A 57,186-nucleotide genomic window follows, 5' to 3' on the forward strand; every position below is an offset into this window, starting at 1 on the left:
GAAGAGACTTTTTCCCATTCAATATTCTTTCCTGCTTTGTTGAAAATCAATTGACCATATAATTGTGGGTTTTATTTCTGGGTTCTCTATTCTATTACATTGATTTATGTGTCTGTTTTTGTGCCAGGACCATACTGTCTTGATGATGACAGCTTTGTAATAGAGCTTGAAGTCCAGAATTGTGATGCCGCCAGCTTTGCTTTTCTTTTTCAACATTCCTCTGGCTATTCGGGGTCTTTTGTTGTTCCATACAAACTTTAGGATTCTTCATTCTAGTTCTGTGAAAAATGCTGTTGGTATTTTGATAGAGATTGCATTAAATCTTGTCAAATAAATAAATAAAATCTTTAAAAAAATCTGTAGGTTGTTTTGGGTAGTATGGACATTTTAACAATATTTGTTCTTCCAATCCATGAGCACGTAATGTCTTTCCATTTCGTTGTGTCATCCTCAATTTCTTTCATCAGTGTGTTTTATAGATTTCAGATTATGGGTCTTTCACCTCTTTGGTTAAGTTTCTTCCTAGATATTTTATTGTTTTGGGTGCAGTTGTAGATGGGATTATTTTCTTAATTTATCCTTCTGATGTATCATTATTGGCATATAGAAATGCAACAGATTTCTGAACCATTGATTTTGTATCTTGTGACTTTACTGAATTCATTTGTCAGTTCTAGTAGTTTTCTGGTGAAGTCTTTAGGGTTTTCTATATATGGTATCTTGTCATCTGCAAATAGTGAGATTTTAACTTCTTCCTTAGCAATTTGGATGCCTTTTATTTCTTTATGTTGTCTGGAGTAGTGGACTTCCAGTTCTATGTTGGCTAAAAGTGGTGAGAGTGGACATCCTTGTCTTGTTCCTGACCTTGGGGGGAAAGTTCTCAGTTTTTCCCCATTGAGTATTATGTTCACTGTGAGTTTTTCATATATGGCCTTTATTATGTTGAGGTGTTTTCTCTCTAGACCTACCTTGTTGAGGATTTTCATCATGAATGGATGTTGTATTTTGTCAAATGTTTTTACTGTGTCTATTGAAATGATCATATGGTTTTTATTCTTTCTCTTATTGATGTGATGTATCATGTTGATTGATTTGCAAATATTGAACTACCTTTGCATCCCAGGAATAAATCCCGCTTGATCATGGTGTATGATTTTTTAAAATGTATTGTTGAATTCCATTTGCTAGTATTTTGTTGAGGATTTTTAAATCTATGTTCATCAGAAATATTGGCCTTTTGTGTGTGTGTGTGGTGTCTCTATCTGGTTTTGGCATCCCATATGGCAAACTTAGTAAATTCCTTATTAGACTTCCCTGTTGTTCCCTGAAAGTCCCTGGCTGGTTACTAGCTACCTCCTTTTCCTCACCTTCCTCTCTCCTGTTTACACCTCACAAATTTCTTAATGATCTTGAGCAGCTTAGTTCAGACCCCAAGCTTATACTCTCCGTTCAGCAGTGTCCAGGCTTTAGAAGGCAGTTTAGAAAGCACCCCTTGTTACTGGAGCACCTGGGGGTACACCTGGGGCTACCATCTCCCTCTACACACACCTGAACAGCTTATTTAGTATTTCCCCAATGAAAATGGATTTCAATGGAGGGAGTGAGGAGGAGGTAGGGTATATTCTGTACTTAAGGGAAATGAGCTTTTCTCCATTTTATTACAATTAAAAAAAACCCAACAACCCCAAGGGACAGCCTAGTGGTCAGGAGGATGTGCTTTGAAGTGAGGCAAACCGGGGTTCAAATCTGTGCTTTGACCTTGGGAAAATTACCCATTATTCCTAAGGCTCAGTTTTCTCCTCTGTCAAATGAGGATTAAAATACCCACTTTAACGGGTTGTGGTGAGGATGAAGAAGGTCATGTCTGTAAAGAGCATAATAAGTGCTTAGTAAGCGTTATTATTAGCAGAAATCTTCCAGAAGTTTCTGTGGTCACTAAGTCACTAGGTGAGAACTCAAGGAGCCACACAAGGCCATGGTGGGGTATGAAAGGCCTCTGTTTAGCCTCCTTATCTCTCTGGCTTCCCAGGAACGTCTGCAGATTATAACCCTCCCCTCATGATTCCACTTCAATCGTTCTTTCAGGCTCTTTATTCCAAGTTTCCTTCTGTGATGTCCTTGCCACTCTTTGATGTCCTTACTCACTCAGTCCACAACTGTGGTCAATACAAGGCAAGGACACTGTTGGGCATCATGTGGTTCACCGCCATTGATTGATCAAGGAAGGAGCTGGATAAATGAAAGCTCCAGATGCTAATCTCCAAGGGTGGCTGTCGTGGCTCTTAACTTTTTCTGGGCCAGGGACCCCTTTGAGAATCTGAGGAAAGGTAGAGAATGTCTCCCTAAATACATATATTCCCACAGGCACATACAATTTGCGTACAATACTCAGGGAAGCTGGTGGATCCAGTGCCCTGTAGGGGACTCGTTCTTTTGCTCCTTCCTGGAGCAAAACTCTCATAGAACTCAGCAGCAGAAAAATGAGCAAACCTCAACTCTTTTCTCTTGTCCTGCCTTCTCTTTGTCAGGAGGTGTCAAAACAAGGCACTAAAACTGCTTTAAGGAGAGGAGAAAGAAAAACAAAATAAACCAGTGTTTATTTTTTAAATTTTATTTTATTTATTCATTTGAGAGAGAGACAGAGAGCACAAACAGGGGCAGAGGGAGAAGCAGACTCCCCATTGAGCAGGGAGCCCGACATGAGGCTGGATCCCAGGACCTGGAGATCATGACCCGAGCCGAAGGCAGACGCCTAACCATCTGAGCCACCCAGGCGCCCCTAAACCAGTGTTTAAAGACAGCCAGTGGGAAATTGAGAGATGGCGAAGCTAATGGAGTATATTTGGTGAGCTCCATGAGGATTCATGAGATCAATTTAAAAAATATATGACAATGAAGAAGAACTTGAGATCATGAGAGGGGACAGAGGGGTGGGAGTTGGGGGGAGAACGGTGTTGAAAACGTTACCAGGGTTAAGATGAAAAGAGTTCTGGACACTGAATTACTTACCCCTACTGAACTGTACACTTGAAGATGTAAATTTTAGGGGCACCTGGGTGGCTCAGTCGGTTAAGCGGTTAAGCGTCTGCCTTCCGCTCAGGTCATGATCCCAGGGTCCTGGGATCGAGTCCCACACCGGGCTCCCTGCTCCGCGGGGAGCCTGCTTTTCCCTCTCCCCCTCCTGCTCATGCTCTCTCTCAAATAAATAAATAAAATCTTAAAAGAAGACAAACATGTAAATTTTACGTTATGTGTGTTTTATCACAATTTTAAAAAATTACTGGGCAGCATGTCCCCCATGAGAACGTTTAGGGGTCTACCGCCCTACCAGCCCCTAAGCAGTTAACCACCCCTTCCTATCAGGAAGTGCAGAAGCCGGGGACAGACTTCGGTCTGGGACCTGCTCTAATAGCCGAGGTTACGTGGGTGTCAGAGGGATGGTTGCGGTGCTGCTAGTGGTGGAATTAGCAGAAAGCTGTGGGGAACTGGTGGGTTTTGACAGGGGAGGGCTGGCGTGGAGGAGGGAGACAGGGGCCGTTCAGGAGAGGGCATAAAGCTGGCCTGCAGGGGTGTCCTGCCCTCCCTTTTCTAAGAGTCTTACAGGCGCTGTGAGGGGGGAAACCTGAATCTGCAAGGCTCACACACACTGCGGCTCTCTCCGGTTTCCCGACTTTGGAGACAGCAGGTGGCGCTGTTGAGTAAACTTGGGAGCCCAGAAGAGGAAACCTGAACTTTGAACTTGAGAAGTAGGGCATCTCTATCCTGGTAACTCTCTCCCTTCCAGCGGCCAGAGCAGAGGAGGGTGTGGGAGATGGGGATCATCTTCCTCTTCGAGCTCTTTAGGGCTCTTCAGCTGGCCTCGGGAGGAGGGAGGGCTGGGATCTGTTCTCTTGCGTGGTTCCCACGTGCGCTGGTATCCCAAATGTCTTTGGAATGCAGCTCAGGTGAAATCCTGGGTGGTGGCCACCAGCAGTTTGGGAGGGGTAAAGAAATCCGGAGGCATCCTTACACACCCCTCCATCAGCCGGGCTGACTCAGCCTGGACCCAGCTCAGGGTAGCTTCCCTGGCTTTGCCTGCTCCTCTTAAACTCCTGGGAGTCCCCCTCTCCCCACTCCCCTTAGAAAGTTCAAACTGCTCTGCGGAATCTGGAACTCCTCAGTAAAATAGACCAAACACTCGGGAAACCTCTCCTTCATTGTAGTTTTAGATTTGGGGCCCTTATCCAGTGAGCTCAGGTTCCAGAAAGCATCCATGGGGACTAGTTGGGGAACTGGGTGCTTTGCACTGGGTTAGGGCATTGGATGAGGTAGGAGGTCTCCTCCTATCCAGTGAATCTGGATTTGATTGTATTGCCAGGCTTTGTCCCCAACAATGATAGGACTCTGGGGAATGCAAACACAACACTGGTTTGACAGCTTCAGCAAGTTTTAAGCCCAACACGCCAAAGGCCAGTGTGCCTTTGGAACTCCACGCTTGCCAGTCTCACTCTCGACACGCGTTTATGTCCCTATCCTTGTTTCTCCTCTGCCTCACCTTTCTCGGGGTGTTCTAATTTATGCTGTTTGACTTCACTTACGTGATTTTGTGAAGTCTTAAATCCTTTTTGAGACAGGGCAGGTACAAATAAAGATAAAGAAAAACACAACTCGGAAAGGTCAGATGTTTTGATATTGGCTAAACCTTGTGCTAATGTAAGAAAATGACTACACCCTTAGTGACCATAACATCCAGAATCTTCCACAACTCACAGCAGAGAAAGGCTGTCTCCTCATGGAAAGAGGTGACAAGACTGCAGACTTGACTTTTGACTCCTGGCATTCCTGGTGCCTCCCCCTGGGTATCTTGCTAGGGTCCCTGCTGTTACTGCCAAGCTTTAGGGCAGGGTGAGGGCTGGGGACGCTGTGCCCCTTTAACCTTTTGCTACTGTGGACTCATGACCTTTCCCTAATGCTCCCTGCAGAGCTCTAAACTCACAAGACCGGAACATTTGAAATGACTTCTAAAAAGACTATTAGATGAGCAAAACGTAAGCAGAAAATAGCATGAAACTAGGTCATCTAAGCGATAGCTCCTGATATTTTATTTTCCATTACACACCACGTGGTGACTTCAACATTCATATGAAAGCCGATCAGGTTACTGGTCATATGTTTTTTTGTTTTTTTTTTTTACGATTTTACATATTTATTGGGGCAGGGAGAGCACAGAGGGAGAGTGAGAGGGAGAAGCAGGCTCCCCGCTGAGCAGGGAGCCCGATGCGGGGCTTGATCCCAGGACCCTGAGATCTTGACCTGAGCAGAAGGCAGATACTTAACCAACTGAGCCACCCAGGTGCCCCCGGTTATCATATTCTTACACTAGCTACAAACCTAAACAATTCTCAAAGTGCAGGACCTCGTGTTCCCCTTCCTCAGCAGGGTGGTCCTTCTAGCACCCCTTTCTAGAGCAACTTTCAAACGAGATGATGCTTCATAACTTCAGCACCAAAGTTGGCTTTCAGTTTTAAGTCACACATTTCCCCCCCCCCGGCCCCCCTGCAATCTTAGAAGATGAATGTAGCCATCCCCAATACTTAGAAGTATTTCCTGCTTTCTCTGAGGTATTTCAAAGGTTTGTGGTCGGAGGCATCTAAGTGTTGAAAAGCCATTTTTTACCATCAAATTGGATTTCAAAGGATCTTGGAGATGTAAGAGACCGTAGAGACCATTTATTGCCATTCGCGCAGAGTATTCAGCTGGAAGTGATTAAATGACTTGCTGACGGTCCCAGAGCTGAAGAACATAAACTAAGATTTATGCCTATTGATACCCAGACCATTCTTTTTCTCACTGCGCTACCCAGCTTGGCCTCTTGCACATCTGAATAGAAGTATAATCGTGACTGGGACTTTCTTTACAGAAGTAGATATATATAGAAGCAAACACACACACACACACACACACACAAACATGTAAGGTAACAGAATTAGGAATTAAAATAACGGAGGAATGATTATTTGTGTTGTGTGCACAATTTTAGCTGTTTGTGATGAGTGTCTTAAGATATGCACAGATGCAAATCTGGACCCCCAATAATTGGAATGAATGAGTCTGAGGGAGAAAAAAATTTTAATTTTATCCATTGAATGCAGAACTCTAGGGCAAACGATGAAATTTAGGCAAGGCCCTGCCCTCTAGAAGTTCATGATGGGTAGACATAGGCTTAAATAATTTCTAATATAAAGCTGACTTTGATCATCACTGTCACAATTTAGTAAGGAGTTTAGGATCACTATATGCGAAAAAAATAGTAACAACAGGGAAACTTACCAGTAAGTACAAGCAAATTATGTGTGTACGCCTGTGTCACAGGCATGTATACGCACGTATGGATACGTAGCAGCTGCCCATTCACATAATGTGATTTTTCAGTGTATTGTAAGTATCCAGCAAGGATGGTGTCGTTTGAGATGAATTCTTGTACAGCTTCTACTCGGCTTTATGCGCACAAAGATACTTCATGGTGTGTCTCTTATCTCTTGGTTGGGTTCTAGGTCCGATGAAGAAAAAACACTTATATTTCCAGGCCAGACTTCTCTGAGCTCCAGACTCGTATTTCCAACAGTCTGTTTGCCATCCTCTTGGGGTGTCTCAAAAGTACCCAAAGCTCAACGTGTCCAAAAGAGCCCCTGATCTTTCTTTCAGGATTCCCTATCTCAGTCAGTGGCATCATTGTCCGCAGAGTTATGCAAGCCAGAAATCTCCCTAAGGGCAGGGACCCGGACTCTCTTGTTTTCTGCTGTGTCTTCACGACCTAGAACAGTGCATGGCACAGAGAGGGTGCTGATTATGTCCTGTGGAATGACTGTCTGCAATCTCTGGATTGCATTCATTTTCCTCCATCTCAGCTCCTTCCTCGTTAGTATAGTGGTGAGTATCCCCGCCTGTCATTTTCCTCCATCTCCATCATTACCGTTCAGTCCGGCCGCCATAACCGCTCACTGGCATGACTGCAATAGCCTCCTGACTAGTCTCCCTTCATCCATGCTTAGCCCTATTTCTATATATCTTCCACGGTGGCCAGTGATCTTTTCAAAACAAATCTGATTCTGAGACAAGTGCTCTTGCCGTGGCCTCTGAGGTCATACATGGTCTGTATCCTATGACTCTTGCAGCCTCGTCTCATATCATGATCACCTTGGGTCTTTAGATTCCAGCCAGATAGGCTTTTTTACAATGCCTGTGATCACTTGCTCTGTCCTGCCACCGGGCCTTTGCACATATTGCTTTCTCTGCTGGGACCATTCTTCTCCTCTTCACCCACTTAATTTCTACTCATCCTCCTGATGTCACTTTCAGAGCTTAGAGTACTAGTTCCTGTAGGTCCTGATGTCAAATGTATTTGACAGAAAAGTCATAGTCAAAATAACTTGAAAAATACTGGAAAGAGCTCCGTAGCACTTGTCGTGGTTTTTTTTTTTTTTTTAAGATTTTATTTATTTATTTGAGACAGAGAGAATGAGAGACAGAGAGCATGAGAGGGAGGAGGGTCAGAGGGAGAAGCAGACTCCCTGCCGAGCAGGGAGCCCGATGCGGGACTCGATCCCGGGACTCCAGGATCATGACCTGAGCCGAAGGCAGTCGCTTAACCAACTGAGCCACCCAGGCGCCCCTGTCGTGGTTTTTTATATTTGTTTGTATAATTATTTTCTGCATGAAACTTCACAACTTGTAAGACGTTTTAGTCTGTCTTCCCATATGAAGTCAAGGACCTAGTCAAGGACCATTAAAACATAAGTCATCATTTCTCTCTTCATGTGTTTTTGGAAGGTACCATTGAATATATTTACCTGGTATTCTTTTTTTTCTATTAGATATAAATCCTCCGAAGATTACAATATTTGATAAAAATCTCCCAGGATGCTATCATCTCAGCGAGGTCCTCCTTAGTTAATTAATGCCTTAGGGGATGGTTTAAGTGTAGTTTAGCCTGGAGACAGGTTATCGACCTTTAGAAGATATTGCCTTTGCCTGTGATATCAAGATTCAATAAAGTTAAGCAAAGAAAGGCTTATCCAGGTTGTCTTCTCCAATATATATCTTCTCTTTTCTTGAAAGTTCCCGAAATGGGTAAGTTGATGGAATTTTACATATTAAGATGGTTAGAATCACTCAGGCAGACTAGGTGTTTCAAACAGACCCTGTAAATATAGGTACTTATTACATGATAAGGAAAGATTATAAATCCAATTAGGGAAGGGTCAGTTTATTCAACAAATTATCTTTTTTTTTTTTTAAAGATTTTATTTATTTATATGACAGAGAGAGAGACAGCGAGAGAAGGAACACAAGCAGGGGGAGTGGGAGAGGGAGAAGCAAGCTTCCCACGGAGCAGGGAGCCCGATGTGGGCCTCGATCCCAGGACTCTGGGATCACGACCTGAGCCGAAGGCAGACGCTTAACGACTGAGCCACCCAGGCGCCCAACAAATTATCTTTTAATATTTAATTAGCAGTTCGTGGGAAAAAGTAAAATTTATCTTTAAACCATGTGTCATGTACCAATATAAGTTCCAGAAAGATTAACATGCTAAATGGCAAAAATTCAAGCCCAAAAAGGCTATATGAAAACATAAGTGAATATTTATCTCATATCCACAGGGAGAAAGACATTCTCAGCTTAAGGGCAATGGAAAACATTATTCCCACCCCCCCAAAAGAAAATGACCACATAAAAATGAAAAATTAATGACCAAGTTAAAAGGTAAACAACAAAATGGAGGAAAAATAGATGATCAGAAACTGTACAAAAGGTCAATGTCTGTATTACATAAGGATGTTTATAAATTAGTAAACAAGTGCTAAGACCCAGTGAAGAAATTGGGCAAAGGATAGGAACAGACACTTTACATGTAAAATATAATGATTGACACATGAAAAAATATTCAGCCTTGCCAGAAATGTAAGAAATGCAAATTACACATTTCACAATTGCATAAATGCAAAAATCACTGTTTTAATCTATCAAATTAACAGAAATAAAAAGTGTAAATACTCAGTATTGGAGAAGGATGGGGGAAATCACTTTCCCAATACATTGCTGGGAGGGGTGATATTTGTCATTATGAATAATGAATATTAAAAATGTTTGCAGCTTTTGACCTATTTCCCAGAATATATCATCAGGAAATGCGTTAAGGAAATAAATCTAAGTATGGGCATTGTTTTATGCACAAAGATTTTCATGAAAGTATTATTTATAGCATCATGTTTAATAATAAGGACATCATTAAAAAACTAGTGTACATTCGCATGATGAAATTAACCGTTGGAAATTTAGTATATGAAATTTTCCAATAAAATGAGAAAACGTGGGAAAAATAGGATACAAAAGTGTGTATACAGTATAATCGCAACTGCGTGTAAAGACAAGTGTGCATAGAATAACATGTTGGGTTTTTTGGGGCACCTGGGTGGCTCAGTTGGTTAGGCATCCGTCTTCGGCTCAGGTCATGATCCCCCAGCCAGGGTCCTGGGATGGAGCCCCATGTCAGGCTCCTTGCTCAGCAGGGAGTCTGCTTCTCCTTCTCCACCTCCCCCCACTCATTCTGTCTCTCTCAAATAAATAAATAAAATCTTAAAAAAAAACTTAAAAAAAAAGAAACTAAAAACTTTTGTTAAAAAAAAAAGAAAAAGAAAAACATGCTGTTTTTCTGTTGCTAGTTTTCCAAGATAGAATATAAATTTTTTTGTTGTTTTTATGTTTTTCTACTTGTCTTTGCTTTCTGGATTTCCTATGAACCAATCCTCACTCCTTTCCCATGTGAACACAGAGCCAATGCCATAAAAACAAATCAAGTCCTGACACATGCTACGACTTGGACGAACCTCGAAAACCTGAGGCTAAGTGAAGGAAGCCAGACACAAAAGGACATATTATATGAAACGTCCAGAAAAGGCAAATCCATAGAGACAGAAAGCAGATTAGTGGTCTCCAGGGGCTCGGGAGGAGGAACTGGGACTGATTGCTCAGAGGCATGGGGTTTCTTTCTTGGGTGATGGAAATGTTCTGGACCTAAATGGTGGTGATGGTTGCACAACATAGTGATGATCCTAAAAAACACTGCACTGCACACTTTAAAATGGTGAATTTTGGGGTGCCTGGGTGGCTCAGATGGTTGAGCGACTGTCTTCAGCTCAGGTCATGATCTCGGGGTCCTGGGATGGAGCCCCACATCGGGCTCCCAGCTCAGCAGGGACTCTGCTTCCCCCTCCCCCTTTCTTCTCTCCCCCTGCTGTGCTCTCTCTCTCTCAAATGAATAAATAAAATCTTTAAAAAATAATAAATAAAATGGTGAATTTTAGGTTATGTGAATGGTATCTCAAGTAAATACATAAATAAATAAAGGAAGGCTTGGTATTAAAAAAAAGGAAACTGAAGTGAATGAAGGTTTTAGGTTAAGAGTTTAATAGAGTCCATATTCAAAGGGTGATCTCTTTGCATTCTCAAGGGAGCTCTCTTTTCCCTGGTAGGCCTCAGAGACCTCACTGGCTGGTGTATATATCAGAGAAGAAGAGAGAAAATGAAGGAGAAGGACCGAACATGGATTTTATTTTTAAGTAATCTCTACACCCAACATGGGGCTTGAAATTACAACCCTGGGATGAAGAGTCGCACAATCTTCCAGCTGAGCCAGCCAGGCACCCCAGGATCAGAGAGGTTTTACAAATTATGAATGGCTATTAAAAATGAAAATGTAGGGACACCTGGGTGGCTCAGTCGGTTAAGCGTCTGCCTTTGGCTCAGGTCATGATCCCAGGGTCCTGGGATCGAGCCCTGAATCGGGCTCCTTGCTCAGCAGGGAGCCTGCTTCTCCCTCTGCCTGCCACTCCCCCTGCTTGTGCTCTCTCTCTGACAAATAAATAAAATCTTAAAAAAAAAAAAGAAAATGTAAAGTGATACTGTTTACAATAGAATCAAAAACATCAAATGCCTAGGAATAAATCTAACAAAAGATGTACAAGCCCAATGTAGAAAACTACAAATGTTGAGAGAAATTAAATTTAAAAAGAATCTATCTTGCTCATTGTTTGAAAGATTCAATATTGTAAAGATGGGAAATTTCCCCCAAGTTGATCTATAAATCCAATCCAATCTCAATTAAAATTTGAGCAAGTTTTTGTTGTTTTGTTTTGTCTTGTTGTGTTTTAGAAATGAACAAGTTGAGGGCGCCTGGGTGGCTCAGTCGGTTAAGCATGTGACTTCGGCTCAGGTCATGATCCCAGGGTCCTGGGATTGAGCCCCACATCAGGCTCCCTGCTCGGCAGGGAGTCTGTTTCTCCCTCTCCCTCTGCCCCTCCTCCCGCTTGTGCTTTCTCTCTCTCAAATAAATAAAATCTTTAAAAAAAAAAAAAGAAATGAACAAGTTGATTCTAAAATGAATATGAAAACACAAAGGGCCAAGAATAGCCAAGAAATTTAGAGGGATGAAGGACAAAGGTGCAGGCTTTACATTAGTAGATATTGAGAAGTATGAGAAAGCTATAATAGTAAGACAGTGTGGCATTGGCTCAAGAACAGACCAGTAGACCAATGGACTAGAATAGAGGTCAGAAACAAATCCACACATAACCCTGACAGTGAAGAGCTGGTGGGGGGAAGCTAGGTTTTTCAATAAATGGTGCTGGGTCTATGGGATATGTTGTGAAAAACCAAAAGAATCTTGATTCCTGTCTGATACTATATGGTTGGAAAAATTTATGCTTCCATGGAAAACTGCATTTTTGTAGCATAGCCTCTGGGTTATCTGATTGTGATTTTATGGCAACTATTTTATAACTCTGTAAATTGTAGATAGCTGATAGCAAAGCAAAATTCATGAAAATAAATTCTGTCTGGTGGAGGGACACCATCCCCCCGCCCCCGCGGAAAAACTTATTTTGCCTCAATTTGCATATTCATTTCAATATTCCTGATCTATAAATGTGTCTGTTCTTTGGACCCACTTTTGAACAGGCCGAAACACCTTGCCGGTTTTTCTTCTTAATAAGTTAAATAAATTTTTAATGGGTGAGTTTTTATATCTGTACGAGAGTCATGATTTTATCTTTTAAAAAATTATCTTTTCTGCCGCTCTGCCTACTTGTGATCTCTCTCTCTGTCGAATAAATAAATAAAATCTTTTAAAAAATAAATAAAAAATTATCTTTTAACAATTCATACAAATTTTTTTTAAGATTTTATTTATTTATTCGACAGAGAGAGAGACATCGAGAGAGGGAACACAAGCCCCAACAATTCATACAAATTAATTCCAGATGGATTGCTAACCTAAATGTGAAAGGTAAAGCAATAAAGCTTCTAGAAGATTATAAAGGAGAATATATTCATGACTTTGGGGCAACAAAGGTTGCTTTATACATGGAGGACCTGGGTGTCTCAGTCGGTTAAGCATCTGCCTTTGGCTCAGGTCATAATCCCAGGGTCCTGGGATCGAGCCCCGCATCGGGCTCCCTGCTCCGATGGGAGGACACAAAAGCACCAATCATAAAAGAAAAGACAAGTAACTCAAATTTCATTAAAACTTAGTACTTTTCACCCAGGAACACCACGGAGAGTGAAAAGGCAAGCCACAGAGTGGGAGAAGATATTTGCAATGCATTTTTGGACCAAGGTATTTAATATATGTACATATATTATACATACATAATAGAATTCTTGAAATTATGTATTATATATAATACAAATATATAAATATCACAAATCAGTAAGAACACAGATAACTGAAAAGAAAAATGGGCAAAAGACCCGGATAGCACATCACAAAAGACCATATCCAAATGTCTAATAAACAAGTGCCCAACCTCATTAGTTATCATGGAAATACAAATTAAAACTGCTGCACATCTACCAGAAGGGCAAAATACAAAAGATTGACAATGCCAAGGTTGACAAAAATGTGGAGAAACTGGATTTCTCAAACATCCCTGGTGGGAGTATAAATTGGTATAACTGCTTTGAAAAATTATTCAACAATATCTCTTAGCACTAAACATATACCCAAGCCGATTCAGTAATTCCATTCTTAGGTGTGTGCGTATGTTTATGGATATGGATATGTACAAAAAGACATACGAGAATGTATAGCAATTTATTCTTTTTTTTTTTTAAGATTTTATTTATTTATTTGACAGAGAGGGAGGGAACACAAGCAGGGGGAGTGGGAGAGGGAGAAGCAGGCTTCTCGCCGAGCAGGGAGCCCGATGCGGGGCTGGATCCCAGGACCCTGGGATCATGACCTGAGCCGAAGGCAGATGCTTAATGACTGAGCCACCCAAGCGCCCCTGCAGAAACTCGATTTCTAAACAAGTAGCATTCACAGGTTCCAGGGATTAGGATGTGCATATATTTGTGGGGTGGGGGGGCATCATTCAACCCACTACAAGCCCCAAACTAGAAACAACCTAAATGTCTATCAACTGTAGAATGAAAAATAAATTGTGATAGATGACTATAAAACAATAAAGATGAACACATTACTGCTACATGAACACCACCAGTGACTCTCATAATAATGAGTGAAAGGAGCCCGACCCCAAATAAATACCCAGTGTATGATTCATTTATATAATGTTCAAAAATAGCAAGACTAATCTAGGAGACAGAGCTGGGATGGTGGTTGCTACCCTATGGAAAGAAGGCAGTGACCGAGAGGGATGAAGGCATGGTTTCTGCACGTGCCAATACTGCTCTATTTCTTGATATGGGTTGTGAGGACTCACCATGCCGAACACTTCTAAGCACTTTCTATGCACTTTTCTGCAGATAATGTTTATAGGACACTTTCCTTTTTCACCTTCTTCACATTTTCTTCTACTTCCTGTATATATTAGATTTCAATACCTCTGTTTATTAAAAATTATGAATGATTATTGACAATATTTTCTTTCTCATTATGGGTTTAGGTGCTACCATAGCTCAGGAGTGTCTGTTTTGAGGACATGTATATATATATTTTAGTCTAATGGGTTTTGATGGAACCTTGAATCGGGGGACCCAATGGGGCCACAGAATGTGCTGTTTTGTAATTTGTTCCCAAAGTGCTCTATAAGCCCTTAGTGTCACTGACTTTCCTGGCTGAAGGTGTTCCCCAAACTTGGAGTGCCAGTGGTTGGGACGGCAATGGGAAATGTTACTTCAGGGTGAATGATTAGACTTAGGAAAAGGGCTTAGACTTAGGAAAAGTGTTATGCATCCTAGGCTAGGTAAGGGGTAGCATTTCCCGAAGTCAGGCAGAGATTCGTCAGAGGGACCATAAGGGCAGGTAAGAAGAGGGTACTTAAGGATAGAACCCAGTTTGAACCTGGGTCGCCTCCTAGAGGGACACCTTGGTAAGGAGTCTTATTCTGGCCATGCCCACCCCCATCCCACCCCAGCCTTGGAATTGGTGAAATGTCAAACACTGGGCTTGCCTTGAGGCTTCCAGGCCTATATTATAATTCCTTTGGGTCAAAAGTCAACATACCCGTCAGCCTCATGCCATGCACTGTGGGGTCAAAAGGGAAGAGAAGAAAGGGGTGCTGGGGCCGCTCACACCACTTCTTGGCCAGCTCCGCCTCTGGGTCTGTGCCCAGGGGTCCCGGCGGTTGAGAAGGGGGAGGCTCATGGCTTATATGGAAGAGGCCAGAAGGAGAACAAGTCCCTGAGGGGTGGTTTCCAATGGGACAATTCAAGGAGGAATAAACGCTCAGAGCTTCTGCTGTCCTCTTGTATGTCGTGAAACTGATTCTGGAAAGGTGAAGTACAGCTTGCGCCGATGAGGAACACATATTTCTTTTATAATCAGAAAAAAATGAACCTAGATTTTCAAAAGATGGTTATATCGGGTGGTGCTAAAAGGCTTCAGAGTCATCTCTGCCTCTCCCACTTAACCCGACCGGCGTTCTGTTTGCAAGGCACAGGAGAGTCGGAAATGGTGAGGACCATGTCTCCTGCCTTTGAGATGCTTACAGGGGAATAAAAGAAGCACTGAATCAGAGTCTAAGAAAGAAGCTAGGAGACCAGAAGCCATTCTGAATAGGAGAGGCACAGCAGAAGGCTTAGTGGAGAAAGGGGAAGGTAAGGGGTCCACGTTCTCTCTCTACAGTCTGTAGGACTGTAGTTGTAAGCTTCAAGGGCCTTCTCTGCCAATTAGAAAGATAATATCTTTATGTTATCTATGATGCAAGTTTTGTTAAAGTAATAGGGGGTAAGGGGGAAGTGTTAGCCATTGGCTTCTTGAGACCATCCTGTCCAGTGTGGCTGTAGTTGTTTTTTGTTTTTTGTGTTTTTAGATTTGAGAGAAGGAGAGAGGAGACTGTGCATGCGCATGAGGGGAAGGGCAGGAGGAGAGAATCTCCAGCAGACTCCCTGCTGAGCGTGGAGCCCAACACAGGGCTCGATCCCACAGTCCATGAGATCATGACCTGAGCAGAAACCAAGAGTTGGACGCTTAACCAACTGAGCCCCCCAGGTCCCCTCAGTGTGGCCATAGTTTTAACTTCCGTATTGCCACACCCACTGGGGCAATGGAAAGAGAGCCTGATGTTGGGGACTTGTTCCCCTGGCTCGCTGACCCCTGAAGCAGGAGCCCCTTACTCCCAGAGCTGACAGCTGGAAAGTAGTCTCCTTGGTCAGCCAAGTGGGCAAGAGTCTGAGGCAGCTGGACCTGGAGAAGCCAGAAGGCTGTTGACAAGCGCTCCAGTGAATGAGTCATGTGTGTGGACGTTTGTCACCACACCCCAGAGTCCGAGGCAAAGGAGAAAGACAAGCAACCATTACTAGCCATTTTATGCTCCTCCCTTGGGACAGCCCATTAGCCCATGCAGAGCACCCAGAGGTGTGGGGTTTTTGGGGGGTTTTTTTGAGGCGGGAGAGGAGCAGTGGGAGAGCGACAAGCAGACCCGCACTGAGCGCAGAGCCTGATGCAGGGCTTGGTCTCACGTCTCTGAGATCATGACCTGAGCTGAAACCAAGAGTCAGCTGAACTGACTGAGCCCCCCAGGTCCCGCCCCCCCCCCAGGTGGTTTTTGAGTTAGTTCCCTTGCAGTTGGGGGTGTACTGAGGACCGGTGGGCAGAAGTGGTTGACAGTGGCAGGGTGGTAAACGTCTCTCCCTCTGCTGGCCCTTCCTCCCCACCCCTAGCATGGCTCTGCACAATGTCTTATCCTGGGGGATTGTTCCTGGTTGCTCCCAAAAGTAAATCTGCGCTGGTCATCTAACTGCACAGCTGGTGTCTGGGAGTCCCAGCATGTTCTAGTCTGTTGCTTTGGGAGGAGGACAGATGGCTAACCTGTCCAGTCCAACCTGCCACGCACCTTGTCCTCGCGCTCAGGGCCAACAGAAACTCTTTTCTTCTTTCAGTCAGGGCTAGAGGCGGGCCGGTGAGAGGAACGAGAAGTCAACTCGCCACACCCTGGCTGCGTGTTTATAAAAGCTCCTGGAATGCAGTGAACCTGTGAGGGGTCAGCCGCCCCAGGACTGCCTGGCCTGTGGGAGAGGGTGGGAGGGATGCCCAGGTGGATTTCTCTGAAGGCAGGTAGGGAACAGGACCGGGTGGAGCACCAGCCCTGTCGTGGTCCTTGTCGTTGCACCTGCACACCCCCCAGCCTGGACTGTGGGGCTATAAAATTGGGAGAAGACAGACTTACTCCCAGGCGGTCAGCAAGTGAGGCTTGAGGGACAATGTGCTCTGGCTGGAGGAAGGGAGAAAACAGCCACCCAGGCATTCTAGCACCAAGTGCACCCGGTGCTCTAGCTCCTGGCTTCTCTCTCCCCTGACGTATTTCCAATTCCTGCCTCTAGTGAGCCCGACTCCTCTGAGTTAATCCATGCCAACGTCCAGTGTCTAGAGGGATCTTGATCTTGATTTCCTGGTGGTGGTGGGACAGCTTTACCCTCTCAACCTACCACCTCTGCTTTAACCACAGAGCCTATGTGTGTCTGACAAAACCCAAACACATGAGGTCACAAGGTAGTCATAATTTTTCCTTCCCTCTTGCCCCCACCCCCTTTGTCCTCTAATCCTTTCCATGAATGGAAGGGATGCTTGGTGTCCTACTTAGCCTGTGAGGCTGTCCGGCTAGGTTTCATTCCTTGCTATCTTTATTGTGGGGCAGCACTAACAATGTGAGTGTGGGGGCGGACAGGAGAGCTCAAACTCTTCACTCCCAGGGTCAGCTTGGACCCCAAATCTCTGACTTTGTCCAGCTGGGATGTAGTAGAGCAGTGCACAGGTAGGAAAACCAGTAGGGAAGTCAATGCCTTATTTAATAAAGTACCAAGTTGGAATAGACAGCAAGGATGGATAAGTGGCAGGGTAGGGTGAGGCCAGAGGCAGACAGGCCCCAGGTGAACATGAAGGCATCTGGCTGTGACCCGCCATGATATTGGGTGCTGGGTGACTTCTGCTCATACCTGCCTTACAACGTGAAACACAGCCTCATCACACCACTGCTCAAAATCCTCTGAAGGCTGGTTCACCCTGGCCTAACACTGTGGTGTAAACTCCTTAGTCTGGTGTTCGTGATCTACATGATCTGGGCCCACCTACCTTGTCTGTCTTATCTCTACCATCCACCCCCAGTGCCCTCCTAAAATAGCCCACATTCCAGCCCCCATGGGGTGCCCATTACCCCTAAACATGCCATGAACTTTCTGGCCCCCATACCGTTGCTTAGGCTGTTCTTTTCTCTCTTCCTGAAATGCTCTTCCCTCGTGTCCCCCTCTCTGCCAGTCAAATCTGGTATATGCTTTAGGGCCCAGCTGTGTCACTGCCTTCATAAAAAAAAATCCACCTGCTTAGAGAAATCACTCCAACCTCAAAACCTCCAAAGCATTCTATTAGTATAGGACTTCCTTTTTTTTTTTTTTTTAAGATTTTATTTATTTATTTGTCAGAGAGAGAGAGAGGGAACACAAGCAGGGGGAGTGGGAGAGGGAGAAGCAGGCCCTTCGCTGAGCAGGGAGCCCAGTGTGGGACTCCATCCCAGGAGAGGCAGACCTGAGCCGAAGGCACTTAAGTGACTGAGCCACCCACGCGTCCCTAGGACTTCCTTTATGGGCATTTGTCATGGTGTGCCTTGAAACTGGATCTTGTTCAGAGGGCTTTGTGCCCTCCGTAGCTCCAGCACAGGCACCAAGTAAGGTCTCAGTAAATCTTTATGGTAATGAATGGAGCCATGAGGTTGAATGACACCAATAGATGGTCAAGAAGCAGAAATGGCACCAAAACAACAGAGTTCTATTAGGGCTTGCCCATCACTTATCCGTCTGATGCCTCCTTTCATTTCCCTTTCTATCACCATTACATATTTACAACGTACTGAATAGGTCTTTCCCACTCGGGAGCCACCCTCAGTGCAAATCCCAGGCATCATGCATCTTCTAATTTCCTCCATGGGAAAAGGATACACTATGTGCTCATGGTTGGCTGGTATAACCTGCACACTCTTCAATTCCATAGCACTTCCTGAGGACCTACTGTGTACCCAGGTTTCTGCCAGGGGCTATGGAAGGGACAAGTTAAATAAGTCACCACCTGGTCCCTGCCCAGACAGGGACTACTGGAAGATTACCCATGGAGTAAATGCGAGTGAAGTCTTACGGTCAGCAGGACCTAGGAATGAAGGGAATCTGCCAATCCAATGGACATCTGGAACAAGGAAGTGAATGATTGGAAGCCCAGAGATAAGGAGCAGGGAGACACTGACGAGGATCCACTCAGAGAGAGCTGCGGGAACTGGGGTGGGGGTGGCACTCTGTTCTCCTTATGTCTGGTTTGGCAATCCTATTTTCAGTTCCTCCTTTATTCGCCTTCCCTAATTTAGCTTCTTAGCCTCACCTTATTTGGCGAGGGCAGGCAAAATAGGACACTCCCACATCACCTCCTGACCGCCCCCCCCCCCTTACCTTCCCCTTTTCAGGCCCTCAAATGATCCTCCTCCTTCCCGACCCACCTGGCGCCATCCCAGAGTAAACCACCGGCTGGCCAAAATCAAAAGAGCAGTGAATTGGGGATCGCGTTCATTATCACCCTCATAGCTACTCTTGATTGAGAACTCACCGTGTGCCAGGCTACATTATCTTTTTACAGCAACACTAGGAGGAGATTGTTATCTCATTTTATGGGTGAAGAACCTCAGACCAAAAGATGTTAAGTAATCTGTGCCAGCTCACACACCTGCCAGTTGGCGGTGCCAGATTGGAAATGAGGTCTGACTCCCAGGGCAGTGCCCCGGTCAGTTCCTGTTGGGCTGTGCGACCTTTGGCAGTTGGGGACCCCGTCCCTTAACCAACACGTCTCGCACCGGAATTCTCCAAGCCCCAGCCCCCGCCCCGGCCGCGCCAGCCTTCCGCGCCCCGGGTGCTCGCCCGCCCGAGCCGCAGAGGCCCGCGCGGCGCCGGCAGGTGGGGCGGGCGGGGCCAGAGCCGCGGCCCGGACGAGGAGAGGCGGGGCCTGGCGGGGGGCGTGGCCGGAAGCCTTAAAGAAGCTGGGGCGGCGGGGCGGGCCGCAGAGGCCGCGGATCGCGGCGGTCGTCTCCTCGCTTCCGAGCCGACCGCGGCGCCGTCACCATGTCCCTGGCGGCCTCGGCGGGCCGGGGCCCGGGGGCCGTGTGGTCCCCAACGCACGTGCAGGTGACGGTGCTGCAGGCGCGGGGCCTGCGGGCCAAGGGCCCCGGGGGCACGAGCGACGCGTACGCGGTGATCCAGGTGGGCAAGGAGAAGTACGCCACCTCGGTGTCGGAGCGCAGCCTGGGCGCGCCAGTGTGGCGGGAGGAGGCCACCTTCGAACTGCCGCCGCTGCTGTCCGGCGGGGCCGCGGCCGCCGCCACCCTGCAGCTCACCGTGCTGCACCGCGCGCTGCTCGGCCTGGACAAGTTCCTGGGCCGGGCCGAGGTGGACCTGCGGGAGCTGCACCGGGACCAGGGCCGCAGAAAGACCCAGTGAGTGCGGGCCCGGGGGAGAGGACGGGGAGGGGCGGGCCGGGGAGCGGAGCAGTGCGGGGTGGGGAACGTGGGGCTGGGCGCTGAGATCCTTTTAGAGCGAGCGCGGCGGTCCCCGCGCCGCTGTGTCCCAAGGGGACGGACGGAGAGAGGCCTTTGGACAGGGATCCCCCGGGCCGATAATCATAGTCTCACCTAGCTTCAACTTCTTCGGCTGTCCCGCCCCAGCTGTCCCAGTGTGTGGGCTCTTTGAAGCCGGCGCTAGGGGTGGGGGTGGGGGAGTACCTGGGGTGTTTTTGAATCTGCGGGACGTCGCTCAGTGCCCGGAACTTAGTAAGCACTTAATGAATTTTCGATGAATTGAAAATACTTGTGGGCTGGCAAATTCTTCTTACTAGTGTGGGTAGTGTGAATGTTTGATACACTCATTAGCTTATGTGGAAAGCCTCCTGGGTATTTAACTGTCCTAGACACTGAGTGGGAATGGCTGGGCCTGGGAGTAGGGAGGGTCAAGGTGGAGGGTGAACCCCACGGACACTCTCTGGCCCTAGAGGCTCACCCAGGGACAGAGCTGGGGCATTACAGTGCGGGGTGGAGGCTGCCCAGAGATGGCTGTCCCTCACCCCCACCTCAACTACGGCCTACGGGCTTGGTGAAGAGAATCTGCCCCTCCCTCTTCCCCTTTTCTTCCCCCACCCCCGCCCCCAAAGCCTGCTAGAACAGTTTGGTCTTCACTTTCAGACTGAAAATTATTAACCCGGTTTGCCCTGAGCCCCAAAGTTAGTAAGGATTTCCCAGTGCTGGTTGGAGCCAGGGTCTGCCCTTGGCCCAGATGAAGTGGGAGGTAGGCTGTGTTTCTTTTTGGCCTTCGTCAGGTTCTCTCTGGTCCTCCTCTGAACGGTTGGCTGCTCACCTGTAGCTTCTCAGTCTAGAGTTGTGTGCTAGGGTATCTCACTTCCACAGGGAGAGCTGGGCACCACCCATTTCACTTCAAGGTGTCACCCATTTATTTGTTCTCTTTCGCAGGTGTTTGCCATGGAGCGTTTGATTATGGAACATTTGATTATGCTCTTGTACTGTACCAAAAGCTGGCCTCCTAGCTTAATTGGTTACTTTGCTGGAACTTAAATATGCAAGTCAGTCATATTACCACAACTCCTATTTGTGAAGCACATGGATTCCCATTGGGTGTTTTAGATATAAATGGTATTTTAACTTTCCCTTGTGAAGGGGGTAGGAAAAGCCAGAGGGTTTGAAGTTACCAGACTCCCTTTTCTGCATCGTGGGTCCAAATTCAGCTTGCATGCTTGCAAATGCAATACCTGATTCACTTATTTGGCCAAAGATGAATAGGCATTTCTGAATTCAAATCAGATAAAAATAGAGAGCCTTGAGGTGAGGATGGGTAGGGTATCTCTTGGCATTAACTTACAAGCCATAAGGTGAGCAGTGCCTTTGCTAAGGAGGTGCTGAAGCAATGCTAATTTTCCATTTGATTAAATGACATTTGGGGCTTTGGGTTGGCTTCCTTTTCAGCTTCAACTGGGCGTCATTTGGCCATCCTTGTCTTGTTCCATCCCAAGATGCGTGGGTATTATCATCTGTCTCTGCCGTCTGTTTCTTTTTTTTTTTTTTTAAGATTTTATTTATTTACTTGAGAGAGAGAATGAGATAGCATGAGAGCGGGGAGGGTCAGAAGGAGAAGCAGACCCCCTGCTGAGCAGGGAGCCCCAATGCGGGACCCGATCCCGGGACTCCAGGATCATGACCTGAGCCGAAGGCAGTCGCTTAACCAACTGAGCCACCCAGGCGCCCCTCTGCCGTTTGTTTCTTGTGTGAACATTTTATTCCCTTGAAAGACAGATCGCGTGTCCCCGCCAGAGATGAGGATTCCAGATTCCTGGATCTGGTGCCCACTGTGGTCCTGACTCATTGTTAGGCTTTGGGCTGCTCGGTCTCTAAACACCCAAATTTCCCTGTTTATACATGGAGCTTGTTGCCCGGCTTAATTGGTATTTATAAGATGTTTCTGGGTTCCTGGATTACTGGGGCCTGTGTATAGACTCAAAAGGTTCTGTTACTGCTTTGCGAGAAATGAAAACCTTAAGTTCCCTATTTCAGGAAGGGTTCAGAGGTCTGCATCTTCATTTCTGTCCTCCTCTCCATTGTAATCCTAAACCTAGATGGTTACTTCTGTCTCTGTTTTATGACCACTTAGTCACAGTATCAACCTGTAAGAAAGTGATGCTTAGTTGATGTGTTGGGGTTTTTTTTCCCCCATAATTGCAAACGAAGTCTTCTTTGCCCCTCAGCAGTAGGTGAAATTGCAAGCTTTCCATCTGGCTTCCTGGGACTTTCCAAGGTGCCGGGGAACCTACTTAAACCAAGCCTCTCTGCTGCCCCGGTATGTCCCTTGGGTGCTCAAGATAGCTGAGATTTGGAGAGTGAGATATATACCAAGAGGCGGAAGTTTACCAGAAAGAAACTGGTTGGGTTAGGAAAGTCATTTGATCTAGTTATTAGTGGTTTGACTCTACCTTAGATATTAAAAATGAGCGACAAAACAAAAGCTCAAATTTTGGTCTCTAGGTTTGTGTGTGTGTGTGTGTGTATGCATGCATGTGTGTTAATCTCGAGCAAAGAAGAGTATGACTCTTGTCATGGGTCCAGAAACTCAAGATGTCAAGAGCTAACTGTGCTAGAATTTCCCTTTGTTCTCTTGATAAGGCCTCCTCTGGCATACATTTGGAGGCAAGAGAATATGCTTTTCAGGACTCAGATTTTGCCGAGCTCAAATTTAAAACACCACAGAGGCTGACCTATAGGTAGGATACTTTTAATAGGGAGGAGTGCATGGCCCCTGTCGTTAAGAGGAAATTGAAATGCATTGATTTTGCACTTATCCTTACCTGTTAAAGACCCAGCGTCAAAGTTGGGCCTTGGTTAAATGGAAACCAGTTAAGTCTCATGATCATAAAACAGACATGAATCTGCGAGGCAGAAACAGGTGACCAACATGTGGGATTCTCTGCTCAGCTCTCTAGTCTCACGTAGTTTGGGATCCTAGGTTGATCTAAGGGGAAAAAAAAAAAAAAAACCTTTTTGGGATACTAAGAGCAACAAGATGTGGGGAAATAATCTGTTTGGGGCAGATTAAAATAAACCTCCGTTCAGCCTGGCAACCGGAAAGCCACTGTGTAACTAATATCATGAAACTTAATACTGTAATAGTCTTCCAGCCATGAAGAGAGAGTGAATGATGGAGAGTCATTTTCTTACATCTCTTGAAGATGCAAGAGGGAATTTGGTTGCATATGAAAGGATTTGATATTAATAGAGGTTAGAGGTTTTGAGGAACTGTAAGTGTAGTAAGATGCTGTTGTAAGTTGCCAAAGGAAGTCCGGGTTATTAAAAAGAAATAAGGCCTCGATAGTTGTTTTCTGGAAGAGTCGGTTGCAGAAAAAAGATGTAGATGAGCAAAGAGATAGACAATAAGCAGTCTGTGTTTGTGCCTGTACTATCAAGTCTCCTAGGTGCGTTTAGGATTTTTTGTGACAAATTGGAAAACTGGAGCAATGATACTGATGAAGTTTTTCCTTTCTTGGGATTCCCCATAAAGATAACATTGGGCCTTACTGGAAACCGTCCCACCTCTCACAGGGCCACAGTCCCCTCCCGCTCGTGTCGCAAACCGACGGCTGATGGCTCCGGCTGGAGATGCCAGAGCCTGAGTTCTCTGTCCGCTCTGGGTGAAGTAACCCTAACCTGCCTATAGCCATGGAATGAAGTGACTAAGAAGAGGGAGGGTTACTTTAGAGTCATTGTTCTGGTGATGTGAAAGAAGTTCCCTTGTGGTATTATTTGATTATGATTTCATCTGTAAGACATTCGGTTAGCCTGGGGAAGTTTCAACTGCTTTTTTTTGACGTTAAAATCTGTATTTTTATTTATTTATTTATTTTTTTAAAAGATTTTATTTATTTATTTGCGAGAGAGAGAATGAGAGACAGAGAGCATGAGAGGGAGGAGGGTCAGAGGGAGAAGCAGACTCCCTGCCGAGCAGGGAGCCCGATGCGGGACTCAATCCCGGGACTCCAGGATCATGACCTGAGCCGAAGGCAGTCGCTTAACCAACTGAGCCACCCAGGTGCCCCTGAAATCTGTATTTTTAGTGCATTGTTTTAACTGAAGTATAGTTGACACCCAATATTACCTAAGTTTCAGCTGTACAGCGTAGTGATTTTATGCCGCGCTCACCACAGGGTAGCTCCCGTCTGTCACATACAGTGCTGTTACATTGCCACTGACTGTTCCCTGTGCTGTGCCTTTCATCCCCATGACTTATTCTATAGCTGGAAGCTTGTAGCTCCCACTGCCTTTTACCCATTTTGCCCATCCCCCACTTCCTCCTCCCCTGGCAACCACCCACTTTGTTCTCTGTATTGATGACTCTGTTTCTGCTATTTGTTTTGGTTTTTTAGATTCCACAGATAGGTGAAACCATACAGTGTTTGTCTTTCCCTGTCTTATTACACTTAGCATTATGCCGTCTAGGCCCATCCGTGTTGGTGCAGATGGCAAGATCTCATTCTTATATTTTTAGTAAATATTTTTAATACCTACTGTGTGCCAAGCACTGGGGTGTAAACAATAGTGACCGAAACAGACATGATCCTTACTTTCAGGAAGCTCAGAGCCCTGTGGGGAAGATAGACGTTAAACAAATGAACACGTAAATAAATAATCATGTATTGTGATAAGTACTGTGGAGGAAGAGAACAGGGTATCATAAGAGGATGGAGGGGGAAAGACATGACTTAAAGGAGATGGCCAATAGCTTCTCTGAGGCAGAAACCTGAAGTACGAAGAGATTTTTCTGGTGAAAAGTAAAGGAAGGGGACCTGAGGGAGAGGGAGCTGCCTTTGCAAAGGCCCTGGGGCAGGAGCACCTGGGAAGCTGGAGAGAGTGTGTAGATTGAGGCCCAAGCAGAAGGCAGGGCTTTATTTAAGAGCAGTGGGAAGTCCCTGAGTATTAAAAGCAAAGGGATGTTGTGATCTGCCGTGGCTGTTGGGTGGAGAATGGATCTGAAGCAGGCCTCGCCTGGAATCAGACAGACAAAAATGGGAGGCCGTTGCGCTAATCTAGGCCACCGGTGGTGGGGGCTTGCCCTAGGGTGATGGTCATGGGGGTGCACAGAGGTGGTGGATTTCAGAAACATTTTGGAGGTTCAGTTGGCCTGCTTTGTGATGGGTCGCATGTGGGTGGGGGTGAGAGAGAGGAAGTGATAAAAATGAACTAATAAAGTAGGGAGAGCTTGCCGTTGAAAACAGACCAGGAAGTGGTGGCGATTTCTTTCCTTAGCAGCCACCGTGATACTGGAGTGAGGTCACCAGTACAAAGCCAGCTTTGGGCAGTGATACCTGTGAGTCCAGTCTTCTGTAGGAAACACCACTGAAACCAGGGTGTGTGTGTGTGTGTTTCCAAGTGTTTACAGTTTTAATACAGTGCACGTCTTTGTTTTGTAATAGTGCAGTAGCTAATGAAACCTCACTGGTGTGCTACCTAACACAGCTGATGAAGTCACCGCTTCAAGGAATACAGGACTAAGAAAAGGAAAAAATCATACATAACATTAGGAAAAACCGTAAGTGAAAGATAAAACTCTGGAGGCAAGTAAGGCAGCCACTTACATGTTTTTCACATTAGGGAAGGTAAGTATACAAAGGAGTCCTGTGCCTTTTTCACTTTGCTTAAACTTCCCTTTGGTTACAAAGACCTCTATTGTATTTCTGTAACTACCATCAGAGGGAGGTTTTCAGAAATAGTATCTGATATGTTATTTTAATTGTAATGATTAACTAAAAAAATGTTCTAATTGCATTAAAAGCAATACATGTGCTTATTAAAATGCTATCCACCCCAACATGGATTTGCTGACCTTACTCTTTTCCCCCTTAACAGTAATCTCAGGTATCTATTAAAATACTACAATTTTAGTTGCCATACATCCTAGAAAACTCCGCGCTCTACGCTCTTGGAGACGCTGGCTCTGGCTTAGCTCCAGAAGGATTAAGAAGCCCTGGCTTAATGGAGAAAGTGATAAGAGGTCATTTCAGGCCTTATCTTCGTCCCAGAGCAGTCCCCTGGGTGGCCTTTGATTCTGGGTCTTGTGCAGATAGATCTCTAAGCCTCGAGGTCTTTGAATTCCAAAAAAATCAACACCCAGACCCTCGTTTTGGCCTTTGAAGAAAATCAGTCCCCTGCCAAGATCATTTGTTTTAGAAAAGACCCGGCAGTTGAGAACTCCTCTTGAGGTGTCCTGAGCTGGTGCCCCAGCGGGCTCCGGATTCCAAGCCTGACTTCGCCTGCTTTTCCCATGGCCAGGGACCACTTTGGTCTTGTCCTTTGCCCTGTGACCCAGGGCAGGAGCTCAGAACATCTGTGTGAGGGAGTGAGGGAAGGAGTGATGACTGGGTGAGGTCCCTGGCGGCACAGGACGGCCGGGCATTTGCTCTTCGTGGCTGTGGAGAAGGCTTTAATCTTATATTTGGCCCAGTGGATTAAAGACCAGGGGCGGGTGAGGCGTGAGGCACAGCTCTGTTTCTTGCTGTTTCTTTCCGTTTCTCAGCTTGGGCCATGGCTTGTTTGCCAGTTACCTTCTACTAACCGTGCCTTTGGCAAGGGAGCTGCTTTTCGCTACTAATGAGACAAGAAATTCCTTTCCTGCAGGGAGAAGTCTGTAGGTAATCTGCTAGAGAAAAATCAAGGATTTTAGTCTCCAGGGTGTCCCCGAGGGACACATTTTGGAATGTGGCTGTGGGGAGAAAAAAGGCAGTGGTAATTAAGTGTCCTTTCCTGAATGCTGGCCTTTGAATGGAGTAGAGGGGAGGCATTTATAAGGAATCCCAGAAAAATGTTTCTAGGGGTGTGGCCGCCGCGTACTTCGTACTTCGGCTAAGCTAGGTAGAACAGTTAAGGCTTCCAGAAAGCCTGGTCTGAAAAGGCCTCTTGTGATCATGAAGAATGGGTGTCCTGTGCGAAGGGCCCCAGGGCGGGCTGGGCTCCGGGGTACTTCTTCGGGCGTCTTGCCTTCTCTAGCACCAGTCTTGTGGGGTTTTCCTTGTACCCCAATGGCACTTCTCATTTTTACTAATCATTGGTTGTTAAAACAGGATTTAAAAATGTGGGGTTTTTTTTCCCCCTCCTTCTCGAGTCTTAGCTTGATGGCAGGGTAAATCATCCATACTCTGTTTCCTTGCCCAGAACTCTCACCGAAAGAGTGCGAATCTGTCTGTGGGGAGGGGAGTGGACTGGTAGGTCCCTTATGCTAGGGTGTGTTTGTTTTCTTTTGTCGTGGTCAAGAGATGGGGAACCAGGCCGCTGCATTTTTGTCCCATTCTTCAAGTCTCTTTGTGTGAGTGATAAAGGAACCCATGATTGCTAGGAGATTGTTCTTTGACAGATCCATTGGGCAAGAGGCGAGGTACCGGATCTGATGGTAGAATATTAACATTTGTGGCTTTTTGAGATATGATCAAGTAAAAAAACAAATTGACAAATGATTACAGGAGGGGTAGACTTCCATGTTTAAAAACCTGTTGATTTTTCTAATTTTTATTATTATTTTTTAGAGATTCTATTTATTTGAGGGAGAGAGAGAGAACGCGTGCATGTGCCCAAGGTGGGGAGGGACAGAGGGAGAGAGAGAAGCAGGCTCCCCACTGAGCAGGGAGCCTGATGACTCGGGGCTTGATCCCAGGACCCTGGGATCATGACCTGAGCGGAAGGCAGACACCCAGGCAGCTAAGCCACCCAGGCACCCTGATTTTTCTAATTTTTAGAGAATCTTAAAATACTGATGCTTGCTATCTCTTTAGTACTCATCTACAGGGAATTTAGCACTGAGTGATTGCTTTCCATTTAAAACACAGGTCTTGATGGGGCACCTAGGTGGCTTAGTCTTAAGCGTCTGCCTTCGGCTCAGGCTCAGGTCGATCCCAGGGTCCTGTCGAGCTCCCTGCTCCTCGGGAAGCCTGCTTCTCCCTTTCCCACTCCCCCTGCTTATGTTCCCTCTCTCGCTGTCTCTCTCTGTCAAATAAATAAATAAAATCTTAAAAAAACAAACAAAGAAAAGCCAAAAAAACACAGGTCTTGGGCACCTGGGTGGCTCAGTTTTTTAAGTGTCTGCCTTTGGCTCAGGTCATGATCCCAGGGTTCTGGGATTGAGTCCCGCATTGGGATCCTTACTCAGTGGGGAGCCTCCTTCTCCCTCAATGTGCCCCCCCCATGCTTGTGTGCTCTCTCACAAAAATAAATTAAAAAATTTTTTTAAATTCTTAAAAAATAAAGTTTATAAAAAAAATAAAACACAGGTCTTGATCCTGATACTTCAGTCAGTCATGCCATCTTGTCGAATCTCCACAAGGGTTTGGAAGCCTTCTGTTTCTTATCCCTGCTATGTAGAAACGCTGAAGAGTTGTATCTGAGGGTCAGTAAATCTCTCAGTAAGTTACAGAAACTATACACCGATCATGGTATTTTTAAAACTCTTATATACTTCTTAATTTTAGAAATTATGTAATACAAACTGATTTTGTAACTGTCTTTTCCTCCTCCCTTCATATGCAAACCATTGTTTGGATTTGATGGATAAGGTCAGATAACTAGGAGTACAGCCAGTCAGAAATGTTAATATCTTAAATTCCCTTCCGAGAATGATCTGAATGGGTAAACCATGGTATACGTGCACTTCGCAGAAGGTCATGCAGCCCTTAGAAATGGCAGGTATGAAGACTGGAGGGCAATAATGTACAACACACTATAAATAAAATTGCATGTCTGCTCTGGTTACAGCTGAGTAAGGATTATAGCTATCACTTATCGAATGCTTACTAAGTAAGTGCCAGGCACTGTTCTGAGCACTTGACATGTATTGGGTCATTTTATCTTGGTAACATCCTGATGAGGTAGGTGCTTTTAGCCCTGTTTCAGAGGAGGTGCCTCAGCCACAGAGAGGGTAAGTAACTTGCCTAAAGTCTTTCAGCTGGTGATTGTTAAAATGTACAGGAGAAAGATTTCAAGAAGACACATAAAAAGGTAATAATGGTCAGATTCTCATGAAAGTGAGTTCATTTAAAAACAATTAACAAAAAATTTTTCTTTTTCTTTCTTTTTTTTAAGTTTTTGTTTTGTTGCTTTTTAAAGATTTTATTTTTTTATTTGACAGAGAGAGAAAGACACAGTGAGAGAGGGAACACAAGCAGGGGGAGTGGGAAAGGGAGAAGCAGGCTTCCGCTGAGCAGGGAGCCCGATGTGGGGCTCGATCCCAGGACCCTGGGATCATGACCTGAGCCAAAGGCAGACGCTTAACGACTGAGCCACCCAGGCGCCCCTCTTTTTCTTTTTTTTTTTTTTTCTCTTCTTTTCATAGACTCCCTGCCCAGCATGGAGCCCAACATGGGGCTGGATCTCACAACCCTGAGATCAAAACCTGAGCTGAGATCAAGAGTCGGTTGCTTAACTGACTGAACCACCTAGGCGCCCTAACAAAAAATTTTCTGTAACCTGTTTGCTCACTTTCTAAGAGAATTTCCATAGAGCAAATAATATGGAAAGGACCCAAAGCATTTTCAACCTGCTTTTTCTGTTCTCTCTCCTGGAGCATGGCACTTACCAGCTTTTAGGATCGAGTTTGGTGGCTGCATATAGCTTTTCAGTGCTGCCAGAATGGCTGTTTTAGGGATTGGGGTAAAAAAATGAGCCATTTGCCTCTCTCATGATTGACCACAAATTCTTCCAAGTTGTTGACAATGGGCAGAGAGGAAGGGCCACCTAAGGAGGCCAGGTTGGCCAATCGGGCATTCTGTATTCTGAGTTAGGTAATGATGACCAGCTACCGAGGGCAATCACAAAACTTGTTAAACTACTTAGCCTCTGTAGGGTACACACCACAAATGTTTTATAGGTTGTAAATATTTCTGTCCCTGTTTGCTCTGCGTTGCTTCCGGGCTACTAAGTGAAGAGTCCAGACATATCACCCATCTGGGCTCACCCCTTTTGAGAACACCTTTTAGATGTTCTCAGCTGCTAACCCCACGTGATTTTCAGCCTTATTTTTATTCTCTGGCGAAGCCAACTAATGAATTGCTTTGAAAAAATTCTTCATCTAAGAAAGATTGAGAGTGTCCTCTGTGTCAAACACTACATCAGGTGCTGTTCTGTTCTTCCTGCTTCTTCCCTCACCTGAGGCCATAATCCCCTGTGTCACAATGCTCGGTTACCGTGGGGGTGACTCACGCTACAAATCAGGTAGAGATGTTGCAAGGGGAGGGAAATAGGCAGTCCACCACAGACCCGGGGGTCCCGACTGGACCCACAGACACAGAGCCCTTGAAATTAACACACATGAAAATGTTGAAGTCACTTGGAGAGCTAGTGGTCTTTCTTCCCCTCCCTTTCTTGGCGCCTCCTGTGTCTAATACAAGTATGCAGTATTCATTTTGCTGGAGCCCCTACGTAGGTGGTTTGCATAGCCCCTTGGGATTTAATTTTGCCGAGGACCCTATTTGTGTGTGAGAGCCCTTACTTGGGATAAAATTGTACCCTTTATTTATTATTTTTTCCTAAAGATTTTATTTATTTATTTGACAGGGAGAGACACAGCGAGAGAGGGAACACAGGGGGAGTCGGAGAGGGAGAAACAGGCTCCCTTCGGAGTAGGGAGCCTGATGTGGGACTCAATCCCAGGACCCTGGGATCATGACCTGAGCCGAAGGCAGTAGCTTAACCGACTGAGCCACCCAGGCGCCCAAAATTGTACCCTTTAGTAGGCACTTCTTCCCGTGTCTGATTATTTTCTCGTGCTTCCAAGTCAGAAAGAAAAGGCAGCAGTGGTCCTAATGTAACACTTGGTGATGTTTGGTGAGCCTGGTCTCTTTCTCCCACTGGAGGGTAAGCTTTTTAGGGCAGAATCTGGCCCGTTTGTTTTGTATTTCCAGTGCCGGCTACGTAAAAATGTTTGAACTGAATCTTTGAAGGCACTGTTTCCCTGTACCTGTCTGCCTCTGGAATGTTTTAAAGGAAAAACATGTTTGTTTCAGCTGCAGAAAGATTATTTTTGAGACATACCAACCAGTCCTTTACAAGTGTAATCCCGAAAGTCTGCATTGCTGTGAGACTTTTCATTTCCCAAAAGCAGGAACCACACTGCCCTCACCCTGCCACATTCCGATGGAAGGCCCCCTGTGATCAGCTTTCCATGCATTTGAGCCGCATAGTGAGAAACGGTGCGCTCCAAAGCAGACTGACCCAGAGAATTGGTCATGGTTGGATAATTTTAGCTCTTCTCAAAATGACTGTTTAAACCCCGGGAGATTTGACAATGCGGATCCAGACAATAGAAGACATGAATGAATTTTTCTATATTTTTAGCCATTGCCTTGTCTTGTGTTTTACCAAAAAAAAAAAACCCCAAAAAACAAAAAACCAAACAAACCCAAAAAACAAAAACAAAACCCCAAACCCAAAAAACTCCAAAACAGCAGGGCAACCTGTTTGGATAATAGGCATTTTTGTGTATATATGCCCAGGACCATCACTTGACTGAGCAGCACAGAGGGGTAGGAAGAGTAAAGTTTTCATTTTATACTGTTTTGTATGATTTGAATTTTTACCTTATGCCTGTTATTACTTTAAAATATAGTTTATGTGAGTCTTCTGTCACTTTCTATGTATTCAGAGATCCTTTTGATTTTTGAAGAACTTGGTTTTTAATTATAAGTTAAAATAATTATTTGTGGAAGGGATTGCTTGATTTTTCTTGATCGGTTGCAGGATTTTTCCAGAATATGGGCTTAAAAACAAACTCACTACCTTGGGATGATGGCTTTCTTTATGTACTCTGCCCTTTGGATTAGGAAAATGAACCTGGCCCTAATTTCTGAGATAATTCAAGCTTTCTGGGCCTCCATGAAAGGCAATGCTGGAAAACGCCCATTTTGCATCAGAGGCTGTGTGGCCCTGCTGGGACTTCATTATTTATGAACTACTTCCGTGAGGTGATGGAATTAAATGAGCTAAAAAAACAAAGCAAAACAAAAACAAATGGATAGAAACACTTAAAATTGAATTGAAGCTTGATGTTGAAACCTACAAATGTGTCTGGTTTGGGATTTCTTAGGGTGAGACATTCATGAATCATGGCTTTCATTTATTTTTGAGTTATGCATGTGCAAGAACCCTTGCTTAAACGGTTTGAATTTTTAATGATGAGGGTAATACTGTGAGAAGAAACAATTCCTGTCTTCTTTTCCAGCTTTAATAAATCCAGCACAGATTTTTAAAAATTCTGAACATTTGCATGGGACGCTTACCTATGATTCAGGCTGCTCTTCCCATGCTTAAATAGCCCTGTGCCTGTTCTTGGCTACATGGTGTTTGGTTTTAGGTTTGCCTGTGAAAATAAATGATAGGAACAGTTGATGAAGCATCTGTTCACACCTCCTAGTGGTTTTAGAGGTTCCCCAAACAAATCCCACTTTAATGCCAGGGGACCGAACCTGTGCATCGGGTAATAATAGGTTCCCCAGGGAGGATTCTAGAGTTGGTTGTAGCGTCACTCAGAACAGACTGGCGCTGATACTTTTGGAGAGGAGGGCTGGTCCCAGGAACTGTCGACAGCCTGCTTTGAAGGTCTCTGCATCTTTGAAGGTCATCTCTGCATCCCCTGGGAGGCTGCGGGTCGGGACTGAGTTGCGTGGAAGAGCTTGGGGAGGCGGCCTGACCCATGGGCCTCCCCAGGGTGGAGAGGTGAAACTGCTTGTGGCTGGTGTGGTCATCTGAGCTCCGCAGTCAGCTTTCAGCAACTTCCCCTTTCCAGGTGCCTGCAGTGGGTATTTACAAAAGCTAACCACCCTTCATCACCCAGGCTACCGTTGAGCCACATGACTGTCCGAAGAGAAGAATACAAATAATCTTCTGGACATCTAAATGACAAGCATGCAAAAGCTTCCAGGCTAGGTCTTGGAAGATATACTGGAAAGACACCAGACTGGCAGGGGTAAGGTGGTATTGTAAACACCTTTCATCTCCACTGCCCCTGCCAGCTGTGGCCTGTGGTTTTTAAAAACCATAAAAGATTTTCCCCTAAAGGTCCAGAATCATAGCGCACATCATCTTCTCCGATTTTGGCTGTATTTTTGAAATCCAGTCTAAGTTCTTCTCGATGGCTTTGCATACTGGACTTTATATGTAATCTTACGATTTATGAGGGCTGGCTGGGTATGGCGGGTTTTCCCCCTTTCTTCTGAGAACACCTCTTTTTTTCTTATGATAGGACTTTCACATGAGAAGCTTAAACTTGCCTCAGAAAGAATTTAAATTTGAGCCCTCCTCTCGTGTCTTGCAAAGGGGAGGTGAGTTAGGAGAGAGTGCGAAGCGGGAAGTTTGGTGTAAGAGAAAGAATAGGAGCTTTGGAGAAATGCAGAACTGACTCAGAATCCTGCCTATGCCCTTTGCCAGTTGCAAGACCTTGGACGAATCACCTGCCTTGTGTGCCTCAGTGTCTTTGTAAAATGGGTATAATGTCCATTCCATGTCATCCTTGTGAGACTTAGATGAGGACATCCCTAAGTGTGCACAATGCCAGGTATGCTGTAGGCGCTGTTTAAGTGTTAGATGTCGGCTTCCTCTGCCCCTTTCCTTTTAGTGTACAGTAAGCTGAGATAGTGGGGCAGCGATCTGCCCTGTGAGCAAGACCGGCTGAGGGTGAAAGAGGAAACTGTGCCCGTTTGAGCAAACCTATCATTTCCTTAACGTCCCCGGCCCTCAGCTCTTAACTAGGTCACCACACAGAACATCCAAATGTGGTTTCTCAGTCTGTGACGGTAACCCTGGGGATGGCTGTCAGTGGACCATGTATTCAGACTTTTCTGCTCTATAGTGGTCATGCTACTAATCCGGCTCACATTCTTGCAGTTCACCAGATGGAAAATGCCCACGGGAGATTTCCTTTTTCTGACGTTCGTCTTTCGGGAGAGTTGGACTGATAGAATATTTGCCATATCTTGAAGTAGTTTGCAAACGACCAGTTGAAATACTTGAATAGTGTTTGAAAGATTTCTTTTTTGGATTATTAAGTTAGGAAAGAATGCCTCCTTTCAATTTCCAATTTTTTTTTTTTTTAGGATGGTAAAACATACATCACAAAATTTACCATTTTCACCATTTTTTTAGTGTATAGTTCTGTGGCATTAAGTACATTCACATTGTTGTGCCGCCGTCGGCCGTCACCACCATCCTTGGCCAGAACTTTTTTCTCTCTCCAACTGAAACCGTGCCCATTAAATACTAATTCTCCATTCACTTCTGCCCCTGGCCCCTGGCAACCGCCATTCCTACTCTATGAATTAGACTGCTGTAGGTACCTCATATAAGTAGAATCATACAATGACATTTGTTTTTAAAGATTTTATTTATTTACTTGTCAGAGAGAGAGAGCGCACAAGCAGGGGGAGCGGCAGGCAGAGGGAAAAGCAGACTCCCCACTGAGCAGGGAGCCCCATGTGGGATCATGACCTGAGCCAAAGGCAGACGCTTAACCAACTGAGCCACCCAGGTGTTCCGCAATGTTATTTTGTGACTGGCATATTTCATTCTTTTTGAAAAACAAAAACAAAAAACATATTTACTCTGTCTTATATTTTCTATTATTCCCTGGCAGGGACTGTTCTACAAACTCTTGCTTTTTTTTCTGAGATGTGTGTGTGAATTTGCATTCTGCCTTAACTGTTTGTGTATGAGCTTTGCATTTTTACCCTGTTGACGGAAAATACCAGTCACAGGAAATGATTGGTTGGAATATTTGATTTATTTTATTTTATTTATTTATTTTTTTAAGATTTTATTTATTTGACAGAGAGAGAGAGACACAGCGAGAGAGGGAACACAAGCAGGGGGAGTGGGAGAGGGAGAAGCAGGCTTCCCGTGGAGCAGGGAGCCCAATATGGGACTCAATCCCAGCACCCTGGGATCATGACCTGAGCCGAAGGCAGATGCTTAACGACTGAGCCACCCAGCCACCCCATGTTTATTTTATTGTTAGAAATAGCTATTGAATCAAGATTTTTAAGTGACTGTACATTAAGTACAGAATCAGATCCTATCTTTGCCTGGTGGATGTCTTCTCAAAAACGAAACTGCAAGTTCTGCCCTCATTCCCCTACCCCACCCTCTACTCCAAAGAAGAGAGCCCAAGAATGTGCTTATGTAAGAGGTTGGTGGTAGCAAAGAAGAGAGACTGGTTAATGGGGACAGTGAACATTGTTTTAGGCTCTTTGATTCCAGGGTAACCTCTCAGCCTTTCTCCTTGTAGGTGGTATACCTTGAAATCCAAACCAGGAAAGAAGGATAAAGAGCGAGGAGAAATTGAGGTTGACATCCAGTTTATGAGAAACAACATGACTGCTAGCATGTTTGACCTCTCCATGAAAGACAAGTCTCGGAATCCATTTGGGAAACTCAAGGACAAGATCAAGGGGAAGCGTAAGGATAGCGCGTCAGATACTGCTTCAGCCATCATTCCCAGCGTGACACCCTCCGCTGACAGTGATGATGAGTCTCCTTCCAAAGACAAGAAAAAGAAATCGAAGATCAAGACCCTGTTTTCGAAGTCGAATTTGCAGAAAACGCCACTTTCCCAGTCCATGTCCGTCCTGCCTACTCCAAAGTCAGACCGAGTGCTGCTTCATCCTGGAGACTTTCAGTCCCAGTGGGAGGATGATGACCATGAGGATGAATCCTCCTCTGCCTCGGATGGTAAGTTTTCTCCTCCTTCTTACTTGGGCGCTCTCTCTCAGCCTATTTGCATTAAGAGAGAAGAAGCAAATCTTAAAGAGGAAGGTTTTAATTCAGTTCCTGGGTTACTGAAATGATGATGGTGGTGGTGATGGTGGTGATGGTGGTTAATCTTGGTTAGAAAGGCTTCTCTATTACTAAGCCCTCTGGTTTCTAAGAATGTATAAATTTCTTTTCTAAAATGTCTGGCTCGGGGCACCTGGGTGGTTCAGTTGGCTAAGTGCCTGCCTTCGGCTCAGGTCATGATCCCTGGGTCCCGAGATTGAGTCCCATGTTGGGCTCCCTGCTCATTGGGGAGCCTGCTCCTCCCTCTCCCTCTGCTGCTCCTCCTGCTTGTGCTCTCTCTCAAATAAATAAATAAAATCTTTAAAAAAAAAGGTAATAAAAAAAATAAAATGTCTGGCTCTGTAACTGATGTACATTAAAAAAGCTTTTGGAGTTAACAATGAATATATCCAGGCTTTTTTTTTTTTTAAGTTAAGAGTAAAATCATAGAACCTTAGAGCAGTTCTGACATTTTATTAACTCATCAGATATTTATTGAGATCCTATTAATGTGTTTAACCCTCATGGGAATCATCTTTAATGAAAGTTGAGGAATCTAGTTCCTTTAACTGTGAATTAACTGTGGATTTGAACTTCAGTTTCAATGACCAAATCCTTACTGTTGGCCAGATTCTGCCCTTCTCATTGGTTTAATGCAGGGTTTCTCAACCTCCACACCGTTTGTAGCTGGGGCCAGATAATTCCTCATTGTGGGGACTGCCCCGTGCATCATAGGATCTTTAGCAGCATCCCTGGCCTCCACCTGTTAGATGCCAGTAACACACCCCCATGCCGATAACCAGAAATGCATTCAGACACAAGAGATGGTCACCCCCTTCCGGTTGTGAACCGGTCGTTTAACTTCTTGTTTCCTTTTGATCTTTGTTTTTCTTTCCACAGTCATGTCTCACAAGAGAACAGAGAGTGCAGATGCTAAGCAACTGAACCAGATCAATTTCAGTCTTCCCAAGAAGGAAGGACTCTCCTTTCTTGGCGGCCTTCGGTCTAAGAATGATGTCCTTTCTCGCTCTAATGTCTGTATCAACGGGAACCATGTTTACATGGAGCAGCCGGAAGCCAAGAGTGAGACCAAGGACAGTACCCCCTCCTCTTCCCCGTCCCCCCAGGGCTTCAGGAAGAAGCATCTCTTCTCCTCCACCGAGAACCTGGCTCCTAGGTCTTGGAAGGAGCCTGGAGATGGAGGGATGGTGTCTTCCGACAGGCGGTTCTCTGAGTCTTCCACAAAGGACTCTCCGAAATCCATGTCTCTGCCGACCTACCAGCCGCAGGGCAGTGGGGATATTCGGGAGAACACGGCTCTGGCGAGCTTGGAAGCTGCAAAAGAAACCAAAGAGAGCAAAAAGCAGGAGAACAAGAAGTCCTCTTTGCTTTCTCTGGTGACGGGAAAGAAGGACGTGGCTAAGGGCAGTGAGGGTGGAAGCCTGCCTACCATCCCAGGGAAGGAGAAGGAAGGCACGCTGATGGAAGTCCAACCAAGGGAGGACCAGCCAGGGCCTGATGAAGACCTAGTGAAAAGCTCTGAGAAGGACACTCTGGCTGTCATCTCTGGATGGGTTAAATCCCTGAATCCCTTTGAGGAAGTGCCGATCACAGAACCGGAAGCTGACCGAGAGCCCAAGTCAGAACCTGCACCAGCTGTCGGCTCTACAAGGGCTCCGCAGACCAAAGCTGTCAAGCCTCGGTGAGTCTTAGCCCCCCTGGTGCAGGGTCTGCACCTCACTGTTCGTGGTGGTCAGCAAGGTCTGCCGGTCGAGCAAATCTTGCATGTGGATCCCGGGTGGTACCAGTGTATGGCAAGCATTTAATGGCCTGAGTTATTTTTACCAGCCCATCCTGCCTGACCGCCTGCCTGCCTGGCTGGCCCACCCTGGCCCAGATTACAGTGATGTGTCCCAGCCCAGAGCCACTGCCAGCAGGCATGGGCTTTCCGTCTCAGTAAGATAATCAGCCCCCAGTGGAATGCCCTGGTTTGCAGCAGATTCTGAGTATTGCGAGTTGGGCAGACCAGATTTTGGTTGTGGCATGTGCAGAACATGTGTTTATTTAGAGTTCTTGTCACATATTTCCCTTTGAGGCGGATGATATCTTTCCTCCTTGCAATTTGGCATTGGTGTGCTGGCACGGGAGACCCTTGGCCCACTCTCGAGTGTGCCCGTTCTCTGCGTGTTCAGTGTGCATCTCGTTGCAAGAGCCTGAGTGAGCGTTGGGGGCTTTCTGCTTTCTCACATTCACACTGACAATATTTCTGTGGTCTGGGATGGAAGAGACTTTTTTTTGAGATTCTGCTTACTTTGATTTCACACACACACACACACACACACACAAATACACAGACACACACACACACACGGACACACACACGCAGACTGTTCCTCTTCAGGATTGGTGCCTGTTGCCTTCAGGTGCATCTTTTACTGCTTCGAACTTTGTAGATACTTTTTGTTTATCACCAAAAGAAACTGTGGGCTGTTGCTTTACCTGGAGCTTTCTGTTTCTGTTGCAATAGCCCTTCGTGTGGCAGGTGTGTTGGTGATAAAAGTGTCCCTTTCGTACGTTAAGTGATTGATGTTCCGTCTCTCACTTCTTAAGATATTGCCCCAAATATAAAAGTGTTCTCCCCTTTGGAGCAACTTTATTTGTAAGTGTTTCTCGCCTCTCACGATGCATCTGCAACTGACCTGCAGACTTTATTTTGTCCTTTTTGCAGACTGGACGTGTCTCCAGAGGCTCAACCCACAGCCAGGCTTCCTTCTTCCCCTGACTCTCCTCTCTTCTTCTCTGCTCTTCTTTCCAGTTCTGGCCACACACCAGTCCCTTCTAAATCGGGGCATGGTGCAGAGACACCGTCCTCTGAATCTCCCTCTGTCTTCTCTTTCTCATCTCCCATAGTGGCTCCCATTTCCACCTCCACGCCGGTTGAGAACTGGCCTTCCTCAGATAAGGGCCAAGCCTGTCCTGAAGAGCCATCTTTGCTCCTTAAGGCAGAATTGCCAAGGGAGAGTTTAACACAAGTTCCAAAGACTATTTCTGGTGGCTCGGGGTCACTTTCCAAAAAGCTACCCACTCCAGCTTGTAAAGGGACGGAAGATTCTCCCATGAGGAAGACCAGTGAGGTAGGCCCAGAGAGCACCGTCGGTAGTGACTCAGAAAAGTCTCTCCTGAAGCAGCCTGAAATGGGGCACCAGGGGGAAGATCTGGGGTTTCCCCCCTCAGAACGAGACTACGTCCCTTCATTTCAGGAGGCCCAAGAAGTAACATTCGCCCTTTCACTCAGAAGTGGGCAGACTGAAAGCCCAGTGGGGAGGCCTCCGATGGGGGCAGACACGGACTCGGAGAGTCTGTCTGCGTCTTTTGGGGAGAACGGACTTCAGGAAGACAGCATGACTTCTGCCATGAAGGAAGGGGTGCCCCCTCTTCAGATGGGAGAATCGGCTCCCCCTCTTGGCTCCGTGATGCAGAGACACGGAGAGAATGTGGGCGAGAGCCGAAAGAAAATCAAGAAGCACGTGTCATTTTCTGAGCAGCTCTTTACACAAGAGGAGCTAGAGAAGTCCGCCGGGCCGGTGGAAGAGGACAGAAGTGATCCCCAGGAGCTGACGCATGAAGGAGCCGCTGCTGGAAACGTGTCAGACCGGGAGCCTGCTGGGTCCCTTCACGCAGAGGACGCAGAGAAGGGCGCTGTGTCCCCACCCGGGCGCGCGAAGTGCGGTGTGCCGGCTTCTGAGGCAGACCCCCTTCCCCGCCCCTCATGCGAGGAGAGCGTCTCAGAAGGCCCCGTGAGTGAAGCAAGCTCAGGGAAAGACATTCCCCTCTTGACGATCGAGCCAGACGATATACTTATGGCTCAAAATCAGAGCAAAGCCAGTGATCACGAAGGTTTATTGTCCGATCCCCTGAGTGGCCTTCACTCTACCCCAGGTGTGAACTCTCCAGTCATGGCTGATCTGGCCTTAACCCTTCCTTCCATTCCTGAGGTGGCATCGGATGATGAGAGAGTGGATCAGGTTGAAGACGACAGAGAGACAGCCCAGGTGGCGGCCCTGGAAGGAGGGCCTTCTTCCTTGAGCCTGTCCCCTGCCCGTCCTGAGATGGAAAAGGGGCCGAGGGGCGAGGCAGACGGGTGGGCAGCGCCTGTGGAGAGCCTGCATGACCTCAGGTCAGAGGCACCCAAAGCATGTGCTGCAGCGTCTTCAGGTCCAGCTGCAGCTTCAGGAATTCACAAACCAGATCTTGGCAAGGGCTCACGCTTGGATAAACGGCTGCCAGGTCCTGGCGGTGGCAAGAAGGGAAAGCTGATGGGAAATGGGAGGCCAGGCCAGCCTCCTGATAGGGCCCTGGATTCTCCTATATCCAGCCCCTCCTTTTCTGAGACCTTTCCTGTTACACACTCTTCCCCCAGCAGCCCACACGCTGACACTCACCCCACCGGTACAGCAGAATCTCAAAAAAAAGCAACAGCAGAGGGCTCCGCTGGTAAGGTGGAAAATTCTAGCAAGAGGAAGCCGCTTCTTCAGGCCTGGGTCTCACCCTCAGAGACACATCCAGTGTCAGCTCAGCCGAGCGCGGCAACGGGGTCAGCCAAGCACAGGTGAGAGTCGGGGAAGATCGTTTCATCCATGGGAGCGATGCGCCGCCCCCCCGCCCCAACCCTTTGCCTTCTGCCTGCGGGGGTTTTGGCTTTCTGCTTGCACGGCTGTCCCGATGGCACACCCGCGTGCTGTGCTGGTAGGGCCTGTTTTCAAAGGGTCTCCCCCCGCCCCGTGGTGGGAATACCTCCTCGAGACACTCCTGTGTTTGTAGGGAGAACATAGTGCCAGTCTTCAGAGGTAGTTTAGGGATTGTTCTGCCCAGTCAGAGTTGGGGCGCTCGAACCACAACGATGTCCTGTGGCCCGTCTCTTCCTAGCATCAGAAAGCAGCCGAGACGGAGTGGTAGAACCCAGCAGTGCTGAAAGCTTGCTGTAAGGTGAAGCTGAGGAACGGAAGGCTCAGTAGTGACTCCCACGGTGCGGGTCCTAGGCTGTAGTTGCCCCCCAAATCAGAGGCTGTCTTTAATGTTCTTCTGACATTGACAGTGAGACCGGGGGTCTTGTGAGAGCACCAGGACACCTGGCTGTCCGGTGTGCATGGTGGGCCCGCATGTGGCTGCCTCGTGCTGGCCGCCCTCCTATCCACAGGAACGCTGGTGTGTGTCGGACTGGAGGTGTGAACAGAACTTGTCACCACTCTGCCCTCTTGTCTGTCTCGCCGGCTGCCATCCGCGAGATGGACGGTTTCTCGGTTTTGTCATTACTGAAAGGTCTAAGGATCCTATCCCCTTCTCTTTAGACTCCACCCCGTGAAGCCAATGAACACAACAGCCACCAAGATTGCTAACTCCAGCTTGGGCACCGCCACCATCATCAGTGAGAACTTGATCAATGAGACCATGATGAAGGTATGTCTCCTCCAAGAAGTAGGCGTGCTAGTTAGGGATCTATGAAAAAACCCATTTCTAGAGTCACCATGATATACACCTTCTTCGGCAGCAGGTAATGCCAGGAGTGACTTGAGCATACAAACGTCTGGGTCTGCAGATAATCTTTGGAAGCCTCCACGCTTCCCAGGGGATTATTACTGCCCCCCTGAGAGTTACTTAGTTACTGTTGAATTGCTTAGGTCTCAAGCAACGTGATTGATACCGGTGCTGCTTTTTGGTGAGAAGAAAATGTCACCCACCATCTGGTCTGTTCCAATCAGATATTTTCATTTCCCCGTGTATTTTTTCTTATCTTTTGGCAAGAATGTAAAATTCTTGTGGTTGTCATCATTGCCTAGATATACTTTTTTGAAACTTTATTCTGCAATCGTTTCAAACTTAAAAAAAGTTGCAAGAATAGTACAAAGGACTGCTATAAACCTTTCATCAATTGTTGACATTTTACCATATTGTCTTTATCACTTTCACCCTCTCTTTCTCCTGTTCCCTGTCCATTCTCTCTTTGTATATATATACTTTTTTTTTTTTTTGTCTGAACCATTGGAGGGTAAGTTGCCTACCTCATGCCCCATTTACCACTAAATACTTAAGTGTGTAATTCCTAAGAATAAGGTCATTTAATCAAGGTCAAGACATGTAAAGTTGATGTAATCCTCTTTTCTCATCTGTAGCCCATACTTGAGCTTCACCTCTTGTCTCATGAGTGTGCTCCCTAGTTTTCCTGTTTTTCTGTCCAGTCCAGGATCCAGTCCGGGATCTCTTGCTGTTTTGTTGCCGTGTCTCCCCGGGCTCCTTTATCCTGGAACAGTTCCCCAGCCTTCTTGAAGTCTCTCAAGACCTTGACATTCTCTAAGACTTTAGATCAGTTGTTTTGTAGAATTTTCCTCTGTTTGGATTTGTCTGCTATCTCCTCATGGTTTGGTTGAGGTCGCGCATTCCTGGCAGGAATTAACCGTGCAAATCATGCGTCCTTCTCAGTGGTTCGTAGAAGGAGGCACATTACATCCGCTTGTCGTGGTAGTGGGCATGTTAACTCTGATGACTGACTTTAGGTGGTGTCCACAAGGCTCTCTAGTGTAAAGTTCCTATTTTCCCCTTTTACAATCAATATGAAATTCGTGGGGAGTTAATTTCAGACTATGTAAACATCCTGTTCTCAGGCTTTCGGATCCATTGGTGAATATGGCAGTGGCGAAATGGTGATTTTCCAGTTCCATCGCCCACATAGAAACACTGTTCAATTCTCTTTTTCATTCAGTAGATCATAAGCATTTTTGCATGTTGCTACTTAATTAGTCTTTGAAATGGTTGTACCAATATTTGCTTAACCATTCCCCTGTTATTGGATATTTGGGTGATTTTCTGTTCTTCAGTGTGAATAATGTTATAGTCAACAATTTCTTGCATAGAACTTTTCCCCTTCTTAAGCTAAATTTCCAGGAAGGATATCGCTTGATTAGAGGATCTCTTCTCTTTCAAAAACTTGGGCTAACTTTAAAAAAAAACAACTCCTGCCCACCAGCGAAACCAAGCCAACCCCCCAGATGATCTCTGCTTTGGAGCATCTCCATCCTGCCTTTTCTGGTTCTAAAGTCAGGAGGCTATGGAACACTGCCTCGTTGCAAACCTCTGGTCTTTGACTCATTATCACTTGGGCTGGAGGAGAATGATTTACGGAGGGACTGGTTGGCAAGGCTGTGTTGCGTTTCAAATATGTGGAGAGGAATTTCCTGACTACTGGGGACCACTGTCAGTAGAAATAAACTTTATTTCTATTTTAGTCCAGGGCATCTAAACGCTTCATTTAATGAGAATTTTACAGTCCTATGCACTGTAAAACATCAAGTAGTCTTTGCGATTTTAGAATAAAAATTTCTTGCTTATGTCTCCTTTACTCCTATAAGCATTTTTATATTTTTTAAGATTTTATTTATTTGTGAGAGAGAGAGATAGGGAGAGAGAGCATGAGCAGGGAGGAGAGGGAGAATCAGGCTCTCAGCTCAGTAGGGAGCTCGATGCAGGACTCAATCCCAGGACCCTGAGATCACGACCCGAGCTGAAGGCAGACGCTTAACCAACCGAGCCACGCAGGCGCCCCTGTAAGCGTTTTTAAAGTGCCAGTTAGTTGTTACCACCTGGGTTCCATTGCATCTCTGCCGCCAGGAGCTGGGCGAAGGGTTTACTGAAAGCTGGGGCTCTGAGGTTCAGGGAAGGAGGCTGAATAGTGGTAACAGATGGTCATGGCGAATGAGCTAGCATCTTCTAGCTGCCTTGCCTTCTCTTCCCTTGTACTGCGTGCTGCCGGGGCCAGTGGTAAGTGAGCATCATTCTGCTATGTTTTAGCCCTAGCCTAAAAATGCCCCATAACTCGCCCAGCTCAGCTTGGCGGGCCTCTGAGGGTGTGAAGAGGCAGCACTTACCTTCCAGGAGTTAACGATATTTACCAGGAAACCGGGCAAAAGAATAGCATAAAAGGGACAGTAATGAAAACTAGGGTCATGGAGCAGCCTCCCATCCCCTCTTGTACTGTGGAATGCAGCTGCGCTCCAAAGAGAAACAAACACCTAGCTCTCGGGAAGTGAGCAAGACCCTTGGCTCCCATTTTATTTATTCTTCAAAGCTCATTTAATCAGGGGCTTATCTCCTGGCCCTGACTGAGAGAATATCTTGCCTTAAAACAAAGGCAACTGCTGCTTATTTTGCTCATGATTTGTAAGCCCGGCAGCTGCCCTTCTGGCTGCCTGCAACAAAGCGCTTGGTCCTGGACCATACCTAGTAAATACTCTGAGCAAATATGGAAAGTTTCCTAGCGGCTCCTCTTGGCCCCCCATATAACAGATGCTTTGTACTAAGCCATAAATAATATTTACAAAAGTTACAAAAGTAACTACTCTTTGGAATGTTGCAAAGTACCAGCGAGGTTAGGGAAAGAAATTGCACAGCTGAAGTTATGAAAAGCTAACTGAGTCATTATCATAATGGGGTTTTTTTTGGGTTGCTGTTTTAGGGCCTCCATCCCTTATAGATGATTTATAACTTAGGAGTGTATTATTTACCCAGGTGGCTTTAACACTTCCATTTAAAAATAATACAGCCAACTACATCCAAAAATCATCTGTCCTGTTAATATGGAAAAAGTTAGACACAGATTTGAATATACGTCATTATTATTACAACTATGGTGGGAACATCCAAGGTGAAAATCCTGGAAGGAAATATGTGACAATGGGCAGTGTTTTTTCTTGAATTAATGGTTATTTTCTTTGTACCTCTTCCTCGCCATGGCTGTTGCTCACTTTCTGTAATGCTGGATTGTTTTATAATTTTTTAAGTCATCACATATCTAGGATTGCCTAATGATTTCAAAGTCTTACATTCTTTCCCCTTTGGGTTATGAAATCCAAATTGAATAGCTGTTTTATAGTTTGTAAGGTATGAAGTGCACATGCCTTTTCAACCCTACGCATTTATCATAAGGAAATATTTTAGAGACGTGATCAAAGATTTATGCTCATACATTTTAATAAAAATGTTATATATAATTTGAAAACTGAAAAAATCTAAATATCTAGCAAAGGAGATAGGTAAAATATAATGAAATTTTAAGTATCCATTAAAAATGATTTTTGCTGGGGCACCTGGGTGGCTCAGTCGTTAAGCGTCTGCCTTCGGCTCAGGTCATGATCCCAGGGTCCTGGGATCCAGCCCCACATCGGGCTCCCTGCTTGGCAGGAAGCCTGCTTCTCCCTCTGCCACTCCCCCTGCTTGTGTTCCCTCTCTCGCTGTGTCTTTCTCTGTCAAATAGATAAATAAAAATCTTAAAAAAAAAAAAAATGATTTTTGCTAAAAAAAAAAAAAAGGTGGGGGCGCCTGGGTTGCTCAGTCCGTTAAGTGTCTGCAGACCTTCGGCTCTGGTTGTGATCCCAGGGTGCTGGGATTGAGCCCTGAGTCAGGCTCCCTGCTTGGTGGGGAGCCTGCTTCTCCCTCTCCCGCTCCCCCTGCTTGTGTTCTCTCTCTCTGTCAAATAAATAAGTAAAATCTTTTTTAAAAATTATTTTTGCTAAAATTTAGTGATGGGAAAATGCTCACAAAGTAATTTTAAAATGCTTGAAAACCATATTCTGCATGATGCTTAAAGTATAAAACTTAGCATAAAGAAACCAAGGAAGAAATAAGAGACCCAAATGTTATGTGTTGGAGTTCCAGGTAATAATTTTTTCCCTCTTCTGCATTTGAGATTTTCCATTATGAGGAAATATCCCCTTTATAGTGAAAGCAGAATTCTGTTATTTTGGAGGAAAATTAATTTTTTTTAAAGATTTTATTTATTTACTTGAGAGAGAGCAAGAGAGCACAGAGAGAGAAGGAGAAGCAGACTCTCCGCTGAGCAGGGAGCCTGTCGCGGGGCTCGATCCCAGGATCCCGGGATCATGACTGGAGCCAAAGGCAGACGCCTCACCGACTGAGCCACCCAGGCGCCCCTGGGGAAAATGAATTTTAATTTGTCTTCAAAGTCTAGTTGAGCTGTCACGCCCCATCTTTGCAGTTTGTCCCGATTTCCTGTGTAGCAGAGGGCTCTTGGTTGTCCAGCTCTCTGAGCCCTAGTGTGTGAGGCACTCTAAGGACCTGGTCTCTACTCTCCAGGAGCACCTGCTGCTCCTGCCTCCAGGCTTCTTCATCTTTCTCTCTCACAAACCGTCTTGCCCTGTATCTTAAATGATCCACATTTTTTAATAAATAAAATCCTTGTATGACAGAGCTATAATCTAAAAACCCTTGAGGACATCAAGACAACTCCTTTTTTAAAAATTGTGGTAAAATAGGGGCGCCTGGGTGGCTCAGTTGGTTAAGCGACTGCCTTCGACTCAGGTCATGATCCTGGAGTCCCGGGATCGAGTCCCGCAGCAGGCTCTCTGCCCAGCGGGGAGTCTGCTTCTCCCTCTGACCCTCCCCCTCTCATGCTTGCTCTTTCTCATTCTCTCTCTCAAATAAATAAATAAAATCTTAAAAAAAAAATTGTGGTAAAATAAACATAACATAAAACTTTTACCCTCTTAAGCATTTAAAAATTAAAAAAATAATTTTCAATTCAAGCGCAATTAACATATAGTGTTATATTAGTTTCAGGTGTACAGTTTAGTGATTCAACAATTTTATACATTACTCTGCTTATCATAAGTGTGTTCTTCATCCCCATCATCTATTTCACCCATCCCCCCGCCCCGTGGTAGCCATCAGTTTGTTCTCTACAGTTAAGAGTCTGTTTCTTGGTTTGTCTCTTTTTTTTCTTTGTTCGTTTGGTTTGTTTCTTAAATTCCACATATGAGTGAAATCATATGGTATTTGTCTTTCTCAGGCTGACTTGTTTCGCTTAGCATTATACTCTCTAGGTCCATCCACGTTGTTGCAAATGGCGAGATGTCATTTTTTATGGCTGAGAAGTACTCCATTATGTGTGTGTGTGTACCACTTCTTTATCCATTCATCAGACGAGGGACACTTGGGCTGCTTCCATAGTTTGGCTCTTGTAAATAATGCTGCAACAAACATAGGGGTGCATTTATCTTTTCAAATTAGTGTTTTTGCATTCTTTGGGTAAATACCTAGTAGCGGGATTACTGGATCAATTCTATTTTTAATTTTTTAAGGAACCTCTGTACTGTTTTCCACAGTGGCTGCACCAGCTTGCATTCCCAGCAACAGTGCGTAAGGGATCATAAGCATTTTTAAGTGTACAGATCAGTAGCATTAAGTACGTTCACCTTGTACAACCAGTCTCCAGAATCCTTTTCCAGACACTCAACTTTTTGGTTGAAGATGGTTTCAGAATTACTAATAGGGTGACTGAGGTCCAGAGGAATGTGTGCCTTCAACAAGTTAAAAAAACAAAAACAACAAAAGGATTAGGGGAGAAGTGGTTTTTTGAAAAAGTAGTCCAACATCTCGCCTGTTTCCGTGCAGCCTGTGTTAGGTGAAAACCTGCTCTGTGCATGGAATTGTCGGTGTGTGCTTCTAAGCCGGGACTACGAGCCCTGTGCTTTCCTTCCGAGCCAGGATAAGACGGATGGGATTTCTCTCTGATGTCTGGCTAGCATGTAGGCAGCTTACGTCGCTGCACTGAGCAGCGCCTTCTATCATGTTGTCAAAAGAGTGAATGATGATTCTGCTCTTGACTTAGCTTCTCCAGCTGGAGACTTGGTATGACGTGGTACTTTTCATTCAATCCTTATCTTGTGTTTCCTCACGGTTTGGGCCTGGTCACTTTGCAGCTGGACTCCAGTCATCCCAGATTATAAATGCTGATGGAGTAACTCCTTAGGGCTCCTGCTCTTGGCAAGAGTGGGGCCGCTCAGCCCTGGCACTGGCCGCTGTGTGCCCAGAGGGTGTGCCATGATTCTGAGCTGCTGACTGGGTGATGCGCCACCGTGGCACTTAGCTCTGACTCTGAACATGTCTCAAGTATGAAATGATTTAAAATGGGGTCTCTGAGTGGCCAGTGCATCAGCCTACCTGTGGACTCCTCAGGTAGTCCAGGATGAGCAGCTGCGTGGGGTGGTGATGGGTGAACATCGTCTCCTGCACCTTCTGTCACTAGGGTTTCTTCATGGGCCGCCTTAGCTTGGGGCTCTCAGCTTCGCATTGATATTTCATTGTGCCAGCTCCTAGTGTCCAGAGACCTCCAATTGTTACATTTCCTAAAACCTCAAATCCAGAGTCTAATCCAGGGGTTTGTAGGCTGTGAGCCGAGTATGGTTTTTACATGTTTAAAAAGTCGTAAGACAGAACAAACGAACCAACAAAGAAGAACAGACAACACAGGCCATATATGGCCTGCAAAGCCTCAACTATTTACTCTCTGATCCTTTACAGAAAACTTTGTCAATAAACCGGTTTTCTACCGGAACTGAAAATACATTCCCAGGAGACTCCGATCGCTAATAACATTTTCCTCTTTTAGATTTCTTTACGATATTTGCCTTCTTTGCTGACTTTACCATTTTTTCTCCCCCTGTCTCCCCTTCTAAAGAAATACAACCCCTCGGACCCCGCCTTTGCTTATGCACAGCTAACCCACGATGAGCTGATCCAGTTGGTCCTCAAACAGAAGGAGACGATAAGCAAGAAGGAGTTTCAGGTTCGCGAGCTGGAAGACTACATTGACAATCTGCTCGTCAGGGTCATGGAGGAGACCCCCAACATCCTCCGTATTCCGGCTCAGGTCGGCAAAAAAGCAGGAAAGATGTGAATCGTCAGCCTAGGAGACGGAGACTGTTTTGTGAGTTTGTTTCCACCTGCTCCTGAGGCCAAGGACTCCGTATGCCTGATAACCAGCTTACAGGCTCAAAGTCACCAGCTGCCTCCCTTGCCTGTTATCTGGCAAGAGTCAGTTCCACCAACTGAAGCCAGGTTAATTATTACAATGAATCTTTTACTGTACATTCCCAGGGTTTTATTTTTAAATGCCACTGTGCCTTTAAGTATATTGTAAATGTTTTATGCTCTGACCAGAGATGTGGTCATAAGATCTGCTCCTGGCCCAGAGACTCAGATGGCGCAGGGTTATTCGTGTATTTAACATTGGGATTTTCTTTCTTCGATATTGACATTTAAAACTACGTACTCCTCCTCCCACCCCGCCCCGTCAGTGAAGTGTGGGGTGAAATGAGAAGGACCGGGCACATACTTGCTTGGCTTTTGAGTAGCTCAGGGTGATGTTTGGCTGCAGGTGCTAAGTTTTGATACCGTGTAAACCTCTGGGCTTCTTGGACTTGGTCTTGTTGATTTGACCGAAGCAGGGGAGGTTAAAGAAAGCCTCTGAGTGTGCCTTGTAGATTTGGAACAAGCTGCCTTTTCTAAGCACCAGCTGCACTACTCTTTAGCCTTACAGTGTGCTCCTGATCGGTCCATAGGGCGTGTCTGTGGGGACGTGAGAAGCAGAAGAGGGAATTCCTCACTTTGCACTCACTTAACGGGGGTTGGTCAAAGGCTCACGGTAGCCGGTAGCCAGGTTCCTGCTGGCTAGAGTGGCCTCGTCAGTGCTTGAGAAGGGATCGGGTGGCCCAAGCATTTACTCGGTTCCACCAGGTATGGGATCATCTCAGTAGGACTCCTGTGGCCTATTCCCCAGTGCCTTTGCTTGGCTCCCTGATTTCCTCAGCAACACTTCCTGGCGATTCCCGCCCCCCACCAACCCTTGTTACAAAATTACGAAGAGCAAGAAGATTAACACTTAGTTTTGGTTGGCTGTATTTTTAAATCTAGAAGAACACACCTATTTTTTAAAGCTAGGACGCTTCTGAACTAATAGCTCCAGTTCGGATTCCTCAGGTAGTTTCCTTGTACGGAACCTAATGCTGGAATTAGAATGTTTCTGTGTTGCTCGTTTTTTTTTTTTCCTCCTGGTTGTGACAGACTCTTACCAAACTTTGACCTCTCTCCGGGGCGGAAGAAGATCACAGGCCAGCGTGGTGGGCAGGGCTTGAGGCAACAACAGTCATTAGACTGGGGGTCTCTTCTCTGTATGTTCTTGTTCTGTGGAGGGTAAAGAGGCAGGACGGTTGGCAGCAGAACCCCTTTTCAGGATCACACGTTGGCTGCAATGTTAGTTATATCGGAGCACTTTAACCTGAAGGGTGATACTATAACTTGATTAATCAGCTTTTGATTATCTTACAGGAGTGGGGACCACTGTAAACTTCCCAGATGACTTGTATTTTTGTAGTGCTATGAGAGTTATTTACATACCTATAAAGAGAACCATGTATTCGCCTCAACTCTGAAAACGTACATGTATATATATTCGTTCCGCAATAGGTTTTTTACTTAAAAACGTATTTTGACTGTGATAACCCAAGGGCACTGGGGCAGGGGTGCTCTGAATGATTTCTCCTTAGAAGAGCTGGTGTGGAGACCTGCATTGTTCACGAGAGGTGCTTGGTCTGGAGATATTATCTGCCGCTAGGACCTCGGGTATGTAACTCGGTCAGTGTTTGAGAGGGACGTCTGGGTAGAAGAGTGAATTCCTGTGCTCTGAAATGCCACTTGGGGACTCTGGAGGATGAAGGACAATTTACTTCAAGGGTGTCTGGCTTCTACCACTGCTGGGGAAAAAAATCCAATTTATAGCATTCCTGCACCTCTCAAAGTAGCTAACCTGGAGGGCATGAGGTAATGAGTGTCCTGGAGGGCTCTACTTTGGTGGAGGATTTATCTAGGAGAAGCTTTAGTCTTCCCTGAGCCATTAGCAGGGGCTGGTGAATCGGAGTGTTGGAGCTCCTGTGCCCGGCACGTGTCAGAGGGCGCACGCTCACCTACACAAGGAGAGTTGGGACTCGCCTCTGGCTGCTAGAAATGCCAACCTGATGGAAGGACGCTGGGAGGAAGCTGTGTTCTGGAGAAGCAGGAGCAGGTCTTTTCCTGGCCTTGCCCAGCTGCCTCCAGAAAGAGCAGTCAGTACTTAAGGGAAGCATCAGATTAAACACTGAACACCTTGCAGTGAACTTCAGTTGGAGGTCAGCCTCCTGAAAAAAATGTCAATCCTTTGCCTGTTTCCTATCATCTCATTCCTTGGACTTTGACAGGTTTCCTGCCCTCCATTTTATTCCTGTGTTAATGCATATCACAGTGGAGGAACAAGAAAGTCTGCCCTTTGCCATGAGGAAGAGCTCTTGACCCTGAGTGGGAGGTGTGTGCACATGAATAGGGTGTGTGTGTGTGTGTGTGTGTGTGTGTGTGTGTGGTTTCCAGCTTTGCTAACAGTGGGAGCTCAAAAGGGCAGAGAGGGAGGAGGGCCTATGACACTCAGCCACATACCCAATTGAAGGCCAGAGGCAATTTACTGTTAAATTAGGTAGGATCTTCCCTCCCTGAGTCCCTTTTCCCAGTCGATCTTTTTATTTTCTTTTTGAGAACTACGAATTAATGATCCCTCAAGGCTGACAGATTAATTGCCTTAGGTGGAGAATTTAGCCTCCTAGTAATCATACCAACCTCGACTCTGTGGCTTCTCACTATCTATTATATGAGCTACTAACTTGACTTCTTCCACCCTCCGATTGAAAGATCGCCCAGCATTTTTGGATTATAAAATAATTTCCTGCCTTGTTAGTTTGGGAGTTTTTAATTTCTTTGGTTTGTTTTTCAGAAGTAACCTAAAATTTCTACAACACTAAATAAAATGGTACTACCTTTCAAAGATTTGTGTCTGTACTTTCATGTGGGTGCAATAAAAATGTCTTCTTAAAGAAAACCTCTCGGGAGACTTGGGTGGCTCAGTTGTTAAGCATCTGCCTTCGGCTCAGGTCGTGATCCCAGGGTCATGGGATCGAGCCCCGCATTGGGCTCCCTGCTCTGCGGGAAGCCTGCTTCTCCCTCTCCCACTCCCCCCTGTTTGTGTTCCCTCTCTCGTTGTCTCTCTCTCTGTCAAATAAATAAATAAAGTCTTTTTAAAAAAAAAAAAGAAAAGAAAACCTCTCTTAGGGAGTGACCAGTGTTTCTTACCCCATGAGCTTCCCTCATCTGGATTCCTGTGGCTGCCACCTTGCCTGGGGCCCAGAGGTCCCAGTGTCCTTTCTCCAGCAGAGGCTGGGACATCTCTGATCCCTATGACACGCCCCTCATCTTGGCCTGCAGGGACCATGGCATTTACCAGAAGAACATCATTTGAATTCTCTGCCCCCACTGCGAAGAGCTGCTACCTCTTCCTTGAAACCGGGCACTTTTGGCTGAGCATATGAATGAGGTCCCTTCCTTGATCCCTCCACCCCACCCCCGATTTCCTAGAGAGTAAAAGTTTCACTGTGGGGACTTGATTTAAATTCAAATTGGCTTCAGACTGCCCCAGACCTGGGAGCCAAATCCCTGGTTCAGTCAACTCTGTATTCATTTCTGAGTAGAGGGTATTAGGGAAGCACGGAGAATCTTCTCCTGAGCTCAGCTCTCCCGGGACTCGGAGCCTTTCCTGATGAGATGCGAGGTCTGCCTGCCTCCCACCCATAGTCCATGCTCCAAGGACCCCAACCTCTTGAAAGGGAGGAGACACTTTTTCTTGCTCCGTGATAAAAGTCACACTATAGAGAGACAGAGGCAGGCAGTGCTTATGAAGCCCCCTGGGGGGGAGGGGGGAGCTTATGTATTTAGATACACTTTAAAATGAAGATGGGAACATGCAGTACGCAGTACAGTACGATAGCTTTGAACATTTCTGCACGCCTTTGGATACTGTTCTGCAACAAGGACAGAGTGATTCCGGGGGAGAAGGTGCCCCAGCCAACTACCCTCTCCCCCTCCCCCCCCAGACACCCACAGAAGAGCCGTGGTGGCTGCAGACGCTATCCAGGTTACTTCCAGCCAGCCCCCCCCACCCCCCGCCCCAGGGAAAACAGCCACTAACAGGGCGTGGGTAGATCTCTTCAGCTGTGGGCCAAACATCACAGGCTCCCTTAGCCCCGGAACCCAGTCTCTAAGCAGATGGACCCTGTTCCCTCGGCTTCTCTTCAGGTGTCACCTTGGGGACTCTGCAGTTTTGCCCTCCTGGCAAGGCAGGAGCTTTTACTTCGCATTCAAAACAGGCTTCCTTTAGCTCTGTGAGGCCAGCGTACTCCAAAGCCCCAAACACTCCCGAGGAAGTGTCCTCAGCCTCTTGACTCTTTTAACTCAGAAACCTGTCTTGGTGCCCTGGAAATAGTCACCCTGGTGCCTCTGATAAGCCCTCACAGAGGTGAGAGAAAGTTGCTCCTGACTGTGCCTAGCAAGTGCACTTCAGGCGGAGCCCTGACTGCAAAAGGAAGGCTCGTTTACTGCATTATTACTGTTCCCTAAGCACCGACATGTCCTATTTCTAATTCTCATCAAGGTAGACAGTATGTCCATTATGCAGATGAGGAAACTGAGTCTTGGGCATCGGAACTTTAGTTCCCCTAGGGTCACACAGTGAGTACTTCAGAACGGATTTGAACTCCTCATCTGTCTGACCTGGAGATGGAGAACAGAGGTCAGCAAGTACAGCCTGCCTCCTGGTTTTGTATGGCCCTCGAGGCAAGAATGATTTTTACTTTTTTTTTTTTTTAACGTCAAATGAATGAGTGTGGGAATCTAATGTACGGAATGATGACCACCTGTCAACACCACCACACTGAATACTGGAATTTTTACATTTTTTAACAAAAAAATTAACAATATTTCATGACACATGAAAATGACATGAAATTCCAATGTCAGTGCCCACCAAGTTTTATTGAAATACAGCCATGCCCATTCACTTACGTCATGGTCTATGGCTGTTCCCACATTATAAAAGCAGACCTGAGTAGTTGTAACAGAGACCTTACCATCTGCCAAACCTAAATATTTGCTGTCTGGCCCTTTACAGAAAGAGTTTGCTCACCCCTAGTCTAGGATCACTTTGGGGGTCAGAGAGAGAATGTTCTGATTCTCTTGGAATCCTAGAGGATTGGAGCAGGCAGGTATGACTCAATTTCCCCTCCCGATGAGGCCAGCGAAGCCACAGCTGCCCTGAGGAGGGAAGTTCCAGGTAAGTAAGCTGACTGGTATTCATGCTCTCAGTGTGGGCAGCGAGTTGTGGCCTGTGACCACCTTCTTAGAGTTTTCAGGTGCCTTTGTTCCTAGGAGTGAAAGAAACTGAACACATTAATCCTCTGCCCGGAAAAGGCAAAGTGGGTAGTGGGGATGGAATAAACACCCCAAAAGAGGAAAGCGGATATGAGCAAGGGAAGTTAGCTGGCGCCAGGATTTAGGTCTATATGCCATGGCAGTGTCTCCATGAGTGGTAGAGAAGAAGGAGTATCCACCAAAGAGCTGAGGTGATGGGAAGGAAATCCAGTCAGGAAGACTGCACGGCCTGAGCCGCGGCCTGGCTTAGGGTGACAGTGAGAGAGTGTCCTGGGCTCAGAGCGAAACTGGCTTAGAGTGACAACGTTTCAGTCAGCTGAGCTGGGAGGAGCCCAGCGGTGAGGCCAGATTAAGGACCAGAGGTGGCCCAACTCTCCCCGGTTACTTATTTTAAATTAGAATCGTCTTGCCTCTGAGAAATTTAGTCTATTTGTTGCTCCTGACAGGCCCAGCGTGGGGACATGGGGACGGGTAGTCACAGGAGTTGACAAGCTCTTTGCCAAGTGCCGGCCCTCACCATAGGAGGGGCTCCCTGGACACGGGGCCGAGAGAGCCGCATCATTCCCACAAAGACTTGCAAGCAGAGGGAGAGCCAGACAGGCAAACAACTAACTAGAATACACACATCCCTCTTCGGAGGGAGGACTGGTGAGAGCTTCCTTCCATCCCACACTGTCAGTGCCTTCCTTGTCCATCAGAAAACCCTCTTCCTCTACCTTTCTGGAAAGAACTGTGGCCTTAAGGTCAGTATTTCACATCGGGACATGGCTGGGGCAGGCCTTCCAACAGCCTCCCCTCCCCAGGAGCTTTCTACACAAATCCCCCACATTCTGGGCACTCAGCATTCCAAAGCCTATGTGCCCCGCACCATGTGGGCACTGGTGATACAGAGACGAGAAACATGATTCCAGTTTCACAAGCTGGGGGGTGGCGTGGTGGAGAGGGGCTTGAGGAGCATCTGGTAAACAGATCATCACTATCACTGAACGATGGTAATTCTTAGAAGAGTCTGTAGCAGGGGGAAGGGCACCAAGGATGTTGTGTCTGTCCTGATTTCCAGGGGAAGGCAAATCCATTTCCTAAATGAATCACTTTCTTCCTAAGAAAGTAGAGAACCCCAGACTTACAAGTCTTTTTAAAAAAAATTTTAAGTACAATCTACCCCCCCAACATGGGGCCCCAACTCATGACCCCAAGATCCAGAGTCATATACTCTATGGACTGAGCCAGCCAGGTGACTGAGGCAACCAGGGTCCCCTCGACTTACACGTCTTAATAGAGTGCGCCATCTTCTGGCCTGGGTCCTGCCTACCTCCCAGCCTGTTTGCATCTGAGGGCCAGGCTCTCTTATGGTATCACATATTTGTGACTGGAAAACAGAATCACTCCTCTCTACCCCTTAGAGGTGCTGGTTGGAGGATCACAAAATCGATCTTCCACTTTATGATGAGTAATGTTGGGGAAAGCAGAATTTTGAGGCTTCTATCATGGGTAGAGGATTCTAATAAAATCCCACTTTTTTTTTTTTTTTAATGCAGTTAGGGTCAAGATCTGCACAAAATTGGGGATGAGAGGAGTCCGATGCTGTTCTGTATGATAATGTGAAGAAGCACTCCCAATGCAGTTGCTTTTGGAGACATATTTCTCCACTCCAATCAGGATGTCGATGGTATTGTCTAAAACTAATGGATGTCTCTGACAAGTGTGTGTGTGCATACATACAATATTTATCTGCTGGATAGCCAGAAGTAAATCCTTATCACATACCTCACTCTAGTGGGCAAGTCTAGAAGAAAGGGGACTTGGAATGCCAGTGCCCACCCAAAGCTATTGTGCTGATCCCCCTTGTGGTGTGGGGCTAGCGTGAGTAATTCAAATGTAAGGGTGTGGACTGTTGGGGATTACTGCATCCCTTGGTTGGGGGGAGGGGGTGAATGTTCCAGCATGATCAAGTCCTGTGGTAGTAGGTGGGACTTCTCTAGAAAGGAGAAGAGGTTCTATGCTGTGAGAAAGAAATCTCTTGGGAATGGAGTGGTGTCTTTAGGTCTGGATATCAAGGAAAGAAACTGGAAAAGAAGGGGCTGACAACTTTTGAAGGTATTTTGGTTTGGTTTGCTTCTTTTTTTTAATGCATTCCTCTTGAACTGTGAGGAGAGTCTTATGAAATTTCCCATTTTACAAATATATTTTTCATTTCTATTACAATACCTTCAGTTCCTCAACCCTTCAGCAAAGTACATTAACAGTCTCGTGATGCTGGTATGGAAAATGAGAAAATGGAAATCTGGCTGCTTTATGTTCACAGGTCAACAGCTGGTCAGTGGAAAGGCATCCTGCCAGCCCACTGAGGTCCAAGGTGCAGGAAATTCTGTTGTGCCTGTAGCAAAGCAGGGGAGGTTTAGGGAATAGCCATGGGCAGAGGGAAGGAACTTATGAGCCAGGGGGGCTTCTGTTGAATGGACAATTCTTGTAAGGCACAGCACCTCCTTCCCAATTTATACTAAAGGTAAGCGACATCTGAAGCAGAGAAAGCTGATGCTTGGATTGTAGATAAAATGCAATCTTTGTGTCAGAAATGCCCTTGTTCCCCACTGTGGTCCAGGGAACTCACTGTCTCCTCAGGCATACAAGGAATCCTGTGTACCTGACCACTGATCATAGCTCTTTCAAAAGAACCTACAGCCCTGTCTGATCAGATCCCCTTCTTTTTGAGGCCCAAATCCTCTGAGGACTCTCTGGGTATATGGTCATTATGTCACCTGTCTCTTCAGACTAATAAGCTCCATTTTTTATTTTGAAAATTCTCTAGAATGCATAATTTATTAGTCTTCTAAGGAAGGCAGCTGTAACCTGTATCTTATTCCTCATGGGAGTATCCCATTTTGTTAAGGTCTGACAAAACATCCTTATTCCTCAATTCATTCTGCATAGAGCTGTCCAGTCATTTTCTGTTCTCAGTGGAAAGTGCTGATCTTACGTTTCCATCCTCAACCCCCAATGTAAGGTTGAAACTGAGCCCACAACAGTTCCTAAAATCTGCTAATGCCAAGAGCCTACCTGAAATTCTTTACTGTCAGCCCAAGAAACAAATTCTCCACATACACTTTAGGCACTTGCTGTGCTGATTCCCATCTGCTTTCTTGGAGTCATAAGGGACAGGCTTCTGGTGGTACTTGTCATTTAACTCAATGTTCTTGTT

At 46.0% G+C, this 57,186-nt stretch overlaps 1 protein-coding gene across 2 annotated transcripts; it reads left to right on the plus strand.

Moving 5' to 3' along the window:
- Positions 1 to 19,526: 19,526 nt before the first annotated feature.
- RAB11FIP1 (RAB11 family interacting protein 1) lies at positions 19,527 to 51,552 on the plus strand. 2 transcript variants are annotated; one of them, XM_035004046.1, is made up of 6 exons: positions 19,527 to 19,961; positions 35,332 to 35,774; positions 36,759 to 37,560; positions 38,587 to 40,467; positions 41,207 to 41,315; positions 48,385 to 51,552. In XM_035004046.1, the coding sequence occupies exons 1-6, from the start codon at positions 19,591 to 19,593 to the stop codon at positions 48,601 to 48,603; spliced, it is 3,825 nt and encodes a 1,274-aa protein (XP_034859937.1). In that variant the 5' UTR covers positions 19,527 to 19,590; the 3' UTR covers positions 48,604 to 51,552. The 2 variants fall into 2 exon arrangements, with proteins under 2 accessions (XP_034859937.1, XP_034859938.1); XM_035004047.1 differs by lacking the exon at positions 38,587 to 40,467.
- The last annotated feature ends 5,634 nt before the right edge of the window (positions 51,553 to 57,186 follow it).

The sequence above is a fragment of the Mirounga leonina genome, unplaced genomic scaffold, assembly GCF_011800145.1.
Source record: "Mirounga leonina isolate KUSES-001 unplaced genomic scaffold, KU_Mleo_1.0 Mir_128, whole genome shotgun sequence".
NCBI classification, from domain to species: domain Eukaryota; kingdom Metazoa; phylum Chordata; class Mammalia; order Carnivora; family Phocidae; genus Mirounga; species Mirounga leonina.

What these genes read in the sequence shown, in the direction of transcription:
- RAB11FIP1 (XM_035004046.1), top strand. Translation starts at nt 19,591, where the DNA reads ATGTCCCTGGCGGCCTCGGCGGGCCGGGGCCCGGGGGCCGTGTGGTCC. An exon ending in ATCCTCCTCTGCCTCGGATG is followed by an intron (nt 35,775 to 36,758) that starts GTAAGTTTTCTC and finishes TTCTTTCCACAG; the next exon opens with TCATGTCTCACAAGAGAACA. An exon ending in ACCAAAGCTGTCAAGCCTCG is followed by an intron (nt 37,561 to 38,586) that starts GTGAGTCTTAGC and finishes TCCTTTTTGCAG; the next exon opens with ACTGGACGTGTCTCCAGAGG.